Raw genomic sequence first — 72089 nt, forward strand, 5'->3', positions numbered from 1 at the left:
GATTTTATATCATAAAAACAAATAAATACTAAATTGGACCATTGGAAAGAAAGAATTGCTTAAAAGATAAACATGAATAGTTTTGGCCAATCTTAACTAGCCTTTGCACCCACATGAACTGCACAAGATAGATTGAGTTCCATAGAAGGAGTTTTATAAAATAGAGTATTTTTAGGGAATATTTTAAAGCTAGCAGTCCCATGACTATGTTGTATATTTAAGTTAAAAATTTTAGCTCCAAAATTAAAGGAAATCTATGCATAAAAAACAAGTGCCACATTGTGGCATGTACTTGCCATCATAGTTATAATGTAGTTTTAATTATAACTAATAGAATAAATATGTAATTATAGTTAATATTTTATATGTTTTACTTTCTTCAATATAATAAATATAAGATTTGAAATAATAATAAATGATATCACATTGTTTTTACCATTCAAAGTTTTAATAATAGAAGTATTAGAGTATATAGTTGATATCGTTCATACAACTATGTTAATGAAATATATATATATATATATATATATATATATATATATATATATATATATATATATATGTTCATAGACTCACCTACTTACAAATTAATATTTCAACATAGAAGCAATATTAATATTTACTTTTGTTTTTACAAAATGATATTAAAGGATCTGTCTTTAAATGTTTTATTCCAAATTACACAAAAGAACTAGTAAAGGATATGTAGAGTTTTGTTAAAAGAAAAATATTAGCATACCGAAAAATAATCCGCTAAAAATGCAATATGGAGGAATTCCGAGAAAAGGGCTCCAATAAGACAAAACAAATGGAGCCAATCATATAATTTATATAGTTTATAAAATATATAATTAAATAATTAAACTTTAGAAAAAACCCTTATTTCAAAAATAATTATATGTCATTGGCTAAAACTAATTGAATTTTGGGCAAAGTGAATGCAATAGTATTTGCCTACGGCAAAAGTACAATAAGTTAAAAATTTAACTTTCCTCTATAACTATAGTTTAACCAAAAATGTAAAATTTAGATATTTGACAAGTAGGAAAAAACATTCCTAAGTTGGTAGGGCTATTTCAAGGCCCACCCCTTTTTCACCCGCTTCCTATAAATTAGGGGTTTCCACTTTTTAGGAGTGAATAATGGGGTAGCAATATATAATTTTGTTCATAAGACCATCCACTTCCTAAAAATAGAGCTTAAGCCCCCTCATAGAACCTCGCCCTTAAGCAGTACATATATTTCCTATGTTAAATATATAATCACAAAACAAATTAGTCTCCCCTCATAAATATTACATCTGTTCAATTGAAACGATTTATCCCATTTTCATCATGGAGGGAAAATATGTGATATAGGCTGGGACTAATGCTTCTGGGGCAAATGTTTGAGTTCACTTTTATACAAATCTAGATGATGTATGACGGTCCCTTCAATGTCATAGAATGCAGCCTGAATATTTGTTGGAGTAATTTGCAGTGACAGAAAACCTTGTCCATCATAGTACATCTCTAGCCCTTTCATGTTGGCACCATTATCTATTCCTCTCCATGACTTTGAACCTCCCCCACTGGTCAAAAATTGCAGGTCGCTGAGATTGAAAAGAACTTTGTTAGACTTTCAATTACATGGGTATAAAGAAAAACTCAAGAGAAAAAGCACCTTAGATCATACTGGTTTAAGTTGTGGATGATGAAAATGTGAATCGAATAAGATGGAAATAATGTAAGAAATAATGTAATATAAGATCTGAATTCAAGAAAATGTAAGATTATGAATCAATTAAGATGAAAACAATGATGAATCCGTTTTTGATCTTTTAACTCTCTTCTCATTTCGACTATAGATCTAAGAGTGTGATTCCGAATGTTCATGCAAAAAAAATTTCATACAATGAATTCAGAAACTACATTATTTCTATTGATGGATTGTAGAAATCTCTTCCCATTGAATGCATAAAAATGCAATACAAGATCTAAATTCAAATGTATTCAGAAACTACAATATCTCTATTGATGGATTGTAGAAATCTCTTCCCATTGAATGCATACAAATGCAATACAAGATCTAAATTCAAAAAAATATGATGTGAATAAAATAAACAGTACAACACAAGATCTAATTTCAAGAAAATATGAATCAAATAAGATAAAAATGATACAATACAAGATTTGAACTTTAAAACAATGAAAATGTATTCATCAAGTTTGTCTCTACAAAGATTAGTACAACTAGATTACCTTGTAAGACTTTTGATGTGTTCTAGACAGTGATCATGTCCATTGATGTATAGATCTACATTGTGTGTCTGAAACAAGGAAGAATGAATGTTATATGAGCTTCAAGCATATGGAAGAACAACTGTAAATGACATTTAACAGTTCAAGAAAAAATAGACTTTTATATCTAGTGAGAAAATGCTCTCATACTTCTAAAATTGGGAGGAGTTGTTGAAGGAGCTCTTCTGTGTCACCATGGTGACCAACGCTACGAATGGTGTGGTGGCCAATCACTATCTTCCATGTTGCATTTGATTCCTCCAATCCCTTTGCAAGCTCTTGCTCTTTGTTTATTTATTATAACCAGAGTTAGAATGAAAACAATGCAAAAGTGACAAGGTGAATTGTTAAAAGTTTACCCAAGAAATTCCAAGAGTTTATTGGAGCTATGAATGTTTGATTGGAAAGAATGTGACCTTCAATTGATGATTCACATAAGCTTCTTTAGGGACCATGCCTCACCAATCATAAGTGTGCTCATTAGGAATTTTCCAATATTTGGTCACAAATGGTGTTGTATCCACAAAAAAGAGATCCACTGCCCCTAACACAAATATATACAAATGGATTCTTGAGTCCTCTAAATCATTATATTATGCAACTCATTAAACTACAAAAGCATTGATTTATCACTTCTCTTCAAACTTAAATTACATGGAAGTCAATTGAGTTCTTGATTGAGATAATATATTTTCTAAAAATTGTTAAAGTGGGGTTGTGGATCTGTCAATGTTCTATACAACCACTCAACTTATAGCACATAAGAGGCGGTTAAGCCCTTGTCATGAATCCCGAGAAAATCACTGAACCAATTTTCAACAAAAAAATATCTATATAAAGATATTTCTTGATTGTGTTTGTACTATTAAATGATTATTACATTGAATTGTTTATCTCATTATTTCATATTAATAATAAAAAGATGTTTAGTAAGGGAGAGGGGAGGAAAAATAAAACAAAGAGAGAGAATGTACCCTCTGCGAAACTTCTTCTCAAAGTGAATGATCTCCTGCAATTCCAACGATAGTCGAGGCTTCTAAGGATTGGACTAAGTTGGGCCAAAACATTTCCTCTGTAATCATGGTTGCCTAGAACTGAAAAAAAGCATTGGCCCATCACTTCTCTTCAAACCTAAACCCCATCTCATTCTTAATGAGTTCCTTATTTCTATGTACAAAGTTTTCTACCAAAAATTTAGGAATAATATATTAATCAATTGTGGAAACATCATGTAAATAATGACTTCAAACATACTAGCATACCAAGGCTTTTGAAGGCTCTTGGCTGTATAAATGTCAGAAAATGACTCTCTAAAGCTTTTGTCTGCCACACCTGTGAGCCCATCTTCATAGAAGTTATCCCCAGTTGAAACTATGAACTCCACCTGAAGCTCCTCCCCTATTCTTCCCAGCTATTCATCATTCATGCATAACAACCACCACCAATGGAACATCACAAAGTCATTGAAACAGGACCTTTGACAAACTTCCCCTGATTTTGATGACATGGGTTGAGCATTATGATCTGAAATACGATTACATTCTATATTTTATCATTGGTTAATCTAAAACATTCGTTTTCTAACCTTTTTCTTTCTATTTTCTCATGATATATCATTAGCATATAGATCTTGAAATCAGTCTTAAAATGATACTGTAAATGACACAGATGGAAGGATTTTGTTTCAAAACTCAAAAGAAATCTTTCAAGAAACAGAAAGTTTGCAATCATCCATCGAAATGAAATCAAATTTACTACTAAAGAATCAAATAAAAGCATGCCCACATCTTCTTCTTTATTTTCAATTCAATGTAAAGGTACAGCTACCATGCTTGTATTATCTTCTTCGTTCTTGTTCATGATTAAACCATAACTCAACTACAAATTTAGAAACCATATGAAATAGAAACTCACTATCAAATAAAAATGGATTTTTTCTTAACACATAATTTCTTCTCAAGGTTTGGAATCCAACTCCAAGCCAAAGAAATGGGTTTTACCTATTCCATAAGAAAATCAAGGGGAAAGAACAAACATAAAAATTGTTCTCTCCAATGTAAAAAGAAGAAAAATCAACCATTGGTCACTGAAAACAACCATTTAGGGGATTCATCTCAAAAGAATATAGGAGAATAAATGCTCATAATATGCCAATAATATAACCAAAATCTGCTTCTTTCGGTATAAAACGTTATTTGCTTGGTAACGGTGATTCCTGCAAACTATTGTGTGTTTCACATTACACGAGATTCACATTGCTTGGCTGAAACAAATTCTAGCCGTTCGATTTGTTTTGCCAAAAACGAAGTCTTTTTCTGGTTAAATCTTACCTCAGGCAGGCTGGTACAAGAAATCAATTATACGGTACAAGAAGTCATTAGGTGGTGTTGCTACATGAATTAGGCCTATGTTCTTGTAGAATTTTGGTTTCCATGAGAGGGGAAAAGTTATGTGATTGGATGAAGTAGAATTCTGTGTAATAAAGTAGGAGTCTCTGCTTATTTTTCAGCTATTAATGTGCTTAAAAATAGGTATAATTTTTCTTCTTTTTTTTCCAAATTTTATTGATATTTGGAAATTTGTGTATAATTTTTGTTAACTTTTTTTAAAGATTTTAAAGAAGATTACCAATTCTAGTCTATGTTCTAATTATTATAAAATAGATTTTGTAAATTAAGTTTTATTGAACATTGTTTATAAGCTATTATTTTTGGAGAAAAAAGTTAGTCGTTAGATCGATTGTGCAAGTTTATTGATACGTGTGTGGTTATTGAGAGATTTGTGCAAAAGTATTGGATCAATTGTGCAATGTTGTGGTTGTCAAAGCAAGCATGTAATGGAGCACTAGGGAACGTGCTTCGAATAACACTTTACAATTACCACTTTTTGACCCTTACATGCATTGATTTGTCTTTACTACCTAGAAGCTAGAAAAATAGCTATTGATTTGTTAAGTCGCATATGAAGACAACAAAAAAACTATTAAAATTTGATGTAATGCGTTTAAGATATATGAGTGCACAAAGTATGCTACAATGGATACTTATACACTTTCCCTAGCTAATATTATTGTTGATTAAGTATTTCTAGTTGTTAAAGCAACTTATCACAAGAAATACTTGTTTTCTAAAAAAAATCAAAATTTAGGAATTAGATCTAGCTAATATAATTGTAGATTTAACCAAACTTGCAATATATTACACATCTTACTAAAACAAATTAGATACAATGCATCATTTATTTTTCATAAAAATATTTGTTGTGATCAAGAGTAGGGAAAACAAAACATAATATACCAATGATGTTGAATACACACCATTTTAATACATTTGATTTTGTTATGGATGAAATGGTATACACCCATTATATTTGGGAATCAAGCAAGAGAGGAATCCTTTCCCACAAAGTAGATCTGACAAGTACCAGTAAATGGAAAGGGCAAAAGTAGGAGACCTCAACTTTGTAGGTTCAAATGACCCCTTTTGTTGATTACCAAATGTGACCTAGATGTAATCTGTAATATCATGGGATATATATGAATTATATCTAGAAAAGGAAATATTGAGAATAATGATGGAATCATGAAGATATATGTTGGAAACAATCTCAAATAAGTGAATTACTACTGATCAAAAGCCCACAATGACTTGAATTCTTCTCCAAGCCCCCAGAAACTAATAAATCCAAATTGAATACCCGTCTTAACCTTGACTTTAACCCCAAGTAGAGGAAGACCTTGACCTTTCCTCTACTTGGGCATGAAACTAGCTCAAGAATCTATAAAGCTAGAATAGAATCCTAAATCTATAACAAAACTGACATAAAAATGTTAGGGTAAGAGACAATCTTGACCTCACCTTGATATGACATAACTCACAAGGAAATATATATTTGGAAAATGCTTTGAAAAGGGTACTCAGATTGGTGTTCAAAACTATCTTTCAAATTCTACAGATCTAAAAAATGTGTTTGTGTTGATAGCTATATAGAGGTTTGCCTTAGTCAACCCTACATTTTGGTGATTTCCACTTCCATGAATAATTGTCAAGGGTCTGTTTCGTTCATAGAAGTAGACTATGTTAGCATGAATGTTGATGATACTACACTGGGGGAGTATCCTAAGAATTGGAGAGTATTGACATATTACATTCATGATTGTGTTTGTCATTGATGTCAACATAGCAGTAAATTTGTGAAGACTGATAGAACAACAGATATAGATCTTAGTTGTGTGAACAATAATTTGATTATCTGGTGATGCTTGTTCATTGACGTATTCAATACAATGTCCTGATGTTAAGGTTCAATGTGCAATACCTGAGTTGAAGATGTACAGAAGATATCCCTGATTTACAAAGAGTAGTATAGAGACAAAGTACCTGAAAAATAGTTTTTGATGTTTGTATTATATCGTCTGACAAAGATATAATTTGGAGATGTACGGTCAGCCAGTGACTTAAGATAGTCTGATGGTGACGTCAGCGAATGCGCAAGCCCTAGTATCGCATGTGTAAGAAGTTATATAGACTGTGATCCGACAATGCTATTATAATTATGAATTAATTAATTATTTTATTATAATTAATTAGGAAAGCCTCAAGGCTGATTGAAGGAATTATTTTGAAGATATGGTATAAAGGAGAGATAATTTTATTGTTTGTAATGTAGAAGTGATCATTGTATTGAGTGAGAAGTGAAAAATGGAGCAAAGTTTTTGGTGAATGCAAGTAAGTGATCCAAGGGATTATTGGATGTGAGATTTGTAATCTGGTGACGAGATTAGAAGGAGTAGAATTTTGGTTGATAGGACAGAGACAGAGGAAGGAGCAATACTATTCATTTCTATTATTTTGCAAGGAATAATACATAAATCATTTGGACAATGGGTTCATTGGTCTTGCCTTGAAGCTATTTGGATAGTGAGTCCATCTATCTTCCACAACACCTAACAGGGTTCGCACAACTCCTAACAAAGTTGGAATCTCCTAATAGGGATTCAAAGTTTTTTAACAAGGACTGATATGTACTAAATTTTGTTATAGATTCCTAACAGGGTCCATCATCTAACAAGGAATATTTATATTAGTACATCATCTTGTGGGTACCATCCCCATCGAGGCTTTCCCTTTGATCAAAGGTTTCCCTAGTAAACATATCTGGTGTTATTGTGTATGAGTATCTTGTTGTGGTTTCTAATTATATTGCTCATATGGTTAACATTTAATAAGGTTGATAAGAGTGATATTAGTTGGATAACTGATTTAGCCTGCCATCTCTCAGTTATATTGGTGGACTATATATTCTAATAGACTAGAATTGACATTTGCCTATTCCAGTTTTGATTTTTTTTGCATTTGTGTCAAGAATGGAAAAATAGAATTAAAATTCCAGAAGTCTAATTTTACCTCAAAATCATATTACTACTCTTCCATCTACATACCTGAAATCGAAAATTCTATCCGGGTTACATTTTTTTGAGGAGTGTAAAAATTTATATGCTACTATGTTTTTTGAAGATCACCCATAACTACAACATTGTTTACCTAATTTTAAATTTTTTTTAATAGCATTTCTCATTTTCAGGGTTCGAGCTTTGCTCTTTCTCTATGTGTTTGGCCTTCTCTCTTGCTCTGTATGTTTAGATTTTTCTTGTGAATCAGGGATAGTTTTAATGTTTGGAGAAGCAACAAGGTTGCATGATACTTAGAATCTGTAAACTATGTGCATCTTGAGAAACTCATTTTTCTACTATAATATTTTGTTAAATTTTTTTCCATATGGTTTTGAGCAGTTCAATGAAGACAGACCTATGTTCTTTTAAATCAAGTGCCATGTTTGTTTTTCCTTTTATTTTCCCTATTCCTCTCTTTCTTCCTTCCATGTGTGGGTGAAAAATCACCATTTAGGATTTATCCTCCACTATACGATTGATCTATGATTTTTCCATGATTTGGTTTGGAAGAGGTTGGATGGGGAGTTCTTTTCTCAATTTCTTGAGTCACACTTGCACATCTCACCTTCTTAGGGTTTGGGCACATGTCATGTGCTGGAAATCTTTTCTTCATGTCTTCTATCATGTGTTGGTTTACTAGTTTGTTGAGTTTTTCATTTTTTTGGTGTTTTTATTTTAGGAAAATATTTTGGCATATTTGTTTTATTCTATAGTAGATATTGTGGATTGTTCTTAAAATCCATTCCAATGGATGTATATAGATATGGTGATAGTTTCTATACCGGGCTTTTAAATTAAGCTCTAGTATCAAATACCAATTTCAATTTGAGGAACCAAACACATAAAATGTATCTTCCCACTTATCTTCCAAGTGATCCAAAGGATGCTACTCAAAACCCAAAAATCATCTTACAATAACTTAATTTTCTATTATGATGGATAACTTATGATGTTATGTAGATCATGATAGATTATACTTTGCATGGTGGATGTTTATATGGTACACATTATGAGAATGCATGTGCACATACCTTATAACATTTTTGAGTATTACACATGGTGAACATTATGCAAATTGATGTTCTAGAAGCCATTACACATAGTACTTGGTGAATATCATGCGACTTGATGTTCAGGAGGCCATTACTCACAATACTTGGTGAATATCTTGCATCTCAACATTCTAGAAGGCCATTACTCAAAGAGTATTTGGTTAATATCACGTGTTGATATTCTAGAAGATCAATACTCTTGATATCTGATCATGTGATATCAAACATTATTTGAGTACTTGATGAATATCATGTGTTGATATTTTGGAAGACCAATACTCATGATATCAGATATGATATCAATCATTATTTTTAGTATTTGGTGAATATCATGTGTTGATATTCTGGAAGACATTCAATACTCATGACATCAAATGTGATATCTAAATGTTACTTAGAGTATTTGGTGAATATCATGTGTTAATATTCTAGAAGACCAATACTCATGATATCAAAATGGTGCTAATCTTTTGATCAAAGATATCCTTAAAATTTACCATTCCTAATATTATCAATGGTGTAATAAACTCATCAGACTTAACTAAAGTTATTTATATATGCAATATGTGTGTGTGGGAGTGGGGGGAGGGGCATGCCAATCTTACAATAACTTAATTTTCTATTATGATGGATAGCTTATGATGTCTATGCAGATCATGATAGATTATACTTTGCATGGTGGATGTTTATATGGTACACATTATGAGAATGCATGTGCACATACCTTATAAACATTTTGAGTGTTACACATGGTGAATGTTATGCAAATTGATGTTTTGGAGGCCATTACACATAGTACTTGGTGAATATGTGACTTGATGTTCAAGACCCATTACTCATAGTACTTGGTGAATATCTTGCATCTCGACATTCTGGAAGGCCATTTCTCAAAGAGTATTTGGTGAATATCATGTGCTGATATTCTAGAAGATCAATACTCATGATATCCAATCATGTGGTATCAAGCATTATTTGAGTACTTGATGAATATCATGTGTTGATATTTTGAAAGACAAATACTCATGATATCAGATATGATATCAATCATTATTTGAGTACTTGGTGAATATCATGTGTTGATATTTTGGAAGACCAATACTCATGATATCAAATGTGATATCTAAATGTTACTTAGAGTATTTTTTAAATATCATGTGTTAATATTTTGGAAGACCAATACTCATGATATCAAAAAGGTGGATATCTTTTGATCAAAGATATCCTTAAAATTTACCATTCCTAATATTACCAATGGTGTAATAAACTCATGAGACTAAATTGAAGTTATATATATGTGATATATATGTTTGTGTGTGAGGTTTTGGGGGGGGGGTACGGGATCATGGTGGGCCAAAAATTGATGATTTGAAAAAAAAAAAAAAAAAAACTAGTCTAAAAACATCCAAAAGCAATTCAAAAATTGCTTTGCTCGAGTCTTGTAGTTCTTGCTCACATGTTCAGTCTTGTGACAAAAAAAAAGCTTCAATTCAACCATTTCTTGTAATTGCTCTAGTGTGTTCTTATGCAATTTTCTAGAATGTGACCATATTCTCCACAATAATGACAACTATATCATGTGTTATAATCCCAATTGTAGGAGTTAAATTTCTTTGGTGCATTTTCTTGCCTTTTTGGTGTCCAGTCAGATTTTGCCTTTGATTTTCACTCTTGTGCTCTATGTCCATAATTTTGACAATTGTAGCAATGTGCCTCAAATCTAGGTGCAATAGGTGTATAACTAACCTTTTATCTGAATTCATGTGCTTGGTGACCTTGTTTCTTGAAATTAAAACAATTACTAGTGCAAACTTGGGCTTAGGATTTTGCTTACCAATCTTGCTTCTGCAAATGTTTGTTGTGTGTCTAGGTTTTCCATAATGATAACATGTAGGCTTTCCTTTTGGTTTTACATTTCTACGCTCTCTACTCTTGGATGATTCTCCTTCCTCATTAGATGAAGAGTGCTTGATATGTCCTAAACTATAGGTGTCACTAGATGACCTTGGTGATCTCATCAATTCTTCAAAGTATCTTATAGATTCACTAGGTTTATTCATCCTTTCTAGTAGTCCCTTCTTAGATCTTAACCCATTCCTCAGATTTGCAATCTCTATGTCCTTTTTCTTTAACTCTTGATTAGCAAGTAGCAATTGATTTATCATGTCCAGCTGATTGTTTGTAAGCTTCTACACATTAGATGTCCTTTCTTCAAGTCTTGTAGCCATTTGTCTTTTGTCTTCTTTTTCCATGAATTTGTCTTCTTCAGTTTTCTATTTCTATTTGGTCACTTCATTTAGCCTTAGTGATTGGATTTCATGTTCTCTCTTTAATCCCCTAACTTCTTCATGTAGAATATTGTCCTTCTCTAACTTAGATCTGCAATAGCTACATCACTTTCACTAGAATTTCCATTGTCAAATATTCTTTTACTATCCACTTCTTGATAGAGTGTGTCATTTTGTTGAATAGCCATCTCTCTCCTTTTTTTTAAGGACTTCTTCAATTCCTCTCTTGCTACTTCAAGTTGCTATAGTATGATTTGGATGTCAATCATCTAATTTTTAATAGTCTTTCCCAATTTATAAGCCTCCATCTCCAAGATCTCAACTCTCAATTGGTTAAACTTCTTCTAAGAGAACAAATCTTTGATACCAATTGTTGGAAATTTATTTGAAAAGTGAGATACTTGGGGGGTGAATCATGATTAGTTAAAATTTTATCCTTCAAAACAAATAAAAATTGAAATATATTCACCACTTAATCCATCTCATATCTAGATCATGAATAACATAACCTTAAACTTGAAATGATGAAATAAATGTAACTATACATAATATCCATAAGCTTAAAAGTAAACACATAACACAAAATATTTTGGTTACCCAGAAACCCTCCAAGGTGAAGCTAAAACTGGGGTGGGGATTACACCCATAAATCTTCACTACTATAGTAACAAAGTATTCCTATTAGGGCTACAAATGTGATAACTTTTGATGATCTACCCTATGAGGGGTTTGCCATGTTAAAAGCTTTACAAGACTGTTAGGTATACCTTGATTAAAGGATTTAAAACTTACAATGAAGTAAGAAGTCTATTAAGATATTTACTTAGGATTATTAGGATCACTTTGTCAAGATATTTTCTTTGATTCATTTATAATTAAAATATATTAGTACCTTTTCCTTTCGATTGTACTCATAATGTTAATTATGGATCTTCTCTTTCCATTGATTGTTCTTGCAAGAAGGAAATAGAATCCATCCCATGCCATTATTGATAGGGAGCTACTGATAGCCCATTAGAAGAAGCACTATATTCTAATGGGTGGGCTTTTTGCAATGAACAAGGTTTGTCCAGCAACATGATGGGGCTTGACCAAAGGGAGAGGACCGTGATCTAATCTCCTATCTAATATATATTTTCTCATCTCTTCACTACTTCACTTAGTCATTATACTCTATTACTTCAAAACTTCACTTGCAACCTTCATAATACAATTCCTTCACATATGCATTCAAAACACTTCACATCATTATAGAATAGGGGTTGGATCTACTCTAGAATTGATATCTGTAGAGTCTTCTAGATTATAATCAACGATATGGGTGCTTCCCTTTTTGTCTCTTAATCTAATTGGCTTACTTTCCTTCATAGGGATTAGTGATCCATGCTAGAAGTGAGTAGAAAAATCTTTAAAAAACTTTGCAATCATTAAACGGTTTTTTATGTTGGCCCAAAATGGTTTACCTCATATTTTGTGTCATTCCAAACATTCTTGGTCAGACTATGTTACTTGACACATACAATTTTTGATGCTTGGTCATAACTATTCTACCCGTTGATGCTCAGCCTCAACTACCTCAGCTCCTTCTGTATGACTCGACATCAACTCACTTTTCTTTACTCAGCATTCATTACATGACTTCTATAGGGATAATTAGTGACCATAGAATTTCTTGACTCCTATAGGGCTTGACATATAGAAATATACCAAATATATATAACTCGACCTATATATAATGTCTCGGTTGTAGTGATGAAGGACTAACTCTGCTTTCTATATGAGTAAGTGTTGGACACTAATAGAGAACAAAACTAAAGAAATCAATAGAAATATATTTGTTGGTTAACAATTTGTCTTCCTTGATATTTTGGTTTATACCTTGACTCTTAAGCCGTCCAATAGTTTATGAAAAATAAAGAAGTTAACAACAGAATGGGTCAATGTAGTAACCTATCAAAGACCCTTGAATTGAAAGGTACAAATCCCTTATGAATGCAAGATATGCAATGAATTTTTTTTTCAAGTTTTTGGGGGGTATGCTCTTAACAAGAGAGCAAAAGAGGCAAAAACCAAGTTGCTTAAAACTTTAAATAACCTAGGCAAAAGAAGGGGGGATTAACTCACAATATGCAATCTATTCAAACTTACAATGCAATGAATGGAAACATGCATAACCAGCTACAACAACAAGAAGAAAGGAAGAGATGGAAAAAAAAGTAATTCTTGGATTACACAATTAGCTGATGTTTTGACAATACCCAGATTTTATCCCTCGGCTACTCCACACAACACTTTTCATCTTCCTTATGCAATAAACTATACTAAACACACAAACTACAATGTACAATATAGAGAACAAACAAGATGCTTATGCTGAAGAAAGTAAGACATACAATCTATTGAGTGATGGAAAAAAAATTGAGTTCATTCACATTCATTCAAATTTCAACATTAGCACATTCATTCCATATACTATACTTTAAACTAGATGAACAACAAAACTTAAAATGAACTCAGATTCACACACAATAGTCCCAGCTACAAGTGTTTTCTCAAAGTAAATTTTGCCAATCTTATTAACTTCATAAAAGGTTACATTTATAGGCCTTTTCAAAATGGCCGCTTACATTGGTGATTTTCTTCACAGAGCATCTCTAAACATAAAGACTAAAAATAGGATAAGCTTGAATAATTTTCCATTACAGAGACTGAAAAATGCCAAGAATAGCTAAACTTAGGAAAGAGAAGAAGTAGAATGGAAGATGTCTAGAAAAGTATTAGAATCATCATGCCTTTTTAGAAGTAATTGATTTGGATCTATAAGATTTCATGGATTCAATTACTTTGTTTAACTCTTTGATATTTGGAATGATGATATTGTTGGCTTGGACCATCTAGTAGTGATGCATCTTTGTCAGCTCATCTATTCTAGCCACCCTTGACTGAAATTTCTCCATTTCTCTCCTTATGATCGCATCCACTGCTGAGAGCTCCTAAATATTGGAAACTTGGACGTTGAGTGGGTCAATGACTTCATCAATAAATGCCGAGAACTTTGATTTCATTCTCTCAATGTCCACAAGCTTACCATTAATGGACACAAAGGACTCTATGTGTAAGATCTTCAACTATTGAAACAACTTTTCAATGACCTTTTCAACCAGGTTGTGTGCATCCTTGAGCTCATTTGTAGATCTCATGGATATTTCTAAAACAAACTCCAAGGATTGCTTCTAATGAAATAGTGACTCCTTTCTATTCTTCAAAATCCCATGAGCAATGACCACATTTGTCTTCATGTCTGTTACTTCCTGTAGAAGGGCCAATTTCTCTATCAACTTGTTTGCTACATTTTGTATGGTTTTCTAATGATTTGAAGCCGCTTCCCTGAGCTTATGAGCATCCAATACTAGGCTTCCCAAGTTTTCAACTAGTAGGGGACCTTGAGCCTTCATCTAATCTACCCATGCTCAACCTACCTTCTTGAATTACCTTTCTTGTTGCAACTTTAGTAATAAGTTCTTGTTCTCCTCTACATTCAGGTAAAATTGACTTAAAGAAGTGCTCCTAAGTGAAGACCTTATGTATTCCACTAACTCTCTATTCAAGGCCTTCAATATCTCCTTCTCTGCTCTAAGCTCTTCCAGCTTGTCCTCAATTTTCTCATTAGTAGATTTCCACATGTTCACCATGGAGTCATGAAATGGGACACCAAGATCCATTGTCCTGATCTAGAAATTATCCTTTGAGAGCTCATGAAATTTACTTTCTTTCTATGGCTGAACAATCTCAACTAGCATATGACCTATCATTGAATCCGTAGCCAGTGTGGTAATTCTCTTCTACTTATTTGTCTTCTTGGATGGCTGAGAGGAGGTGACTTGAGTGATCAAGTCCTTTGATGAGGCTACATCCTCATATTTCCTCTTCTTCCTATCAATGGTCTCTTCAAGCCATGACTCTGTAGAGAGCACACTGATAGAGGATTGCAATGCAGTGGGGTCAAATAGCTTCCTTGGGATGAATGGAGTTGGCTTGCTCTGAGAAGCAACAGAGAAGGAAACTACCTTAGTTACTGAAAGGGCTAAAGTATCCCCTTGTTGAGATGCATCTTGGTCTTGGCCATCCATGGGGTTAGTTTCACCATCCAAATTGATGACTTAAATAGGTGAAGATGGCTTGGCCACTAATTTTCCTTATTCTTTCCCCTTATCCCTATCATCCTCCTTCTCCCTTGTCTTCCCGATGTTTGGAAGAGGGCTAGCTCCACAGGTAGAAGTGAGTGGCACATTTTTTTTTGGAGGCTGGTCTCCACCTTGGCCAATGGACTATAATGGCCTTGCAAATTTTGATGTAGTAGCTATGGTGGTTTTTGCTACAATTGACTGGGTAGCTCCAGCTGATAGTCCACTAGTAGAACCAGTATTTTCGGTCCTCTTTTTCCTTTCTTAGGTCCACTCCACCCATTTGTTTGTTCTCTTGATTATCCCTTGCATAAGAACCTCCATTGTGTTAATGACTGGATCTACAGGTAGGGTACAAAAAATTAGGGTACCTTTGATCTTGTCATAAGATGTGGGGGTGCATGTAGGCTCCATCATCTGCAAGGTTAGAAACATCAACATAATCGTTATATAATTTAATTTCATCAATGGTTAGCCATGACCAAAATCTCTCCCAAGTTTGGTACTTGTTGAGACACTTGGACCATAAATCTTTAATACCTGGAACATGCCTATAGGCATATCCCAACATCAAATGATCCCTTACAAAGTTAACCAGATCATATTGAGGCTTGAGCACCTCATATTCTAACAACTTAATTTTTCTCTCAAATCTCGTTACCAAATTTTGAGCATCTAATTTGGAGGCACATGAATACAGGCCAACTACTATAGGTAAGGGAATCCTGACTATCTTCTTCGCATTAGAACACAAGGTGTTCACTTCAAGGATCTGTCGATACAGTTTGACTAGAACTATCTTGTACTCTGGATATTTGGGTAACTTTTTAGGAAAGCCATCATAAGCTCCTATGCATAACTAGGAGAAGCTTGGAAACTAGATAAATGAGCATCTAAATTGGCTTCTGGCCAAAATAGCCTCTGATGAGAATCTCCTTTTAGGGCATCCTTACAATTCTTGGCATAGCCTCATTGTGAAAGTATCATTGACAACTATGTACTCCTCATAGCTTCTTTGCAGCTCTAAATGTGGGTAAAATTCATAAACTTTGGTGCGCTCATCATAATTTGGGATGCTAGGGAGGTCAGGCCACAATTGGTGATTGCCAAAGCATAGATCAAATAAGAGGACATGTAGAATTACTTGAATCCTTTGGCCAAATTCAACCATGAGGTGAGCTCATCATAGATTATTTGTGCCCAATCGATCTACATATCTTCAACACATTGTGCTTGTACTAGGAAGAAATGGTGCTCGATGAAATCCCAAATCTCCTCTTTTCCTTTCAGTCTGAGGAGGAATACAAGGATATCCACAATCTCTTCTTTCAAATTTGTGCCAAAAAGGGTATTTGGCATTTTTCTCTTCTTTGAGCGAGCAATCTGGAACCATGTCCTCTACATGTGTTCCTGTTTAAGGGTCTTCTTCTTGTTGAAAATGGATGCAAAAGACCCAAAATTGACATCACAATGCTGATCCTTCATGGGAATGCCAAATGTGAACAAGATCAATTCCTTGTTGATTGATATGAGAATAGACTGGTCAGGAAACAAAATCTACTTTATTTTCAGGTTTAAATAGCTTGTGCACTTCATCCTTCCACTTTTTGCCTAAATATTTTAGCACTACATCTCCTTTATGTTAGGGTCACATTTTCATCACTAACTTTTTTGAAAGTATCTTTCAAGCATCTCCGAGGAATATTTGCACTATAGAGTAACTTGGATTTCTATTCTCAAAGGCCCCAGAGAAGTAGTCATTTTCATTGGGCCTTGGGGTAGAAAACTCCTTTCTTAGCAACATTTCCTAGACTAAAGCACAACAAACAACACTTTATTCCTTTACTTTAATCTGATGGCTTTCAAACTAGATCTCAAACATTCCTTATTGATTACAAGCCCATAAATGGTTCATTCAACCTCCTTCTCACACTATTTGATCATTGGGACTGAGATTTGGCTCCAATTTATACAACATCAAAAGTAGAACAAAACCAACTTCGCTTTCATGAGTATGCAATAGAAAACCCATATACCCATGTTCCTTCGTAGTACTTGATATTATCTCCACAAATTTGAATGAGATTCATTCTAGCTTTGATCCATAGCTTCATAAACCTTTTTTTATCATGAAATAATCATTTTCTTAGCTTGTTGATCACTATCATGGCTTCACCCTTTGGATTTGCACTTGATGTAGTTTGCTCAAGTGGAAAATCAACTCAAAAGCTCAGAATCCATGGGACATGGAATGTTAGAGAAAGATAGAAGATAATGAAGTGTGGAAAAGATTACTTCTCAATGAGAGGATTCCAAAACACACCCAAACCATAGCTAGATCACCTAGACCCCACTTGCACCAGAAAAATAGGAAACCCACATAGATGGTGAGTAAAGGTATTGCAAAGGGAGACTTAGAAAAAAAATAAAGTAGAGCACTCAGGAAAGCTGAGAATTAAGTGACCTAACAAATACTTAGACATCATATCTTGGACACACACTCACTTTCATACTAATGACTTCAAGAAGTTTAAAAGGGTAAGATTAAAACTTTGCAATAGCTAGCTTTGGATGGGGACCTAGGCATTGCAAATGTATGAGAAAGGACCAAAAATCTCTAGTTTCATAGAGCTAGAATGACAAACTATAATGGGAAACTAAACTAAGCACACAACAAAAAGGAAAATTAACCTAGGAAAGTAGGAAAACAAAGCAAGGAAAGATGCAAAGAAACCTACTTAGACTAACACTAACTGCAGGTGTTACCTACTTTCAATTATGAATTTGACACAACTTTAGATCCTGTCCATTGTAGGAAAATGGTAGAATCTCTCTAGAAGGATATGCCATAACAAAAGAGTTGTCGAGTTGTTCTGGTTTGCTTGCATAATCTTGAAAGGGCCCTTCCATAGGGAGTCAAACTTGTGATGCATACATTTGGGCTCATGCCTTCTATCCCATATTAGGACCAGGTTTCCCTCCATAAACTTCCTTGGTCTAGCCTTCTTATCGAAGAATGTCTTCACATTCTTCTTATGTTCTGTAATATAATCAACCATCCTTTCACATTCTTCTTCCAACTTAGTTAGGTACATAATGCACTTCTCTAATCCATCTTGGAAAATGGATCCTTGATCACTTGCTATAGTTTATAGATGGATAGATCTAATGAGAGAGGAATGATAGATTCAACTCTATATACCAGCTCAAATGAAGAAATCCTAATTACCTTCTTAGGTGTTACTCTGTCTACCTAGAGCGTATCGTGCAATTCATTGTGCTAGTTTTTCTTGTTCTTAGAGACCAAATTCTTCATGATATTGATCAATTTTTTATTACTTGATTATGATTGACCATTTTCTTAAAGGAAATAGTAAGATGAATGACTCAGATGTATGCTATTGTTGTAGTAGAATTCTATAAGAATTGTAGAAGAAAAGTAGGAGGCACTGTCCATGACAAGATTTATTGGTACCCTAAACCTTATGAAAATATTCTTCTTGATGAACTCACAGATGACCTTAGAAGTAGTCTACTTAGTTGGCTTAGCCTCCACCCATTTGGTGAAGTAGTCCATAGTAGTGATGACATACAAATGACCAATAGATGAGGGCGAACTAATTGGTCTAATGAAATCAATTCCTCATTGCTAAAAGGGGCCTTCAATTACAACTAGCTTTAGGGGCAGAGCAGCTAATTGAGGCTTGCTAGGGAACATCCTACACTTGTCACACTTGGCCACCAACTTATAAGTTTCCTTGAACATGCTAGGCTAGTAATAGCATTGCTTCAAAATCTTGTATGTTGTAATTGTTGATGAAAAATGCGCACCACAAGCCTCATTGTAGAAACTATGAAGCAACCTCTCTTGTTGAGGTTTATCCACACATCTCAGGAAGGTTCCATTTATTTCTCTTTTGTATTGTTGGTCATCATATATGAAATACTTAGCTGATTTGATTTTGAGGTCTCTTTTCTACTTGTATGTCAATCTGCCAGGGAAGTCTCTGTAAGTTAGAAAATAGGAAATGTTTGAGAACTAGGGATCTTGAAGATTGACCATTAGTGCCCTTGAAGATTCATCTTCTTGGTTCAAGTCTTGATTTTCTACAATCATCTTGCATAAGCCATTCCTACGCACCAATTTTGTTGGCTTTGGTTCAATGCCATACTCTTGAACCTTTACTATCCATGCACCTCTAGTGTTGCAACTTATCTCTTGTTGGGTCAATATGCTTTTGATAGCTGAATCAGGTACAAACACAATATAATGAGAGTATAATTCGTAGCATCTAATTTTTTTGAGTGCTCTTACCATTGCATTGGTGTGATTTTCCATTTGAGAGTATCTCAACTCATGCTCCTTAAGGAGGGTACCCATGAAAGGAATGGGTGCTTGGATACCTTCCTTGTTCTCTTGCATGAGTATTGCAAATAGCATATGAGCTAAGGCATAAGAGTACAATATGAACTCCTTGGTGTAATCTAGATGGACCAATATGGGTGCTTTGGCTATGGCATCTTTAGTTTGATTGAAAGCCTTTCTTCTAGAATCATTCAATTTGAAACTTTGACTCCCTTTCATCATATCAAAAATGCACTTGGTGATTTCAAAAAAATTAGGGACAAAGCATCTCAGAAAGTTCACCTATCCAAAGAATAATTTGACTCCAGATTTGCTTCCCAAAAAAATTAGCTGCTAGATGACTCTAACACGTTTTGAGTCAATCCTGATGCCTTCCTAAGAAATTATGTGACCCAGAAGTTTTCCTTTTGTGACACAAAAGACTGATTTCTTGGGATTGAGTAAAATCCCACGCTCCCTGCATCTTTTCAACACTTTCTCCAAGTTCTCTTTCCTTGGAAAAGACAGTTAGATCATCCGGGTAGATAACAATGATCTTATCCTTTAGATCAGCGAAGGAGGAATTCATAGCCCTTTGAAAGGTGGTGCCAACATTAATGAGCCCAAAGGATGTTCTGTTATATGCAAACATTCCCCAAGGAGTGGTGAATTCAGTCTTGAACTGATCTTCCAAATTTACCGCAATTTGGTTAAAACCCAAAAAATCCATCTAGCATGGACATCATTATGGAGCTGACCATTGTTTGCAATAGATGGTCCATATTGGGCATGGCATAATTGTCCTTTAGAGATGCCTAGTTCAAATTCCTAAAATCCACTCAAATTTCCTCACTATTTTTTGAGACTAAGAAAATGTTGGCTATCCATGTCAAATGATGTATGGGGTAGATAATTATAGCTTCCAACATCTTGTGTGAACTTCCCTAAAGTTGGCATCTGAGATCATAGGGTTATAGTTACGTTGCTTTTTCCTAAAGGGAGTGGCTTTAGGCTTGAGGGGAATTTTGTGCTTGAATTTACCATTCCTAAAGGTTTTTAGGTTTTCATATCCCCAAGAAAATACATCTTGGTATTCTGTCAATAATCCTTTTTCTTTTTTCGTTTCTTCCTTTGAGCAACTACTACTGAAATTAACCAGCTTGGTTTATATTTGGTGCCAATATTCATCCCTTCATATTCTCTAGAAGTTCCACCTTTTCTTCCCCTCTCCCTTCTAATAAATGCATCATGCCTATCAAAATAGTTTCTCAAGGGAAATAAGATGTCGATGGATCTTGTTACCTTTGAGTTGTTCATCTCCAAGCTCTAACTCTTTCTTGGCATCTAGGGAGAAATCTTTGCATGTATTTTTGCTCCCTTCAAAGTATTGGTCACTAAAAGGTTCAGATCCTTCCAAGAAAGACTAGATGTTCTTATCATCATTGAACACTTTCCATTTCTCAATGTTGTCAGGAACGTTCATCCTGAACAAGACTTCATCCTTGTATTGATTATCTATGAAATTCAGAGGGGAAGTAGTAGCAAGGATGACATGGCTAACAAGTTCACCCTTGCATTCTATTCCATTGAAACAACTTGAATTGAGAAGGCATCCCAGTGCTGAATCTCATCCTAGACCCTATTTTTGTAATTCTTGAGCCTTGCATTCTTTACAGTAAATTGAGCTCGAACTTGCTTCACTATAAGCTTCACATCTCCTTGAGGTCTTAAGACTTTCACTCCTCTCTTCTTTGCAACAATGATACCTAACAAAAAGGCTTCATACTTTGCTGTATTATTGGAGTTTTTGAATTGTAGCTTGCATGCAAGCTGAGTTACACCTCCATTTGGGGACACAAGCACTACAATAGCTATGGACCCAATAGTAGCACAACTTCCATCAAACTCCAGGGTCCAAATCTTTAGGTCACTCAAAGGTTCTAGATATTTCTTAGAACATTTAAAGTTAGAGAACATCATGTAGTTTCTAAACTCCATCTCTTGATATAGAATCTGTGCCTTATGGTCATCAGATTTCAAGACCATAAACTTGTCCTATTCCTTAGGTTCCAAAATGATCTTTTTGTTACCCATAAGAATTATGGCATGAGACCAATCCATCTTGATCTCCCATCCCATATCTCTGTAGAAGCTTCTACTCAGAAGCATACTGTAGCTGGTCGAAATATCTGCTACCAGGATGGTTAGCTTCATTCTTTTTGTAGGGTGAGCAGCCAATGCTACTTGTGCATCTTTCACTTGACCTATTAGAGGGACCTGCTTTGAATCCATGGAATAGAAATGTCCAAAGGTTTTGGTATGGGTCAAGCCAAGGGCATGAGCAACTGAAGAGGGCATGACATTATCAAAGGCTCTAGAATCAATAATGTAGTTACTAAGCTTATGGCCATTTACGTCTAAGGACACATAGAATGGGTTCAACTTCTAACTAAGGGAGGTAGCCAAAACTAATGCTTCTCCCTCTTTGAAGAACATAGGAAAAAATAGCCTCTTCATTAGCTAGTGGGCCACTATCCAATTGAGGCTGGTCATTGCTAATGGTATAGTTGACATTAGACTGAGTTATGGCATTAACAATTCTTTTACAATAATCTACTAGCTTTTACAATTCGGTAGGATGAGTCTTGAGATTATCAAGCAGAGATACTTGGATATGAGCATCCTTACAATATTGTATTATGTGAAATGAGGATCGAGGCTTACCATTTGGATTGAACCTTGACTACTCTTTTCTCCAGGATGAGGAAATGGATTCTCCAACTATAGTTGGTGAAAGGATAGTGAATGTGTTCTAGGAAGGAATAAAGTTCACCTAATTCTTCTCTCTCTAACTTCTCATAGCCATAGTCATTTGAATTTCATCTACAGTGGTGAAACAATCACCTCCAACCTTTGAATTTGATTCATACTCCAAAAAGAATATTCCAGAGTCACCATGAGGAGTAGAATCATCTTTACTTTTGGGGTACTCGATGGTTAGCTCATTAGTAGTAGTGAGATGCTTATATCTGTTCATTTTTGGGTAGGAATCAGCATTGTGATTCACTTGTAGATGAAAATTCACATATTTTTCTTCATGGGAGGTGCCTCAATAGCAAGCTTTTGTTGAGCAGATGACAATTGCAATGGTCTACCTTCGTGTTGCCTTTGAGGAATCTCTTGATATGGTTGCTAGAGTGAAGAGCTAGGTTTTCCCATTTGTCTCTTCATGGAAATAATTTCATTAGAGAGCTTCCAAAGAATAGCCTCAATATTGTTAGTTACACTAGGGGCAGAGTTTGTAGATGCTCCACTCTGAATCTCTCTTTTCCATTTCTCAGCTATTATCAAATCATCCTCCAATTTGACTGTCAAGGTCTAAGTAGCCAACAAATTAGCCATATGTGCATGTCTGATTTGAAAGCCTATGTTAGGGGGCATGGAGTTGATGAAGAACATCTTCTAGTTATCAGTAGTAGGCCTGCTTGCAAAAGGGATCCTATTGACTAACTTATTGAATTTAGCAATGAAGTCCCTCATAGGAACACTAGGTTCCTTCTTTATCTGGGTAAGTTGAGTCAAGAGAGTATGCTCATCCTCTGTACTCTTATAGAGTGCTTCAAATCAGTTCCACATGTCATACTAGGTTTTGATATATCCTACTAGGAGGTGCTAAAACTAGTTAGCTACATTATCAACCAAGGTTTCCACAAACATCCTCACTGCTACATCTTCATGTTGAGGACAAATGACACTACATGCTGCAAAGAAAGCTACAATGTTCTCATAAGTAGAGAACTTCCCATCACCACTGAACTTGGGAAAATTCTTTCAAGAAGCTCTAGGGAGATCATTGTTGGTAGCAAGATGGAAAGGGTCAATAACATTACCCTAGGGAATGACCATTGAGGTAGGGAGGATTATTGGTATAGCTTGAAAAGTGACAAAAATAGGGGTAACTACTCCATAACGAGTGAGGGCGTTGCACAATAGTGGGATTTGAGTGCAAAAAATAGGAGGAGAAGATGACAGTCTATGTATCCAAGAAATAGGGTGAGGTGGCAGAAAAAGAGCACCATAGATACCTTGATAGACTAGATCTCAAGAGCAGGTTCTCCCTCTTCCTATAGGATCTTCTAATATAGGGAACTCACCTTTTTGCAAGTCTTCAAAAATGAGGTCGACTTGCGACTTGCCCTTTACCATGAGTGGTATAGGTATATGTAGAATCCAAGGTGAACTATCTTAGCTCACAATGGGTGCACTTCTCTTAGTCTTCTTTCCTGTAAAACTCCCTCCCAATATTCAACATTTGCTTCCTTTCTTTCAAGGGAAAGCTTACTCTTCTATATTGGTCAAGGGACTTTCAACTTTTCTAGGAGAGGGTGTTCAACTAATTTATTATATCTTCTTGTTCATCTTGGAAGCCAAGATTAGGTTGCAGTATAGGGATTTGTCCTTTGTGAGGCAACACCATTTCTTCTTTTAAGTTGTTATACATGACTCAACTATTTGAGTGCCACATAGATAATCTCTAAGTTTCTCAGTAAAGCCATAGACATACTTACTTAAGATAACTTAGGATGTATGAGTATCCTCTCCAGTAGAGTTGCCAAAAACTATTGGTTAACCGTTTGTCTTCCTTGATATTTTGGTTTATCCCTTGACTCTTAGACTACCTAATGGCTTGTGGAAAACAAAAGAAGTTAATAACAGAATGGGCTAGTGTAGTAATCTATCAAAGAGCCCTGAATTGAAAGTTACAAGTCCCTTTTAATTGCCTAAGTTGTTTAAAGTGTTGAGAAACTTGGTATTTTCCTCTTTTGCTCTTTGGTTAAGAGCATACCCCCAAAACCCAAAAAATAAAATTCATTGCATATCTTGCATTCAAAAGGGATTTGTACCTTTCAATTAAGGGGTCTTTGATAGATTATTACACTGAACCATTCTATTGATAACATCTTTTGTTTTCTACAAGCCATTGGGAAATCTAAGAGTCAAGGTATAAACCAAAATATCAAGGAAGACAAACTGTTAATCAACAATATCCTAGATATTAATTATCATATGTGTATAGTATTAAAAGTGTACATGGATTACTACAACTTAGATGTACATATCTTACGAAATGTGCATCGAGTTTAAAACATATTAGATTACATGGTTTGTGTGTCGGTCATCCAATCCATGTTGTAACACAATTTTTTTTTGAATGTATATGTTGTTTTTGTACCAAGTTTATATTACAAGAGGCACTCTCTCTCTCTCTCTCACACACACACACACACACACACACACACACACACACACACACACATTTTTAGAATAGTAACAATCAAGAACCAATGTCTAATTCATTATACATGAAAAAATAGGAACTTTAATGAATATTTTTTCTTTCTCAAATTATGTTCTTTTAAAGAAACTCACTTTTTTAATCTATGCACTTTCTAGGAAACAAACTAGCACCAATATTTATATAGACACATAGGACATATGATTTCTTATCCATTTATTCGAACTCCTCTTGTGGACTCTATCCATTTATGCTAAATCAATAGTGCATAACCTTTCTATATAGCTTAGGCTATTAGATTTACTATATCATGCATGTGCCTTATGGGCATGATTTGATTAGAGGAATCTAAATACATATTAGAAGACAAGTCATAATAACCATAATGTTGTAAGCATATTTCGAACTGTTATTGTACCAAATATAAATTCATACATGTAATAGTGTTCACCTCTTTATATATGTTCATTGGAAAACTCTATTTTATTAAATGGAAGAGTTTTTAAAATTTGTTTTCCTATCTCATATAGAGCATTGCATTGAGAATATTAAAATTTAGAGGTACCTATTGCCAAAAATGTTGGATAGAACTTTGATCTTAACATTTTTATAGCTATTCTAATTGAAAACTATATTATATTTTAATATTTGTGAATGAGATATACTAAGCTTTAGGGTAAGGGTAATCAATATTAAATTTGCACATGTAAAAATCTTAGTCAAACATATTGTGAACCTAATTAATTTTAAATTCAAATCAGCCAACCCTTAATATGGTTAGAGAATAAGATGAAACATTTTTACAAAGTGAATATTCAATGCATTTGTCAACTAGCCTAGCCTATATTAATCAATTAACTCGTAAGTATTTATTTTGTTTAATTCTATGGTAAGATGGTGTATTGTGTGCATGTGAAAAGGCTAGGTTGTCCATTTGATATAAGAAATGATAATTAGATGGGTGGGGAGATATAGGGAGGGACAAGGGGAGAGAGGTCAGCGGAAGTGAATAGATAAGTAATTTGAAGAGAGAAGAGAAATAGAGAGGTGAGAATATTGATATTGATGAGAGAGAGAGAGAGAGAGAGAGAGAGAGAGAGAGAGAGAGAGAGAGAGAGAGAGAGGATGATGATGAGATAGAGACAATTTTAAATTATTGATTTCAAATAGCTAGGTTGTCCATATCAATTAGGAAATAATAGTTAGAAGGATAGATAATTATAATGAGAGATACAAAGAGAGTTGGGGGGGGGGGGGGGGGGGGGTGCGGTGGGTGGTGAGGATAGTGTGTAAGATGAATAATATAAAGAAAAAAAGAGGGGTAGAGAGGTGCAAAGATTGATAGAGATAAAAATAGAGAGGGAAACATAGGGAGAGCCAGTGTATAGATAGATTGATCAGAATGTAATATCAAAGTAGAGGATAGTTATTGAGGGAGAGACAAAGAGGAGGGGAGTGGGATGGAGAGAAATAGGAAAAAGAGAGGAGAGAGATAAAGAGAGACAATGGTGTATATATATATATATATATATATATATATATATATATATGAGGTGATAGATGGATAGTGGATAGATAGATAGATAGAACACATACATAGATTAGATAAAAAAAGAAATAGATGAAATATGATATAGATTCATAGAAGTGAAAGGTAAAGAGGGGTAGGATAAAATATAGATAGGGAGGGAGAAATGAGTGTCTATGTGTGTGAATAAGAAAGATGTAAAGATTAGGGTAGGGAAGTAGACAAAGAGAGTTTATGAATAACTATTCAAGAATATCATCAAAACTATACAAGACTATCAACTTAAACCTAACACCCTTAAAAGGTGCAAGTGCTAGTAGTATTTATTTTTTGAAAATTATAACATAGAGCTATCTCATGGTAGCCTTTGAGGGCCAAGTACTATTGTGTCATTTTATGGATTTCTTATCTTAATTAGTGATTAAAATCAATTCTTTCCACCAATCAAAACTAAGTGAAGTCTTATTTTGTTAAAAATAACACATTTGCTATAATAAAAATGTTATCTTTTTAAATAGAGGATTGATAAAAATATTTTTCCAACATCTCATTGGCCATATCAAATGATGTTTTATACACACTTTTTTTGGAATTTAAAAACTTGATAAATTCTCTAAGTTATTTTAATGTTATGCCATTATACTCGGCATCATTATAGACACTTTATTTGATGAATTAATTCATGATATACTTCATGTTATATAAAATGTACATTTGTTTGTAACTTCTCAAAATCTTGACATATATTGTTTGGATACATGAAAATATAAAACAAATCTCCTCTTAATATTGTATAGTTTTGATGTAGGAGCATCCTGGGTTGACATGTTATCCTACTCATATGTGTTCTTTCTGCCAGTTGCTGTCGAGTGCCAACAATTACCAAGTGCCAACAATTGCTGAGTGCCAACAATTGCCAATCTATTCAGTATCGACCAAGTTGCATTCATTGCCAAAGTCGTGTTAGCCTTTTGGTCATTGTGTTATCCCACTCATTTTGTTAGTATTGTCCGAGTTATAGCCATTGCTGATTGCTAGTATTGGCCGAGCATTCCTTCAAGTGTCAAGTGAGCTTGTTATTTACTGATGTTCGGTTCCTTCTTTGACTGAGTCTTCTTTGACTGAGTTTGTGTGCAATTGATTCTTAGTTTGAGCTAACTTATATAATTAATGTGGATAAAAAAATTTAATGTTCGAATCTTGTCATGAGATGTGTGCAAATCATTTTAGGGTTAGCCTATCTATTATGAAAAGATCTAGAATCTTCTGTAAGCCATTTTGGAAAATATTAATAGGAGTGTTTTGGTTTAGGTAAGGGAATCACCAAACAAATTAGTATCCCCTCATAAATATTACATCTATTTATTATCATTAAAAACAGCAAGAGGGTGCTGACCCATATAATAAAATAGTACATTAATAACACTAGAGACTTTCAGCACATACACAACAACAACTATCTTGCCTCTATCAGCACATCAATATTACATCTGTTAAATCACACCAATATTACATCTGTTAAATCAGAAAGATTTATCTTATTGTCCTGATGGATGGAAAATATGTGAAATAGGTTGGGACTAATACTTCTTAAGCAAATGTTTGAGTTCACTTTTATACAAATCTAGTTGATGCATGACGGTTCCTTCAATATCATAGAATGCAGCCTGAATATTTGTTGGAGTAATTTGCAGGGAGAGAAAACCTTGTCCATCATAGGACATCTCTAGGCCTTCCATGTTGGCGTCATTATCTATTCCTTTCCATGACTGTGAACCTCCCCCACCGGTCAAAAATTGCAGGTCGCTGAGATTGAAAATAATTTTGTTAGACTTTCAAATACATGGGTATAAAGAAAAACTCAAGTGAAAAAGCACCTTAGATCATACTGGTTGAAGTTGTGGATGATGAAAAGGTGAATCGAATAAGATGGAAATAATGTAATATAAGATCTGAATTCAGGAAAATTTAAGATGAACAAGCATGAATCAATTAAGATGAAAACAATGATGAATCAGTTTTTGATCTTTTAATTCTCTTTTCATTTGACTATAGATCTAGGAGTGTGACTCTGAATGTTCATGAACAAAAACTTTCACTCTATATCTCTATTGATGGATTGTAGAAATCTCTTTCCATTGAATGCATAAAAATACAATACAAGATCTAAATTCAAAGAAAATATGATGTGAATAAGATAAACAATACAACACAGGATCTAATTTCAAGAAATTATGAATCAAATAAGATAAAAATGATACATTACAAGATTCGAACTTCCAAACAATGAAAATATATTAGTCAAGTTTGTCTCTACAAAGATTAATTCAACTAGATTACCTTGTATTACTTTTGATGTGTTCTAGACAGTGATCATATCCATTGATGTATAGATCTACATTGTGTATCTGAAACAAGTAAGAATGTTATTTAAGCTTCAAACATATGAAAGAACAACTATTAAGAGCATTTAACAGTTCACTAATAAATGAGTTTTTAGATAATGAGAAAAGGAACAGGCTAATCTCCAGACGAAATGCACTAAAGACAAAACAAAGTCAAATTTTTGTTTTTCCAAATTCATGAAAACGTAGTGATTTTTTTCCAATTTTTAAATTTTTTTCAACTACAAATATGCAGATCATGAAGATCAAATGCTGAAATTTTCAGAAAAATCTATGACGTTTTCAATATTTTGAAAATTAGTCAACTATACAGTTTGTAGGGAGGATAGCTACAAAAATGCTCTTGTACTTCTAAAATTGGGAGGAGTTGTTGAAGGAGCTCTTTTGTGTCACCGTGCTGACCAACGCTACGTATGGTGTGGTGGCCAATCACTATCTTCCATGTTGCACTTGATTCCTCCAAACCCTTTGCAAGCTCCGGCACTTTGTTTATTTATTATAACTAGAGTTAGGATGAAAACAATGCAAAAGTGACAAGGTGAATTGTTAAAAGTTTACCCAAGAAATTCAAGTTTATTGGAGCTAGCTATGAATGTTTGATTGGAAAGAATGTGACCTTCAATTGATGATTGACATAAGCTTCTTTAGGGGCCACGTCTTGCCAATCATAAGTGTACTTATTAGGAATTTTCCAGTATTCGGCTACAAATGGAATTGTATCCACAAAAAAGAGATCCACTGATCCTGATAATAATAAATAAAAATGAATTCTGACGTCCTCTAAATCAATCATTCCATCATGCAGCTCATCTAACTACATAAGCATTAACCTATCGCTTCTCTCTTCAAACTTCAATTGAGTTCTTAATAAGGATAATATGTTCCCTAAAAATTTCTATATAAAGATATTGTTTGATTGTGTTTGTTGTGTTCAAGATCATTATATTGAATTATTTATTTCTAAGAACTGTTCCATGATCTCAGCGAATATGAATTTTTATCTTCTTTAATATATATCTGTAGCAATAGTATCTATATAAAAGATGCATTAAAGATGTAAACAAACAAGACCCAATATAAATGTGAAGTTATAATTAATGCATTAAAGATGTAAACAAACAAGACCCAATATAAATGTGAAGTTATAATTAGATTTATCATGAAAAGATGCGTAGGAGTTAAAGGCAGAGGGGATGAAAAAAACAAAGAAGGAGTTTGTGTACCAGCTGCAAAACTTCTTGTCAAAGTGAATGATCTCCTGCAATTCCAGCGATGGTCGAGCCTTCTAAGAATCGGACTAAGTTGGGCCACAACATTTCCTCTGTAATCATGGTTTCCTAGAACTGAAGAAAAAACATTTATCCATCACTTTTCTTCAAAACTGAACCACATCTCATTCTTTTTGAGTTCCTTATTTCTACGTACAAGTTTTCTACCAAAAGCTGTAGGAACAGTATATGAATTAATTGTGGAAACATCATGTAAATAATGACTTCATTATATTTTAATAAAAATGAGAATTGTACGTAAAGCATTTGAAAAATTTTGTAGGTTAACATTATCAGATTTCTACAATTCATTTGTAAATAACTTGTCTTCTGGAAATTTTGTAGGTTTATATAACTTCTAGAGGTTTGTTTTGAAGCCGTATTGTATACAAGGAGTGGAAAGTGTGATTCTTTATTCCATGGATGAGTATTTCATACTCTCTTTTATTTTTTTATAATGAAATGACTGCAAATCATAATTTTTATACATCTTCTATGTAGATTTTTTTGTGTATTATTTTATACAGAAATGACACTAAGGGTTTCTTCATTTGTTATGTGCAAGTCTTTGGATTTTGACTTATATATTCTAGATCTTTGTTTATTTAGATGCTTGATATTTAGAGGGTTTCACTAAAGTTTTTTTCATTGTTCTTTGAAAATGTTCTAATGTATATTATACTCATTTTCATGAGGTGTTTCAAGTTCTATTTTAGTAAAAATAAAGAATAAATTATTTTATTTGTGCTTAGTATTATGCTTACACCCAAGATTATACTTAGATCTATATATTATTACTAGAAATTAGATTCTTATTCTAGTATAAAGATTTTTTTTGTATTTCTTGTGCTCATTTTTTAATAATTGATGTTTGTATGTATTATAAATATATTAAGGGATATTTTTTAGATGATGATTTAATTTATATATGATAAATCAAATATTTAAAATAAATGAAAACTCTTAGTCTATTTAAAACAAGTTTTAAAAAAAGATTATTTAAATTAAACTAAAAATTAATCAAATTTAATGTATTCACCACATGAATTATATATAAATAATGATCTCAAATAAATAATTTAATTTAACATTTTTTTAATTTTAAAATACAATATAAATTATTTTTTTGACTTGTTATTTTATATTTTCAATTTCTTTATGTACATTAATATTCTACTTTTGGTATTATGTAAATAATTTGACAATTTATAAAATCAAAGTTCCTATTCTCTTATTATTATTATTTTTAGATGTTTTATTTTCATAATAAAATATAACTTTGTGTTATAATTTTAAAATTGATTTTTTTTAAAGTTATAATTTTGATAATAAGATGTGATTTTTGATGTAATTTTAATTTCATAATAAAATGTGTTTTTTTGTTTTGTTTTTATAAAAGCAAGTTTCTTTTAATTCATTTTACAATATAATTATAAAGTGATAATATCCTATTATGATGTGAATTTTTTAAAAAAATAATTTAAAGCTCAAGTTTATCTTTATTCATTCTATAACATATTTAGAAAGTGATACTTGTTCACCTGAGTTTTATTTTTCAACATAAAATAATTAGAAAATTAGAATAATTAATTTATAATGTTTTAAGAAGTAGAAAATATTGTTCATTTATCTAGCAAGTGAAAATTCACTCTTTACTTGTTCAAATTATTTTATCAAATCTAAAATTAAAATTTTAATAATATATCATGCACTACACCATTTATATTGAAAAAATTAAGAAAATTAAAAATTTGTATCTTTATCTATAAAAGTGTCATTCATAATTTTTAATGCTTTGGTAGTTTTCCTTTGATTTAATTATAAATTTGTAGATGAGAAGGTAGAACAAATTGTACTAGTAATGACTAATAGAATAATTTTTAGTTTTTCTCTCTGGCCAATGATCTCCCATCACTACTTCAATCAAATAATTTAAAAGTCATCAAATATTTTGCATTATCATTTTCGTTCTTTAATAATGATGATGTGAAGGGTGAAATAAATAACATGCTATTTATTTATTATTATTGTTTAATGTATGAAAAGTAAAGAATCATAATAAATAATAATAGTAGTAATGTCAACATTATATGTAATAGAACTTGCATATTTATCATCATCACTACACTCCTCACAAAATGAATCATCTAAGAAACATTAAACATGGTTTAATGTGTAAATATAAATGACTAAAAATCAAAATCACAAGGAAAGAACTCCTCCCAAATATGTATTCTATCTTCATACATTTTGACAATTCAAATATGGGTGTGTGCATCCCCACATCTCCTTTTGCTAAATCTTGGGCGACCAAATTATGGTGTAGTGAACTCAGTAGCACATAGATGAAATGAATCAGTTGGGTGGGTAAGAATTACATGATTTATAATTATTGTTTGGACACTCAAAAGTTATTATGTGGGCCTCTCGCTATTTATAATTTTCAAACTTCACTAAAAAAAATTAAGTATTTTTAAATAAATTTATTTAGTATAATATACTTAATCATAGATTTGTTATTGGGTATAATTTATATCAATTTTATTATTTTTATTTCAAATTTATAATGTATATCATTAATGGTCTATTTTTTAGAAATTAATTTATTCCTCAAAAATTAAATCTCCTATCGGCTCACCGTTGCATGCTCAAAAGCATGACACTACTAGTAGATATTGATTTGTGGGGTTGTCAAATTATGCAATAGAAACTAAAAGCTGATTTTTTTGAATATAATAGTGATAACATGAAGAAATGGAATCGATATTAGTTTGTTAAAGACCTTTTTGTTTATGAATAGTCCCTTTCTATTAATAAACTAAAATACGAGTTACAAATTCACAAAAAGGGGCTGGAGATACAATATCACCCTGCAAGAGTTCACATAGCTGAAGTCGAAATCAACAATTATTCATAAAAAAAATTAAACAGCTCTTTTAGGGTGCCAGAACAGTGCTAGTTGAGCTAGGTGGTTCATCATGATCATTAAAACCCCAGGCATCCCTAGGATTGGCAGGTGAACTAGGAACAATCCAACCATCAACATTGTCATCACCAACTTGTTCTTTATCTTTCTCTTCTGTCGTAGTGGAGAAATAGCTAGATTCAGGTAGCAAAAAGGCCATTTGGAGCTAACAACACTAGGAGGACTAACAAGAGGGGGAGCCATAGGAAATGAGGACCAACTAGAGCTGCGACAAGATGGAGAAGTTGAGCAACACTGCCAACCATCATCACCACTACTAGGAAAGCGGTGGTAGGGAGCTTGTGAATGCAATGTATGCAAGTGGTGTGCAGAAGAGCTGCGACCCCGATGATGACCTTGGGGCGGAGTATGGTCAACTGAGGAGTCAGGAGGCACTCTAGTGACCATTCAAGTTGTGTTACTCTAGTGATTGAGCAACTCTTGAAGGTGGGCCACTTCTAGAGCCATTTTGTTGGCTTGGGCTTGTATCTACAACATGACATTATTACAAATGCATGCTTTAGTGTACACAGAAAAATTGATATCAAGAAAGATGTGAGTGAAAAGAACAACATTCCTATTCTTCCATAAATAAACAAAATCTCCATCTTGAAAGTATGCCAGATCTGGGCAAATTTCCTAGGGATCCTAGGGGAATCACCCAACACAATCATGTGCCAAGAAAAAGGTTTTGGCTTAAAGGGCTTGAACAAATCATGTATCCAATTCCAATAATTTTAAGCAGGCCTACAAAACCAAGAAATATGCAAAAAAGAATTAGGATGCCCACAAAAAGGACAACGAGGATTTGGAACACCAAGATGCTTGAGTCACGGCTCAAGGAGAAGCCCTTGAAATAACAAGCACCAAGAAAAATGGGAAATCTTAAGCTCAGTGATAGCACTCTCGATAGTGTCAAATCACATTCTCCAATGATATATAGAAGACTAAAGATGCCAACATTAGTTGAGAGTATCCACCATAGGAAGACATGGAGAAAGCTAATGATATCCTAAGCTAGGTTTGTAACTAGTGAAGGGTGTAGCAAGATACCACTTCTAGTCTTTCCACCAAGGTCACACAAATTGTATGCCCACCTTGTGGATCAAATGATCTGGAAGGGCAGAGAGTAGAATATCAAAATTCTATTGATCTAAACAAGCAAGATGGAATTGGACTTGAATATCCTCCCAAGATTTGAGACTCATAGAGATCCTAGAGAAGAGATCCTTAGGAGTCTTGATGCCGTGTTTGAAAAACCATAGAGTACTGGCAGCTTGAGTCTTGGTGTAGTGCCTACCCTCGTTCACATCTTTTCTAGACTCATTGTTGCTATTATTATCAGACTTTGATGGACTAGTTCTGTGTTGATGGTTTAGTGGTATTGTTTTGACACTATCAGATATTATGATATGGATTCAATTGTTATGTGATGAGATCATTTAGACTTTACCTTTCATGTATGTATGATGATCATTATATTGTTTTTAGTTATTCATGATGATTAGTTAGATGGTTTATTACCTCATGTGTTTTATTATGGATACTTACCCCATACTTGCATGTGTATGGTATGCGTGTTTTCTTATTGTATGGCATTTTTGATGTGGTTAAGGAAGGGAGTCGTAGTCACCTGCTTAGTCGGGATCTACACGATGCACCACTTCCTGCCATTGTCTATTTAGCTTAGCATTATATATTGTATGTACATGCATGCTTTTTCTGTAGGTTGCAGGTACTGGGTATCAACTTCCCTAAATTGCCAGGATGAGCGTACCCTATTACACTATCTCAATGATAAGAGAAGGGAGATAAATTCTCAAGTCCAAATCCCAAACCCTTAAACCATTTGTCCTAGTGAGTTAGGACAAGTATCAGAGTTGAGTACCCACCGAATGTGTCGGATGACATATTTCATGATTTTTAACCCTTTAGACTGATTTTGTATGATTTGTTCTATGATGGGTTTTCATATTTTATCTTGGAGGTCTATGGTGAATTGTTCATTAATTAAGTCTTAATAAATAGATTTAATTAATAAATTATTTATTTGAGAAAATTAATATCTATTCATCATCATGGCTGAAGGCTTGGGCAGATTCATTAAGCATCAAGTGTCCCAGAATTCTATTCAAGGCTGGCGGTGGGGTAATGGCTTACCTTCTCTTTCCCATCTTCAATTTGTTGATGATTCTGCTCTTGCCGGTCTTGCTAGGATCAAGGAAGCTGAAGCCTTTTGACATGCTTTGGACGTTTATTTGGCAGCTTCAGGCCAGCAAGTTAATGAGCACAAATCTTTCATTTACTTTTTTAACACTCTTGATTCTATTCAGCACAGGATTGTTGGTATCCTACGGTTTCAGATAGGTTCACTTCCTTTGACTTATCTTGGCATTCCTATTGCTGTTTCCAGGCAGCCACATCTCTTCTGGCAAAATTTGATTACCAAGGTTCAGGATAAGGTAAATCATTGGACTCATAGATGGCTTTCTACTGCTGCTCGAGTTACTCTTCTTCAAGCTGTTATCCAAGCTCTTCCTACTTATAGAAGCATGGTTCATGCTGCACCTATTTACTTTCTCAAGGAGTTTGATGCTCTTTCTCGACAATTCCTTTGGAGTGGTAATTTGCGTAGTACTAAATGGAGCTTGGTTAATTGGGCAACTATTTGTAGGCCTAAAAAGGAGGGTGGTCTTGGTCTTCGTTCTGCTCTATTGAGTAGACAAGCTTTGGCTGCTAAACTTTATTGGCGATGGTGCTCTGGACAGCATCAACTTTGGGCTCGTATTATCACTCATAAATATTTTCATGGTGCTGATCCTTGCTCTGTTTCTGCACTTCCTCTTGAAGGTCGTGGCTCAATGGTTTGGCATACTTTGAAGACAGGTGCGATGTTGGTGAAGAGGGGTCTGTTCTGGATATGTAAAGGAGGTTCTCAGGCTTTGTTTTGGTCTGATGCTTGGGATGGATTCCCTTCCATTTTATCCATATACCCTCATCTTCAGCCTCTTCGTGACTCTTTTCTTGCCGCTGGATGGGATAAAGTGGCTCATTACAAGACTCCTTATCAATTGGGACCTATTGTTGGTTATAGATGGAAGCATTCCTCTGATTGGCCTCCTGGAGGTACAGACATGGATCGTCAGGAGCTTTCTCAAAATTTGGCCTCTAGAGAGTGTTCCTCTTTGCTTGGTCCAGATGTATTGGCTTGAGGCGATACCTTGTCTGGTAAATATCATGTCTCTGCTGGGTATCAGGAGATAACTAGACAATTATTTGGGGATGCTGAGGTCCCTTGGTGGAAGCAAGTCTGGAATAAAGTTTCTTGGTCCAAGTGCAATTTTTTCATGTGGCTAGTGGCTCACAACCGTTGTCTTACCTGGGATAATCTTTGTAAACGTGGATTTTAGGGCCCCTCTTATTGTATTTTGTGTGGTAATGGAGAGGAGTCTGTCTCCCATCTGTTCTTCCATTACTCCTATTCTACTCAGATATGGATCCTTTGGTGGAGCACTTGGGGTTCCTCTTGTCGGCATGCTTCCTCTTTGCCTGAGTTCTAGGCTCGCTTGGGTAGTGCTCCTTCCAAGTCTTCTTCTCTCCATGCTGCTTGGATTGCTAGCCCATCTTTCATGCTTTGGCATATCTGGTTGGAGAGGAATCGTCGCATATTCCAAGATGTTCGGCTTGGTTTTTTGCATCTTTGGTGGAAAATATCACATTCTCTCCAGGAAACTATTCTTGTGAAGTGTGAGCTTGATGGGGGTATGGATCCGGTTGATCTTGCTATCTGTAATCGCCTCAATTTTCATCTGCAGGATAGGGTTGTGGCTCATAGGTTTCCTTCTATGTCCAGGTAGCTTCACCATCAGAGGAAGGGTCGGGTTAACCGGGATGGGCACTGGACTCCTCCTCCCTATGGAGTTCTGAAAATTAACACTGATGGTTCTTCTCGTGGGAATCCTGGTCCGGCTGGTATTGGCGGAGTGGCTCGTTGTAGTTCTGGGAATGTTAAATTTTTCTTCTCAATTCATAAGGGTGATTATACTAACAATCTCACTGAAGCTCAAGCTATTTTATATGCTGTGGAACAGTGTTGCTTGTGGGGATGGAGTAAGATTATTTGTGAGTCTGATTCCCAGGTGGTGGTGAACATGCTTTCTTCGCAAGAGCTTGAGGATGTTAGTTGGCAGCTGGCCACTGTTGTTAAGCAGATTATTTTCTTCTCTTCCTCTTTTCAGTTCATTAGGTTCAAGTATATTCCGCGAGAATGGAATAGACCTGCTGATTGTTTAGCCAAATGGGCTTCTAGTCATGATCCGGGTTGGAATATTAGAGATAGGGGGCAACTGTCCTTTGAGATGGTGCAAGAATTTGATGATCTTGTTGCTCAGGATCGAGCTCCTTGTTGAGCTCTCCTTGTTGTATTCCTTTCTGTCTTAATAAATTTTTACCCCTCTTTTTGCATGATATTTTGATTATAATTAATTAAATGAGAATTAATTTAGGAAAAAGAATTAAATAAAAGAAAATTAGTAAATTAAAATTAATAATAATTATAAAATAATAATAAAGTAATAAATAAAATAATAATAATAAAAGTTATAAAAATCAAAATGAAAGTTATAAATGTTTAAATGGAAATTCTATAAAAAGTAAATTGGAGTTATAAGCTTGCATGGGAATTAACACACTTTTCTATTTCTCTTGTGTCAACAACATGGGGGTTAGTGCATCAATTAAGCACATGGTGTCTACAACCCTATGACTCATCAAAAAGGTTGGAAAAGACCCATGCTTAGTTGGTGACACCTTCTAGCTATTTCTAGAAACATTCTAGAGGTTTCCTGAGAGCTCTTTATATTGAAGCATTCCTAGAAGCTTAGATAGAGCGTTGGAGAGCAATTGGAGCATTGGAGGACACAAGAACTCCGAAGAAGGGAGCTTGCTCTATGAGTTTTCTAAGGAAGAGCGAATTAGCATCAGAATCTGGGTAGATTCTTGTGATTTTACTTATGCTATTTCCGCATCATGCATTCCTGTCTTCTTCGTGTCTTCCATATGTCTTCTGAGAAATTTCATATTTCTATTGTATGCATTCTCAATTTGGGCAATTAAATTTATTTGAGAATTTTATATGCATAGATCAAAAAAGGAAAATGGGGCTAGGGTTGAAATTCATAGTCAAACCCATTAGATTAATTATTGGAAATTTTGGAAATCAAAGGTTTATAAAGAAATTTTAAAAATTGAAGATTGTATTCATAAATTTGCTTATACATGCTTATATATATATATGTATATATGTTCATATACTGTGATGTTTTTAATTCTGTATATATATATATATATGTATATATATATACATACATATGTATATATATAATATATATAAATAAGAAATCGCATCGCGATTTATCTCTGTGAAAAGTGTTTTAAAAAGGCTGTTTAAAAAAATAAAAAATAAATATGTCTGGGCGGGTATGTACCCCCCCCACCTTTATCTGTCCATCAATATTTATATTGGCAGGTCGCAAGGTACCTGCGATGCAGTGTACCCGTGACAAAAGAACTGCCATACGACAGTGGTCGCAGGGTACCCGCAACAGGTATGATCGCACGTCATCAGCGGCGATTCAAATATATCAATTGCTTTCGGCTTTGGTTATAAATTGTGATCGATTTTTATATAATTTTTAAAAAAAGTTATTATCAATTGATATTAATATATATATAAATATATATATATATATGTATATATATATATATATAAATAAATAAATAAATAAATAAATAAATAAATAAATATATATATATATATATATATGTATGTATGTATATAAGTATATGTATAATAGTTATAAATAATTATTTTATTTAAAATGATTTATATAGATGGATCATTTTGTAAAGATAAAAGATTAAAAGAATATGATTAATAATTATAATGAAGAGATAATAATAATAAACTTAATTTAGTTAATTAAGGTTAATTATTAGAACGTGATATAAGTTTTGATATATGCAAATTTTGTTCAATGGAAATGTCATTTTTCAAGCAAAGTTTATATGAATAAAATATTATTAGATCAATTAGAAAATTGAGTCTAATGGAGAAACTTTTTATCTATCAAACAAATACATGGGTTAGGTAAAACGTGAAATTTCTCCACTTGATATAGTTTGGGAAACGTAAACCGAGACTTTTGCATTTGAATTCAAAATTGAAAACTTAGCAAAACCAAAACATGTGTTTACATTATGTATTCTTTATGCTATTGTTTTGGGTTGACTAGTGTTGACCAGTTATAGGACGTCTACCAGAGGCTTGGGGGTTATGTGATTGTGATGTCATGATGATGTCTTATTTTTGATCTTTATAAACCCAACCATGATTATGTGATGGAATGCTCTGTGTATTGGATGTGAATACTGATTGTTATAGTTGAGATTCTTATTTATGAGACACTTGACTTAACCATTATTTTTGGTCATCGATCAGTTATCCTTGGTTATTTTCTAGTCGCCATGATGGGACTGAGATATGGATTTATTCTTGATGATGTCATGTTGTGACATGTTTGAATCAACCATTTTTGGAGTCTTCGATCAGTGTGTTTGAGATATATTTTGGTTATTGAGAACCATTGGATACTTTTGATTATTAGTGATGCTTCAGTTGCCAATAGAGAGCTGTTGCGGTCATGATTTTCTATGGATGTTTTCTCATGGAGATTTGATGTTTTTATGCATATTTGATGATTTTATTATGGATTATTTTTGTGATTTTGAGATTTATGAGTCCATGAGCATTAGGGTAGGATATCTGCATATAGTGATGGGAAGTGGCTTGCAATGGGGGCCGTGGCCCTAAGAGGCTGCCAGGGTAACTCATTGTAAGTTGGATTAATAAGTGATAACATTCACACCTAATACTAACTGAATGAACCTAAAAAGATAAGTGTTTTGTTCTCGCCCATGCCTTGAGTGCTTGTACAGGCTAGGATGGGAGTAGTGAGACACATGGTTGTGACCTTGCATTCCATAGTATGCCTTGTCAGTATGAGAGGATACTAGTGGCCGCATGAGATCAGTATGGACCCGTGGAGTTTAGCTAACTGCCAGGGTAACTTGTACATGATAAATGCGATGAAACTTTCCCGCTTGCATAGTAGGTTCCTACATGTCATTGTGTGCCTCTGGGAAGTAGATGTCAAATTCGTGATTGGAACCTTTGAGTTAGTATACTTTTAGGATTCCAAGACTATAGAGATTTGTGCTATGTGTTATGGATAGCCTGTTTGGGACTTGAGATTATCTCCTCAGCACGGTGGGAGTGGACCACTTAGGTACCACGCAGTCGGGTGGTAGTGTATTTTCCACTTATTCATTGAGACATCGTGGCTGATGCGTCCTTCATGATGTATCCTTTTTCATTGATGATTAGCATATGTTAGATGATGTTATCTTATGCTTTTATTTGCATGTTAGATTACTTTCTACATATGATGTTGTATATATTAGGAGTGACATTCCTACTATGTTAGTACCGATGATCTCTTCGATGATTTGGAATGTTACGCACGGAGGGATGGCTAGGATCCACGATGGTCTAATGATGCTATTAACGGTTGGGAGGAACCATGCACTTAGTTTATTATGTTTGATCTTATGATGGATGTATATGTATTCTATGATGATGTATCATGTGATTATCTCTACTTTGATGTATCATGGATTGGAATAGGATGATGTACCTTATTTCACATATGTATATTCTTTGAGCTTGTCATACCCTGTGACATGTACAGTGGATGATTGAGCATTTGGAAATGTAATGTATGAACATTGGACTTATCATTATTATCTCATGAGGATGTTGTACTAGATGGATTCATGTATGTTAGTTAATTTAGATGTAATTCAACGTTAAGGGATTCTAAAAGAATGAAATCAGTTATGTATGTTATGTTTACTTTTAGATGGACATTGCTATTGCTTCCGTTATTGTGAATAAGTTATGTATGGTATTTACTTTCATGTAAAAAAAAAAAAAAATGTTACCAAACTTAGTGAAATTCTAGGTTAATTCTTTGGATCCCTTGGCGGGGCATTACACTTGGTCATAGGAATACCTTGAATGGAAAACAACAAGGACCGCCAAAGATTCTACTAATTCAAAGAAAGCCCATCATGAAACTTATTACCATCCTAGCGAAGCCAAGGCTTAACAACTTCCCAATCTTTCCAAATGCTTTTGATAACAAAGGAATCCTGGATATGAATAGGGTCTCGCATGATGAGAAGGGTCTAAAGACCAATCCCTTTCCACACAGGTCTGTTAATAGGGAAGCTTGAAGAAATACAATGTTAAACCAACACTTTCCAAGCTTCATCACTAGTGAGAGTATAGATAATCCACTTAGCACAAAGAGCGAGCCCTTGCTTCTATCTGAAAAGAAGGCCAAGGCCTCCAAATTCTTTGGGGAGACAAAAAAAATAAATTCAGGCAACCTTGTGAAAGCCATGATGATTAGACCCAGAAGCCCAAAGAAAGTCACAAAGCAAACACTCCAGCTTGAGGTAGGAGGCTCTGGAAGGAGCCTAACAAGAAGAGTTATACACATGAGTAGCCGCCAACACCTTAGAGAAAATATGGAATTTCCTCACAAGAGAAAGGGGTTTAGTAATCAAAAAATCAAGATTTTTCTTAATTTTCATGAGCACAACATTTGACAATTCCACCAGAGAAGCTTGAAAGGCAAAGGGAATGCCCAGAAAGTAGAAAATATCCTTGTGGGTAACCCATTTCCACTTGAATTGAGAAAGCCAGGGTGGCACTAGAAGGAAAGATTTTCTATAATAGAGGGTCTTGTGCCATTAAATAGGCGAACCATAAGCTTGACAAAAAGTGTCCAAGCATTAGTGATATTTTTCTCATCCTCCAAGAGAGTGAGTCATTAGTAAAGTGGCCATTGAAAAGTTGAGAAAAAGACTTAGACAAGGAAATTCCATGAACCAAACCAATAGAAATAGAGTGGGCAAGTAAGTAACCAAACCCTTCAATAGCAAGAACATACAAAGCTGGGGCTAGAGAGAAACCCTGTCGAATAGCTTAAAAAATCCTAAAGGCTTTAGGTTGAGAACTGTTAATGGTAATAGAAGCATTACCATCACCAAAAAGCATTTCCATAGAATGAAGAAAGTTAGGGCTGAAACCCAAAGCCTGAAGCATAGCCAAAATGAAGGGCCATTCAATTCAATCATAAGCTTTGGCAAAATTAATTTTAAAAAACATAGTTTGCTGATTGGACTTACACGCCCACTCCATACCTTCCCAAAAAACAATGATGATGTCAAGAATATACTAGAACTTGATAAAATCAGTTTGGTTTGGGCACACAATTAAGGGAAGAAGATGTCGAATCTTGAGAGATAAAGCCTTAGCAATGATCTTGTATGACACATTAAGCAAGATGATGGGCTGCCAATTGCAAATATCCTCAGGGTCACTAGCTTTAGGTATGTTTAATGTTTCCTTTGTTAATGATGGCGCCTAGACTCTTTATGTGGTAGGCTTCAAGATAAAATTTGTGTAGGTCTAGACCAATAGACACCCAGAGGTGTTTGTAAAATTCACAAGGGAACCCGTTACATCCAAGGGACTTACCATCTTCCATAGAAAAGATAGCCTCCTTGAGGTCCTTGATGGTGAGAAGCTATTCACAGAAATCCCATTACTCGATTGCAAGGTGGTTTTGAGTAACAAAAATACACTTTTTGAGAGCTTCCTCCTAAGAAACCAAATTTCCCTGCGAAGCAAAAACATTTTCATAATGATGAACAAAGGCTTGCAAGATGTCAGAGAAACTGGAAAGCATAGCATTGCCCTATTTAATCTTTTTATTGCCAACCTCCAACTAGTGGAGCCGAACTTTGATTTGGGCACCTCAAGAAATGTAGTTACCAGCAATCTATTTCTCATAGCAAAGCTTGGCAAGATGGACTTGCAAATCACAATCAAATGGGTTAAGGGTAAGATCTTCAAAAGCCTTTCTAAGAGCCTTGGTATTGGCTTCATAAGATCTTTTTTCTGAAAACAACCAATTTCCACCCATAGATGTGAAGAAACCTACCAGTTCTAGTAGCAACATAATTCCACATCGAATCTAGCCTATTTGAGAATGGGGATGTGGCTCCAAATTCCAAACATGTAGGATGTGAGCAATAGTGGAAGCATGCATCAACACTAACATGTTGAGTTAAAATTACATTCTGACAGAGCACTGAATAGTTGTTTGCCAAGAAATGGTAAAATAAATGGGATAGTGGTATGATAATGTCACATTTGACAGAGAAATGATAGTTAACTCTTGATCCTCATAAAAGGAGAAAAAAGAATGTGCAGTAATCATAGCACAATCGAGATGTTTTAAAATACAGTCAAAGCCATCTGAAAAATTAGACCAAGTGTGCTAGACCCCACACTGCTAGCGATGATTAACATTGGGATCAAAAAGGCCTAATTTATTGAACATATAGTACTACACTTCCCTTTCCCTAGCTATCTAGTGAAAAGGAGAAATACCTTCCTTGTCAGAAGCCAACTCTATCATATTAAAATCACTGCACATGACCCAAGTAGCTAGAGACAAGTTGTTAGCCATCCAACACCAAAGTTGAGATCTTTCCACAACATCATTAGGAGCATAAACATTAACTATACCAAAGGAATGATTATTAATAGAATGAAAAATCCTAATAATTCTGTGCATGGGGTCAAAACCATGTGAAATAATAACATAATGAAGACGAGGTGACAAGAGAGTAACTTCACCACCTCTACCAGTTTCATGCTGAGAGGAAAACATAATGTCATTTGGCCAAATGATGTGACATGAAGAAGAAAGCATGAAACCAAAGATTTTAACTTCTTGCAAACAAAGAAAATCTAAATTACCAAGTCTATGATGGATATCATGGACATAGTACTTTCTGGAGAGGTCTATAAGACCTTGTACATTCCATGATAAAAAAATTCATGAAAACTCTTCCATATATTCTTTTTCCTCAAGGGAGGAGTAGCTATTTTGTAAAAGAGTAGAAATTAGGTTGAAACTAGAGGGAAACCCTCCAGGAGTGATTACCCACCACTTCTCATCTAGTTTCTCAGCATGTCTAGGAGGATTGCAAGAATGCCACACATTCTGAGTCTCAATGGAGGATGCAACAAGCGAAGTGTAAACCACTATAGGAGTAATAGCCCTCACAACCATCTTGATCCCCTACGAAACAATAGGATTTGATCATGTGAAACAATAGGAATTGACTCTAGTAAACTATTGTGGACCCTACAATGGCTGAGTTTTGCACTCCATTCTGCATAGGAGGAGCAGAAGCTGAGGAAACAATCAATTGTTTGGGCTCGAGGAAGCCTTGCCCTTGCACCCAATAGTGGTCCATTTCTCTTTTTTTTTTCCTTCTGCTAGCTTAACAAGAGCGTCCTTGGGTGGGGTTTAACCCTAGGTACAACCAAAGGGAAATCCTTGATCTTGTGTTCCATTGACTGACACCTATAATAGGTGTTTGGTAGGTTCAAATAAAGAACCTTTTGAGAGAAGGTGTGAGAACCAATCTAAATCTCCACAAAATCCTTGAGATCCTTGGAGAGATCAACCTCAATGCAAACACATTTATGAGGGTGAGCATTGAATTTTTTTTTGTGTTCCTTAGTAACAACTTTTCCAAAAGTGTTGGCAATGGGTTCAATAAATGGCCATCATGATAGGGGAAGACTAGGAAACTCAACCAAAATAGGAACCCTAATATTTTTGTCATTAGAGACTGTAAAGTCTTGAGACCACCTTTGGAACACAAGCAAGGAGGAATGAACTAACCAAGGGCCATTGCCAAAGATTTCATTGGCCTAAGGTAGGTTAGCAAAGTGGAATAAAAAAAACCTTTGGTAAGGTTTTGCACAGCTTCAAGGTAGACTCCGTGAGGAGTCCAGCTCTTGGTAACCCATTATCTGAGCATGGCTTTAGGAGGAGTCCTACCCACAAAATAACCTATCAATGCATGTTTTTCTAACCATTTACATGCAATGTGAAATTCTTGCAGAGAAAGGATAATATCAGGATTACCTCATGGAAGACTTTCGAGATGAACTTGCGAGGACATTTGTTCAATGGAGGTTCCATAGCTATCTAAAGCAAAAGTGTGAACACCAATAACAACTACTAGGTCACAACTGGCTGGGGCCATTATAAACTAGCCCTAAAAACTCCCACACTAAATGCAGTTTGATAGATGGAGATGACAAAAGGAAAGCTCAGACAGAGAATCTTATATGGGAGATGCATGAAACCCTAGCAGAGCAGGAAAAACTCCACTTAAGTGTCCTTAAGATTGTGATGATTTAGAAAAGACTATTTTGGATGAGAGAAGATCCTTTCTATTCATGGGTTTTATTGAATCATCAGGTGGAGGTGTTACTTGTATTAGGAAAATGTTCTTGTAGAGCAGTGGTTTCCATGAGAGGGGAAAATTTATGTGATTGGATAAAGTAAAATTTTGTGTAATAAAGTAGGAGTATCTGCTTATTTTTCAGCTATTAGAGGATATGTTTAGAGTTTTTTTCCCTTATTTTTCAACTTTTATTGATATTTGGAACTTTGTGTATAATTTTTGTTAACTTTTTTTAGATTTAATAGAAGATTACCAATTCTAGTCCATGCTTTAATTTGTTAGGAATAAGGTGTCTCAACCTTTTATAATTCCTATTCTTATTATTTATTTTGTAAAATGTATTTCTTGCAAATAATGTTGATGTGTCAACATCTTGAATTGTGTGTAAGGAGATCATGACTAAAACGGTTATGACGGATTCCTATGACACGTAAGAGCTATGTTAGGAAGATTCAATGATAGGTGAAGACATGTGGCAATTAAGATATTTGAGTACTGTACACTCTACCCCAATAGTGGGGTTCAGGGCATCGGCCCGAAATTTTTTTTGGTGTTCCTATTTTCTCGGAGAATGGTAAAACCCTAATACGGTTTACCTTTTGGGAGTAGCCCTAAAGTGAAGTGCATGTTATAAGCATTTTTTAGGGTTGCGAAGAGATGCGATGTGAAAAAGGTGTATTGTTGGTACTACGAGTAGCTACTGGAGTCTTCTGTTGTCGATGTTGAACATGCATTGCAAGTGTATTGTAACCTTGTGTTGAAGATAATACATTGTGCAGGTTTTGAAGGGGTGGGGTTGTTTTACCGAAAGGTTTTTCCCCACCAAAAAATCCTTGTGTTATGTGTTCCTTTCTCTGTCTATTTTCTATATGCATGTTTGGTTGCAATATTGTTGTTTACATGATATTGAATTTGTAAGTGTAGTAGATTTTAATAGGATTTGCATCATACTTTCCTTATGAGATTAGTGTAGGAATTTGTTTCTGCACCTGAGTTTCCTTACAAGTGGTATCAGAGCTTGATTGACTTTTGATCCTAGTTGTTGGGTAGGGCTTTTTGAGCTAATCTCAAGTTGAGTGGGAGTCTTGTGCAGATTATCCTGAATCTTATTTGTAGATTGAGATGGCGAGTTCATCATATGGAAGAATGGAGGTGGAGAAATTTAATGGCACTAATTTCAAGCTATGGAAACTCAAGATGGAAGACATGTTGGAAGATCATGACCTATGGGAAGCAACTACAAGTGCTACAAGACCAACAACTATAGCTCAAGCAGATTGGGATATCAAAGATCGTAAAGCTAAGGGTCTCATAAGACTCTGTTTAACCGATGCAGTCCTTCTGAATGTTCTAGATGAGAAAACCGCATATAGTTTGTGGGAGAGACTTGGGGCCGTGTATCAGGCCAAATCTTTGGTGAACAAGTTGTTCCTAAGGAGGAAGTTGTATTCTCTGTGAATGGAGGAAGGTGGATCCTTAATGGATCATTTAAATGCATTTAATCTGCTAGCTGCATAGTTGACATTAGCTGGTGTCAAGTTAGAGGAGGAGGATCATTGCTACACACTTTTGTGTTCTTTACTGGATTCATGGGACCATCTTGTGATGGCTCTCGAAAGCACATTAGTCACTTTCAAAATGGATGATGTGGTGTCTTCGCTGCTCTCAGAGGAGATGCGGAGAAAGGCTTCCATTTCAGAAAAAGAAGCCCTTGCTGTTTGTGGGAGATCCACAGAAAGAGGGAAGAAAAATGACAATAAGTCTGACAATAAGGGTAGATCCAAATCCCGTGGGAAGTCAAAGACTTCCAATAAGTCCAAGGCAAAATATTGGAACTGTGATAAGACTGGGCACTTTCGTAAAGACTGTAAAGAGCCTAAGAAGAAGAAGAAAGCCTCAGATTCTGGTTCTAAAAAATCTCAAGAAGATGGCAATGCATTCATCGTAGCTTTGGTAGCCCATGCATCTGGATGATGTGTGGTTGGTTGACTCAGGTTCATCTTTTCACATGACCTCTCATCAAAAATGGTTCTCAAGATATGAAGAGTTTGATGGTGGAAAGGTGTACTTGGGTGATGATTCTCACCTAAAGATAGTTGGACGTGGAAGGGTCACTATCAAATTTCCTGATGGACGAGTAAAGGGAATCAATGGAATTATGCACATTCTAGGTTTGGCACGAAACCTATTATCTGTAAGTATGTTGAATGATGTAGGTGTGCAAGTTGTTATTTCTAAAGATGGATGTAAGATGATGAGAGGAGCTATGGTGCTTGCTAAGGGTACTAGGAGAGGTACTTTGTTTCAACTTGATGCACACATTTCTCAATGTAATAGTTCTTCTATTTCAAAGAAGAGAGCAACTATCACTTCATCACCACCATCTGAACAAACAATAAAGAAGACTATGGTTAGTGGTTCTGATGGTAGTGCAACAAGTGTACCTAAGGGTGCAAACACTTTGGAAGGAAAGCTTCCTGCAGAAAAGAAAATGTTGTGGCATTTGAGATTTGGTCACATTGGTGAGAAGGGTCTCAGAACCCTAAAAAATAAAAATATCGTTGAGGGGTTAAATGATTGCAATCTCGAGTTTGACTTTTGTGAACACTGTGTATATGGTAAACAAAATCGTGTTCAGTTGTACTCTAGTTCTCACAAATCTTCTGATGTTTTGGATCTTATTCATTCTGATGTATTTGGTCCTGTAAAAGTTCCTTCAATCTCCAAGTCTGTATTTTTTCTATCTTTCATAGATGATTACAGTAGAAGGACATGGATTTATTTCCTTAAAAGTAAGACACTAGTCTTTAGTTGATTCAAGAAATTCAAAGCCCTTGTAGAGAATCAAACTAGTAAGAAGATTAAGTATGTGAGAACTGACAATGATGGTGAGTTTTGCTCAGCAGAGTTTGAATAGTTCTGTAAAGAACAAGGTATTGAGAGGCATAAGACAACTCTGTATACCCCATAGCAAAATGGAGTTGCAGAGAGAATGAACAGGACACTGATGGAGAAGGCTAGGACTATGCTTAGTGGAGCTAGTTTAGAACAAAGGTTTTGGGCCAAAGCTGTGGCCACTGCTTGTTATCTGGTTAACAGATCTCCTATATCAGCCCTTGTTGGTAAGACACCCATGGAGGTGTGGTCTAGTAAGAAGCCTTCAGTTAGACATCTTTGTGTTTTTGGTTGTGAGGCTTATGCACATGTTCCAATGGAGAAAAGATCTAAGTTGGAAAACAAAGCTGTTAAATGTATTTTCATTGGGTACAATGATGGTGTGAAAGGATACAAGATTTGGGATCTTGTGACTAGTAAGGTGTTGTATAATAGAAATGTTATTTTTAGAGAGCTAACATCTTCTCCTATTGTGCTACAACTAGATGAAAAAGAAAAGGAAAAAGATGTTGTTCAGCTGCCTCCTACCCCTGAGAAGATTGAACAGAGAGACCATGTTGGATCTAATGATGAGGAGAGCTCTTGCAGCTCTGATAGTTCAAAAGAAGAGGAAGAAAAACCTCAACCTCAACCCTTGAGGAGATCCATGAGAGAAAAAAAGCAACCAGAAAGGTTTGGTTATTCTATGTTAGATTCCAGTTGTGCTTTTGCTTTGATTACTAACACTGATGAGCCTAGATTTGTGAAAGAGGCTTTGGGCATGGAAGATGTAGGTTCCTGGATTGAGGCTATGGATGATGAGATGGCTTCATTAGAGAAAAACAAAACATGGGACCTTGTACCTTTGCCTAAAGGGAGAAAATCTATTGGCTGTAAATGGGTGTTCAAGAAGAAATTCTGTGCAGATGGCAGTGTTGAAAGGTACAAAGCTAGATTGGTTGCAAAGGGGTATTCAGAGGTAGAGGGAATAGATTATGGTGAAATATTATTTCTTGTTGCAAAGTTGACATCCTTTAGATTTCTGTTATCTATTGCTGCATCATATGATTTAGAGATAGAACATATGGATGTGAAGACAACTTTCCTTCATGGTGATTTGGAGGAAGAGAGTTATATGTCACAGCCTGAGCACTACATTGTTAAAGGTAAAGAATCCTCAGTTTGCAGATTAAATAAATCTCTATATGGTTTGAAGGAATATCCTAGGATGTGGTACCTTAAGTTTGATGCCTTTGTGTTGTCAATTGGATTTGTAAGATCGAAATCAGATCATTGTGTTTATTTCAGAATTGAAAATGATCGCCTTATTATTGTTGCATTATATGTTGATGATATGTTGCTGTTTGGGAAGGGTAAGGGTATGATTTCTGATTTTAAATCTCAGTTGTTAGCACAGTTTGAGATGAAACATCTTGGGGTAGCTAGGTACATCTTGGGTATGAAAATCAATAGAGATAGGTCTAATGGAAAACTTTGGTTGAGTCAGAGTAAGTATGTGAAGTCTGTGTTGGACAGGTTCAACATGGAAGATTGTAGACCACTATGTGTTCTTATTCCTATGGGAACAAAGTTATCTGTAGATGATTGTCCAAAATTTCCTAGTGAGGTGGAGGACATGAGTAGAGTACCTTATGCTAGTGCAGTTAGCAGTCTTATGTATGCTATGGTCTGTACTAGACCAGACATTGCCCAAGCAGTGGGAGTCCTAAGTTGATTTATGGCTAATCTTGGACGGATACATTGGGATGCAATTAAGCAAGTATTCAGATATTTGAGGGGTACATCAGATTACTCCATATGTTATCATGGTAACTCTTCTAGATCTCCACATTCAGTTTGTATTCATGGGTTTGTGGATTCAATTGGGCAGGTGATATTGACCGCAGGAGATCCACCAGTGCTTATGTGTTCACTATGTTTGGTGGTGCCATCAGTTGGATGAGCAAACGGCAACCTGTGGTGCTTTGTCCACTACAGAAGTTGAGTACATGGCTGCTACTCATGCTTGTAAGGAAGCCATTTGGCTTAAGAGATTGTGTTCTGATGTTGGTGTTGATGCAAAATAGATTACTATTTGGTGTGACAGTTAGAGTGCTATTTGCCTTGCAAAGAATCCAGCTTTCCATGCCAGAACGAAGCACATTGATGTGTAGTATCACTTTGTGAGAGATATGGTGGAAGATGGAAAGGTAAATTTGGAAAAGGTAGATACTGTGAAGAATGTTGCAAATGCATTAACGAAACCAGTGGGCACTGAGAAGTTCAGATGGTGTTCGGAGTCTATGGGCCTTTCGGCCTATAGCGATTAGTTCCTGTTATGTTCCTGTTGCTCTTACAAGGTGTTCGACAAGTGGGAGAATGTTAGGAATAAGGTGTCTCAACCTTGTATAATTCCTATTCTTATTATTTGTTTTGTAAAATGTATTTCTTGTAAATAATGTTGATGTGTCGACATCTTGAATTATGTGTAAGGAGATCATGACCAAAACAGTTATGACGGATTCCTATGACACGTAAGAGCTATGTTAGGAAGATTCAATGACAGGGAAGACATGTGGAAACTAAGATATTTGAGTACTGTATATTCTACCCCAATAGTAAAACCCTAATACGGTTTACCTTTTGGGAGTAGCCCTAAAGTGAAGCGCATGTTATAAGGATTTTTTTAGGGTTGTGAAGAGATGCAATGCGAAAAATGTGTATTGTTGGTACTACGAGTAGCTACTAGAGTCTTCTGTTGTCGATGTTGAACTTGCATTGCAAGTGTATTGTAACCTTGTGTTGAAGATAATACATTGTGCAGGTTCTGAAGGGGTGGGGTTGTTTTACCGAAAGGTTTTTCCCCACCGACAAATCCTTGTGTTATGTGTTCCTTTCTCTGTCTATTTTTTGTATGCATGTTTGGCTGCAATATTGTTGTTTACATGATATTGAATCTATAAGTGTAGAAGATTTTAATAGGATTTGCATCATACTTTCCTTATGAGATTAGTGTAGGAGGCTGTTTCCGCACCTGAGTTTCCTTAGATAATTATCATAAAATAGATTTTTTAAATTAAATTTTATGAGAAAATCATTTAGAAGCTATTATTTTTATGGAAAAAAAGTTAGTCGTTGGATCGATTGTGCAAGTTTATTGATACCAATAGTGTGTGGTTATTTAGGGATTTGTGCAAAAGTATTGGATCAACTATGCAATGTTTTGGTTGTCAAAATAAATGTGTAATGGAGCATTAGGGAACATGCTTTGAATAACACTTTGAAATGACCACTTTTTGACCCTTACACACATTGATTTATCTTTACAGCTACCTAGAAGCTAGGAAAATAACTATTAATTTGTTACATTACATATGAAGAAAATAGAAAAACCGTTAAAATTTGGTGTAGCATTTAATATATGTGGGTGCACAAAGTATGTTGCAATGGATACTCGTACACTTCCCCTAGCAAATATTATTGTTGATTAAGTATTTCTAGTTGTTAAAATAACTTATCTTGCTTTCTAAAAAAATCAAAATTTACATTTTAGATCTAGCTAATATAATTGTAGATTTAGTCAGACTTGCAATATATTACACATCTTACTAAAAGGAATTAGATACAATGCATCAATTTTTTTCATAAATATATTTATTGTGATCAAGAGTAGGGAAAACAAAACATAATATAACAATGATGTTGAATATACACCATTTTAATACATTTGATCTTGTTATGGATGAAATGGTATACACCCATTAGATTTGGGAATCAAGCAAGAAAGAAATCATTTCCTACAAAGTAGATTTGACTAGTACCACTAACAAGGAAAGGGAAAAAGCAAGAGACCTCAACTTTGTAGGTTCAAATGACTCTTATTGTTGATTACCAAATGTGAGATAGATGTAATGTGTAATATCATGGGATATATATGAATTATATCTTGAAAAGGAAATACTAAGAATAATGATAGAATCACGAAGATATTTGTTGGAAATAATCTCAAATAAGTGAATTACTATTGTTCGAAAGCCCACAATGACTTGAATTCTACTCTAAGCCCCTAGAAACTAAAAAATCCAAACTAAGTACCAATCTCTATTTTTCTATCTATGACCTTAACCCCAAATAGAGGAAGCCCTCGACCTCTACGTGGGCGTGAAACTAGCACAGTAATCTATAAAGCTATAATCTAGAGTCCTAGATCTGTAACTGAACTAACATAAAAATGTTAGGGTAAGGGATAATCTTGACCTCAACCGGATATAATAGAAATAAAAAATAAATAAATATTTGGAAAATGCTTTGAAAAGGGTACTTGGGCTGGTGTTCAAAACTATCTTTTGAATCCTGTAGATCTAAAAAGTGTGTGTGTTGATAGCTATATCGAGGTTTTTCCTTAGTCAACCCTACATTTTGGTGATTTCCACTTCCACGAATATTCATCAAGGTTTAGTTTAGTTCATGGAAATAGAGTGGAATTGATATTTTCCTATTCTAGTTTTGAATTTTTTTTTTGCATTTGTGTCAAGAATGACAAAATGGAATTAAAATTTTAGAATTTTAATTTTATCTCAAAATTACATTACCACTCTTCCATCTTCATACTTGAAATTGAAAATTCTATTCAGGTCATTTTTTAAGCTCGCCCATAACTACAACATTGTTTACCTATTTTTCTTCCTTTTAACATTTCTCATTTTTAGGGTTTGGGCTTTGCTCTTTTTCTAAGTATTTGGACTTTTCTCTTGCTATGTATGTTCAAACTTTTCTTGTGAATTAGAGGTTATTTTAATGTTTGGAGAAGCAACAAGGTTGCATGATACTTAGAATTTGTAAACTATGCGCATCTTGAGAAACTCATTTGTCTTGTTAAAAATCATTCCATATGGTTATGATCGGTTCAATGAAGATGACCCCATCATCTTATAAATCAAGTGTCATGTTTTTTTTTCCTTTCATTTTCCCCACATATCTCTTTCTTCCTTCCATGTTTAGGTGAGAAATCACCATTTAGGATTTATCCTCCACTATATGACTGATCTATAATTTTTCCATGATTTGGTTTGGAAGAGGTTGGATGGGGAGTTCTTTTGCATTTTCTTGAGTTGTACCTAAGCCCATCTCATTTTCCTTGGATTTGGGCACATGTCATGTGTTGGAAATATTTTCTTCATGCTTTTTGTCATGTGTTGGTTTACTAGTTTTTGGGGTTATCTTTTTTTGTTGGTGTTTTTATTTTAGGAAAATATTTTAGAATATTTGTTTTATTCTATATTCTTAAAATCCATTTGAATGGAGGTTTCTATATCTGGGTTTCTAAATTGAGTTCTAATTTCAAATACCAATTTCAATTTGAGTAACCAAACACATAAATTGTATCTTCCCACTCATCTTCCAAGTGAACCAAACATATAAAGTTCTCTTTATCCTACAATTTAAATGTTCATGTCCTTATTTTGCAAAACCATTAAGTTGCATCATGTGCAAGTCTTTGTTTATGTTACTATGAAGAAATATCATTTTGACATTAATTTTTTCAAGTTCATGCTTATGAAGTACAACCAATTCCTGAAATAGCACAAATGGTTGTCATTTTGACTATTGGTGAGAAGATGTCATTGAAATTAATTCCCTTTTGTTGATCAAAGCTTTTCACAACCAATTTGGCTTTGTTTCTTCTGTGACTTTCATCTTTCTGTCAACCAAAAATCCATTTATTTTTCAAAGCTCTACAATTTGGTGGTAATGAAACCAAATCCAAAGTTTCATTTGTCAATAAAGAGTCCATTTCCTCTTGCATTGCACCCTTCCATTTTTGGCAATTAGATGCTTTGCAAGAAACTTTAAAGTTTGCAGATTCTATTTGATCAGAGAACAAAAGTTCTAGCTTTACCTCTTGAAAGAAGAACAATTCATAATCTGAGAATTTATTTGGAAGTTTTCTCTACCTTGTAGATCTTCTCAAAGCATTACTTTTGTCAACATTTTCATTGCTAACAATAATAGTTCTTTGTATACCCCTATGTTCCTACACTTTTCCCCCTAAAATTGCTTCATGTTGGTGACATTAAATTGCAAAACCTTTAATTTGGATGATGTTTCCAACCACAAGGGTTGCACTTATCTTGTAAATTTCCCAAACTTCACTATTATTTTCCAAAATGTGTGTTTTTTGATTGAACATAGAGGTGGGAGATTCACAAAAAGGTTTTGAGTCTGGATATCTATAGCTTGCATAGATGTCACTACCCCCTCAAAACCCTCCTTGAATTGAAGATTTGGTACAAGAAAATCTTATCAAATTGAGGGGTTTTCAAGCCACATATAACAATATACCTGTATTGCTTCCCATTTTATCCATGTTAAACACCATAGTGGATAATATTGAGACACTTACCGATGAACAAAATGTTTCTCTTATTGATGTGAGGAAATGCATGCCATGTTTAATGATGGGTTGGACTATGATGAGCTTGCAACCCAAAACATAAGTAAAGATGATATTGTTAACCTTTTTATGAACCCAAAAATTGGTCAAAAAGTAGAACACAAAAAGCCCAAATTATCAATTAAATGGTGCACAAATGAGGCTATGTGTACGGACATTTGAGATTATTAAATTGATGGTTTTTGAAAAACCTGCACACAACAATTTAGATGTGCTATACTATTTCATGAAAAAAAAAAATGCTGAATTTGTGTTTTGCCTCAAGGTGAATAATTGGAGCATGAGACCCAACATGGGTGTAGGAGGAGGAGGTCCTCAGGATAGACCCTTTTCCCAACAGAGGAAAGATGACACTTTTGTCCCCCCTACTGATGTTTCCCCCCTCCTCTAGTACAAAATCCTGATATCATTACAGAGGCTAGCTCTCAGACTATTAGAGCCATCCATAGATTGAGTAGCCTATTGATGTCATAGACTAGGTCATTATTTCCTTCTCATATTGATGATGTTGGCACGACTTCATTATTGATGAGATCATCACATGTTTGTGTACCCCATACTTGCATAACATGCTAGAATATTTGTTTGGGTCCCATTGGTGATCATTCTGAGTATCAGTTTCTATTTGAGGAGGATGATATAATAGACATGCCTACAAAGGTTACACACCCTGATATGAGAGAGGAGGGGCATGCAGAGCCATGGGACCCTTCTGTGTCAGTACGTGTATACTTTTTTTTTATAACATAGTTGAATTAAAGTTAATCTTTATAATAGAATAATTTTTACCCATACTGACTTATATATGTATGTGATCTTCATTCATGTTTAGTTGATGACTGAGGAGGAGCTCAGACAGGTTGATAATGTCATGATCTTACCTATTTCATTTTTCCTTGAAACATCTATGGTACATTATTTTGGTTTTTCATTTCTTTTCTATTTGATATTGGAACATATATGATTTCTAATCTTTCTTTTCTCTTGTAGTTATCACTTGTCAATGGGGGGCAGAGTGCAGGGGGTGAGGCACAGATCATTGACAAGGGAAAGGTAATTAGGTGTTTTTAAAGTGATTAAATATCAATGCATTCTTGTAAAATGTTTGTGGTAATGAAATTTAATCACATTCTTTATTGTATAGGGCATGGCTATTGGTGACGAGTTCAGGAAGATTCGGCATCGCAGGCCCTCTCATATTTTTGTTCACAATGAGAGCCCCATCATATGCATAACTATCATTTATTTTTTGTTTTCCTTATTTTGATAAAAAAATTCAAAACTAATTTCCATGATATTAACAACTAGGCTTTTGTATCTCATAAGAAACACCTAGTGTGCAGGAGGCTAGACATCAGAGTTTTGTATCTTTTCTCACGCAACCATTATATCTAGAGGAGGAGTCAACAGAAGTAAAATTTAGTTTTAATTCTTGATTACATGTTACAAATTTAGTATTCTATCAATTATAATGTTATAGTTTAAGTTGTAGATCCATATGACAACCATACTTGAACATATATAGGCCACAATCAATGAGGTTCAAGCATTGTCGAGGACATACAAGAGGACTCCTAACTACCGTAGGAGGTCAATGAGAGAGGTATTTATGATGAAAGTTTAAAACTATAAATATTCATTAAAAAAGGGATAATTATACATTTTAGTAATTCAATGTTAGATACATAGAATCATATAAATTTAGTAATCTAACTTTGGGTTTTCCTTTTTTGTTTATGTATGAGGCATCTAATCCACCTAGTTCAATGAAGAGGCTGCATTTTGATGATCCACCAACAACATAGGATTTTATAGTTGTCATATAGTGTGTCATGAGAAATTTGAAATGGCATATGCCACATTTAAAAAAAAATCTTTGATATTATACACATTTTGATGACATGATCAACCACATTTTGTATATGGATCTATGCATTTTGATATATATTTGCACAATTTGTCTATGGATACATGAAATTTTATATATATTTGTGTAATTTTTATATGGATACATATATTTTGATATATATTTTTGTTATTTATGTGCACAAGTATATATATTTTAATTGCATTGTATTATTCATTTTATTGTGGATTAGGTGTATTGCTCATGTTTATAGAATATTATTCATTTTGATCATGTTTGTTATATTTGATTCAAATGTACTAACTTGTGAAGAACACTTTATCAACATTTATTATCAAATTTTAATAAAATTTTTAATTTTAAATTATATCATATATGTTTAATTTGAAATGATGTCTACAATTAGCCAAATCCATGCCTAATTTGGTCTTAGGAGCCCATCTTTAGTCTTACGAGATGCTATACTATGTAGTGGTCACAAATATTATAAGGGCTCTATGGTCAAAATAGAGATGTATATAGGGTTTTCCTATCCATCTAGAGCTAACAAAAATGATGATTTGATGCCATGATCAACGGTTTGAAAGTAGGGAAATGATGCACCAATGAAGTGACATACGATGCAAGTTTTGGCATCGGGTGAGATCTCTAAGATAAATCCAAATGGAATGTGATATCTACTAAATGAGAGAGGTTATTTTAGAACTCAACATTAAAATCCTTAAACATTTGAAATTTCATTGATAGCCCTCACGAGCTCTGAGTTCTGACCCTTAGAAGATCGATCTCCAAACACACTTGGAGTATCTTAGAGACTCTCGATATAGGGTGATCACAAATGTTGTAGGCTCTCCATTTTTAGAACAATAATGTCACTAGGGTTCACCAAACCATCCAGAGCTAATGGTGTTGATGATTTGATGCCATGATCATCAGTTTCAAAGTTACGTAGTGATGCACTAACGAATTGGGGTACACTACAAGTTTTGGCATTGGGTGAGATTGTTGTGTCAAATTCAAACAAATATGATCTCTCAAAAATGAGAGAGGCTATTGTAAACATCAATGTCACCATCCTATAGCATTCAATGTTTCACCAATAACCCTCATGAGCTTTGAGTTACGATCCTCTGAAGATCAATCTCCAAACACACTTAGAACATCTTAGAGACTCTTCGATACATGGTGGTCGTGAATGTTGTAGGTTATCCATAGTCAAAAAAAGGGTGTTACTATGGTTCATCCACCCATCCAAAGCTAATGGAACTGTCAATTTGATGTCACGATCAACAATTTTAAAGTTATGTTGTGATGTACGAATGAACTTAGGCATACTGAAAGTTTTGGCATTGGGTGAGATCGTTGTGCCAAATCCAAATGGAATACAATCTCAAAGAAATAAATGAGGTTATTTTATACCTCAACATCAACGTCCTATAGAATTAAATTTTTTTCCAATATCCCTCATGAACTTTGAGTTACGACCCTCAAAAGATCGATCTCCAAAAACATTTAGAGCATCTTAGAGACTCTTCGGTACAGGGTGGCCATGAACATTGTGGGCTCTTTGTAGTCAGAACAAGGGTGTTCCCATCCTTAGCTAATGGAATTGATGTTTTGATGCCATGATCAATGGTTTCAAAGTTACACAGTGATGCAACAATAAACTGAGGCACACTTAAAGTTTTGGCCTTGGGCAAGATCATTGTGCCAAATCCAAACAAAATGTGATCTCTCCAAAATGAGAGATTATTGTAGACCTCAACATAAATTTCATATAAAATTTTAAATTTAACTATAGACCTCACAAGCTCTGAGTTATGACCCTCAGAAGATCAATCTGCAAACACACTTAGAGCATCCTAGAGACTCTTCGGTATGGGGTGGTTGTGAACATTGTAGGCTTTGCCTAGTCAAAAAAAGGGTGTCACTAGGGTTCACCCACTCATCTAGAGCTAATAGTGCTAATAATTTTATACCATAATTAATGGTTTCAAAGGTACTTAGTGATGCACCAATGAACTGAGGCACACTACAAGATTTGGCATCGGGTGAGATCTCTATGCCAAATCCAAATGAAATGTGATCTCTCCTAAATGAGAGAGGTCATTATAGAACTTGACATCACCATCCTATAGCATTTGACATTTCATCTATATACCTCATAAGCTTAGAGTTACAAGCCTCAAAAGTCATGAACATTGTAGGATCTCTGTAGTCAAAACAAGGGTGTACATCTAGAGATAATGGCACCGATGATTCAATGTCGTGATCAATGGTTTCAAAGTTACATAATGATGCACCAATGAACTAAGGCACACTACAAGTTTTGGCATTGGGTGAGATCGATCTCTCAAATCCAAATAGAATGTGATCTCAAAGAAATGAGAGAGGTTATTTTAGACCTCAACATGATTATCCTATAGCATTTGAAATTTCATTGATAGCCCTCACAACCTTCAAGTTACAACCCTTAGAAGATTGATCTGCAAATGCACTTAGAGCATCTTAGAGACTCTTCAGTACAGGGTGACAACAAATGTTGTAGGCTCTTTACAGTAAAAAAAAGGATGTCACAAGGGTTCACCCACCCATCCAAAGCTAATGGAATTGATGATTTGATGCCATGATCATCAGTTCCAAAGTTACATATTGATGCACCAATGAATTGAGATACATTGCAAGTTTTGGTATTGGGCAAGATCGTTGTGCCAAATCCAAATAGAATGTGATCTCTCCAAAATGAGATAGGTTATCTTAGATCTTGACATCACCATCCTATAACATTCAACATTTAGTTGATAGCCCTCATGAGCTCTGAGTTAAGACCCTTGGAGGATTGATCTCCAAAATCACTTAAAGCATCTTAGAGACTCTTTGGTATGGAGTGGCCATGAACATTATAGGCTCCCCATGATCATAAAAAGGGTGTTACTAGGGTTAGTATTAAGTAAAAACATAATTTTTTAGCTCCCTCAAGTTTTTGGCATCAAGGAAAAAGCAATTTTTGTGTTAGTATTATGTAAAAAGATCATTTTTTAATCTCCCTTCACATTAATCACATTAAGTAAAAACATCCTTGTTGTGTTTCATCATTATTACATCAATACACAACTACCAAAAGCTATAGTGTCAAAAATTGTAGCATAAAAAATTGAATAGATTTTTCTTCACTCTGCTCCTTATTTGGTTTTTATCTTAATGCACAACTACTCTTCATGATGTACCTACATTCCAATGTCATTAAAATATTAGTATTATGAATAAATAATAATAAGTTATTAAATTCAAACAAGATAATCATCGGTTCACCAAATCATTATGAGCAAAAGAACATAAGAAGTAAATATATCTAGTCGAGTGTTCTTGTAGGGTCCTCTCTCTTCTTTAGGGTCTCCAATAGGGCTTCATGATCAACATTATTAATATTAAAAAGTTCTTTTACTTTTGGTCTTCCTTGATGCTTCAACAACTTCACATTTTCTACTATAATAAGATGTGAATATATGAGAATTGTTTTGTGCTTCTAATAGTCTTGAAATGCAAGAATTGCATTCCTTCTAAGAATGTATGTCCACAACCATGTTCTAGCAACAACAAGTGAACCTTTAGGATATGTGAATCCATAATCATCTGTAATCGATTGTATAAGATTTTATTTACCTCTAACACAACATGCTAACCAATAATTTTATTTCTTATCATTCCCTTATGGTACAACCAATGCAAAGAAATGTCCTAGCTAAAGAAGATTCAATAGATGGTTATGCTCAATTGAAATTTTTGTGTTATCATTTTTGATAGAGGGTATGATAGAAAATGGAGTAAGATAATGTGGAGCCCATGTGTCCACCCACTCACTTGACTCATAGTGATCCCAATCATATTGAAAATAACTAGGACAAAGGAAAGCTAGTTGTCGTGTCCAAATGGTCCACATATTAGAATCAGAGCTCCGAAATGAATGTATTTTTTATGAATCTCTATCACTAGCATAATCTAATCTATCACCTATGGACCCTTGCTTAACCAACCAAAAGAACATATATACTATTGAATCAAGAGTCCCCTTGTGATAATGTTAAATAATACCAATCAACAATGCTATGAGCATCAAGAAGCTCTACTCTTGAAATCTTCAATTGCTCCTTAACTAGAGCTCTCTTCACACATGACCTTGCTCCATCATGTTCCCCTTTCCCATGGCTAGACTAAAAAAAACTCCAAATATGAGGTATCCCCCTCTATGTTCATCCTACACAACCATTAAAATATGTGAGCATTCTTGAATTGACCTATACAATTATCTAACCAAATGATATGTCTATTCATAGCAATGTCATGCTCCTACAAGAAATCAAAATAATTCTTGAAACAATGTTACAAAAACTCATGGGAGTGAGATCTATCATCACTCATGTAAAAATGGTACTCTCTAATAATCTTTTGATTATCTTCCACACTATTAGGGGAATGTCTATATGTTATGTGGAAAAAAGTAGCAATATGAATAGAGTTATAATTATAAGATTGTGTCTCATTTAGGGGTTGCAATGTGTAGTTCTCTACAAAGTAAACAATTGATATAATAGTGCCAATGGGAGAGTTCTCCTTACACATTCTAAATTTTTGATCCAACCACTAAGACCTATGACTATGCCTTTCATACTTGTAGAAAAGATTTGTCTTGAAATCTGAAATAAAATTAGCCACACTGATTTCTTCTACAACCAATTCACATCTAGAGCCTCACCTTCACTCTTCAACATGTATTTCACCATTTCATATAGCTTCTTTTAACTATTTTCCTCCCAAGATTTTTTTGCACCCCTCATGGAAACATGTGTCTGTTGACATATCAGTCAAGTTTATTATTAGTGACATACACTTATTTAGGTTGTAAGTATCCACTGAGATCATTGTACAGTTAACAGTGTTTACCAAGAATTTCAATTGTTGTTGAGTTCTACAATTGCTACCAAGTCCTTTGGACAAATTCCAATGTTTACCAAACAACTATAGTTAGTGTGAAGATCGGTAGTGTAAACCAAGCATCTTAGTGTATGCCAAGTTTACCAGTGCAAATTGAGCTTTGTAGTGGTTACTGAGTTTGTGGTTAATGTGATGTGAGTCTAGTGTTAACTAGGCTAATATTTGTTAACCAATTGACTCTATACCAAAATCAAGGAGATAGGGTTTACGGAGCTATGTAGAGGTAAACATGTGATTCAGTTTATATGAAAAATTTCATAGTACTTACCGAGTCACTAGTGAAGACCAAGTTCAAGGTTACTTGGAAGTGATCAGTATGGACTGAGCTTCTATGTCTATCAAGTGCATGATGATGCTGAGTAGTGATAGTGGATGTTGAGTATCAGAACCTCACCGAGTTAGTGTTCAAAACCCAAGTGTCTACATTTGAGCTGACTTTGTAATATTTGTGTAGACTTGTATTATGCCCAACTTTGTAATTTGTATAATTGGATTGGTATATATGAAATGTATTATATCATATCCAATGTATGATAAATGTATAAATAGAATGTGCGAATATATGCATGGAATCAATGTGATCATCAAAGAAGAGCAAAAGGTGCGAATTACAAAGGCTACAACATCATAAGAAGAAAAAAAGATTCATCTACCACAACAAGGTGATTTATACACTTAAAGGAATCTCATTCAACAAACCAAGTTGCAGATTAGAGATCAAGTACTATTTTATCCTAACAAGTGGATCAATCAAATCTTTTAAACAAGGTAGATCTAACAATCTTTTGTAAATCTCTTTACTGAGTGCATACTTCATTGTATGTTTGTAAATCCTTTCACAAGGTGGACCTAGTAGTCCTTATTGCTCCTAATAGGGTAGATCATCAGAAGTGATCAATGTAAGCCTTAACAGGCCAACTTTATACTGCAATACTAAAGCTTGTGGCTATCATCCCCACCCTAGTTTTACTTTCTATTTGGAAGGTTTCTAGGTCACCAAATCTTTGTGTCAAAATGTTATGAATACTCTCATTTTTTTAGTTTCTCATGCATGTAGTTAGATCAAAATATTTATATTGGATTAAGTGCTAATTGGATTAAAGTTTTAGAAGTTATTGATTCACCCCTCCCCTCTCAGTAACTTAGCATTGTTAAGAATATTTCCAGTAGTGTGAAACTTGGATAAGCTACCACATTCTGAACACTTCTCATTTAAGAAAAAATTTCTATAAAAGAAACAACCATAAAATTTAGGCAATAATTTTTTATCTAGCAAGTCTCTTGAAGATTTTGGAAGCCCACTAGCACCACAATTCTCCAACATTTCATTATTATGCAAAGTAGAAAGGATGAAGTGTAATAGTTTGTGGTGCACAGAAATCTCCACATGATATTTGCAACAACATGTATCACTTGACATCTCCTGCTCTCTCATCCTGATGATGGATCACGTAGTGTGATTCGAAACGTTGATGACAAAAATCTCCACACAATCTAATCCAGAAAATTGATCAACATAACTTAGATGGATTGTGGAAATCTGATCGCATTAAACAACATGTATTTCAAATCTTAAGTGGCACACAGTAAAATGGCTTCAAGGATTAAAAATCCCTTTGTGATATGTGCAACCTTGGATGATTCACTCTAAATAGTTTGAACAAAATAGTTTGACTTACCCCTAAATAATGTTTAGGATGTGGTGCATGATCTCTAATGCTAATTCTCAATGTCAAAATGTCTTTAGCATTTGGTGAGACTCTTGAGCTAGAGTGCCAAAATTATGTAATTTATTACTTCACATCATTGGTTAGCTTCTTATCAAAAAGTGAAAATCTCCCACCAAAAGAACATGTATCATTTTGAAGAGGATCATCAATTCTCTCTAGTCTAGGAAGTGCTATTTTCAAAGTAGTGCTAACCTATGATCCCCTTCGACCCATTTCATCAAGACATGTGTCCCTAGGGGTCCTAAGACCCCTAGGGAAATATTGTAATCAATTTTATGGGTCAAAGGGGGCCATAGGCTAACCTACACAACTCTTCGATTCATTTCATCGTGACATGTGTTCCTAGGGGTTCTAGGATACCTAAGGGCATATTATAATTGATCGTATGCATCGAATGTGGTTGTAGGATAACCTACAACTTTGTTTGACCCATTTCATCATGACATATGTCCCTAGGGGCCCTAGGACCCCTAGAGACATATTCTAATCAATTTTATGGGTCCAATGGGGTCATAGGCTAACCTACAACCCCCTTCAACCTATTTTATCATGACATGTGTCCTTAGTGGTCTAAGAACCCCTAGAGACATATTGCAATCAATCATATGGGTTGAAGGGGGTCATAGGATAACCTAACCTATGACCTTATTCAACCCATTTTATCATGACATGTGTCCCTGGGTGTCCTAGGACCCCTAGGGACATATCACAATCAATTGTATAGGTCGAAGGGGGTCGTAGGCTAACCTACAACCCCCTTTCACTCATTTCTTCATGACATGAGGAATTATCATAATCATGTTGGAAGCATGAATGCTAATGATATTCTTATGGGGGAGTATTGGAGATAATGATATGTTATATTCATGATTATGTTTGTCATTGATGTCAACATAGTAGTTTTCTATGGTATCTAACAGAAGAACAAAGGTAAAGATTAAGTTGGTATAGACAAATTATTGAGTATTTTTACTAAGCGAGGTTATGGGAGATACTGTTCAGTATCTAGTATATGTAGATAAGATTGGATGAAGAAATATGAATTCTAGAAGAAGTTATGCAAGTTTTGGTGAAGACTATTCTGAGATAGAGTTTATAGAGGCATGTTTTGGTAAACTTGTTATATCTCTTAGTAGAATTGTTACTCAGAATCAAGGTTGAAGACATTGAGAAGACATTCTAGAGATTATGTGGCTAAGCTCAAGCATCATAATATTACACATGTAAAAAGTTATTCAAGTTACAAGATGATAGTTTATTGTTATTGCTAAGTAAAGTGTGTTCTTAATAAGGTTTTATAATTATTAGTTGAGAAGGTGTATTGGTTGACTTAAATTTTTTTTTATGGACTTGGTATAAAGGAAGGACCATTTACTTTGTTAAATATATAGAAGATTGATGATAAAGAAGTGAAGAAGAGTGAAAAGGTGAGGAATCATATTGACATGCAAAGTTGAGCAGAACAGAGTGAAGTTGGAGAAAACTTTATTATCAATGTTTTATATTGTGATATGAGGTTTGGTATTTAGATTTAAGGTTTGCGACCTAGTTTGTAAGGTCTAACAGTGATTGGTTTGGTCGACAGGGCAAAGGATAGAGGGTAAAGCAGTATGAACAATTATTCTGCAAGGAATATTTGAGAGATCAGTTGGATAGGAGAAGTTCAATGTTCTTGCCCTAAAAGCTATTTGAACAATGGGTCCTTCTTCCTTCTACAACTTCTAATAGGATTGACACAACTCCTAATAGGCTTGAAATTTCCTAATAGGGATTCAAAGTCTCCTAACAGGGACTCTTATGTACTGAATAATTTTATAGACTCCTAATAGGGTCCATCCTCTAACAAGGAATATATATATCAGTATATCTTTGTGGGCATCATTCCCATCAGGGTTTTCCCTCTGATCAAGGGTTTCTCTAGTTAACAAATCTGGTGTAATTGTGTATGTGTATCTTCCTATGGTTGTTGTTTACTTTGGTTACATGGTTAAGAATTACTAAGGTTGCTAATAATTTTAATTGGATAACTGATTCACCCCCCTCCTCTCCCCCTCTAAGTTATCTTGGTGGACTATTAATTCTGACAATTGGTATCAGAGCATCAGGTTCTTGAAGATACAGTTTAACAACTTTGGGAGGTCCATGCCTAGCATATTTAGAAAGGATAGTCTAAAGTTTTATGGAACAAATTATGATAGATGGGAGGAAAAGATGAAGACACATCTGTTGTGTATGGGTCTAGGATATTAGCTTTTGATGAAATCATCAAATACAATTGTTGATGAAAATGAACTAGAAACTTGTACCAAGGAATAGAGAGAACTTTTTATGTGCAACATGAGAGCTAGAGAAGCATTGTTTTCTGCACTTCCTAAAGCAAAGTTCAAACAGGTAAAAATACTTGATACATCTCATAAGATTTTGAAAGCTTTAGAAAATATCTTTGAGGGTGATGAACATTCTAAGAATATGAGGTTAAAAAATTGGATTTGTGCATTTCAAGATGCTAAAATGATGGAAGATGAATCTATAAGGACATATGTAGGTAGACTATTAGAAATTGCCACGGGTATCACATCTCAAGGAGGAACTAAGGAAGAAGCTAAAGTGGGCTAGAAGATATTGAAGATTTTGACACTACCATTTAAGCAAGTATTTTAGATGATATAGTTATTGATCCCTTCTACTAAATATTTCACCAAGAAAACACTACTTGGGACACTTAAAGCAGTTGAGAATGAGCTTGATAGTTTGGAGAATTGTCTAGAATAGAGATAGATTTCAGTGTCCTAAGCATCTAACCTAATCTATCAAGGAGCACAAGTGCTAGAGGATATTTTTCTAGTAGTAGAAAATCAGATGAGGAAAAAAAATAGAAGAAGGAGTAGCCCTTCTTATAGGGAGAGAAAAAGATGGTAAGAAAATCTTTAAATGTTGGAATTTTAATGAGTTTGGTCATTATGCATCTAAGTTTCCTAAAAGAGAGAAAAAGTATAGAGGAAATCTCAATCCTAGAAGAGATAGAGATTGTTTGTATGTCAATGAACAAGATGAATCTGATGAACAAGTAGTAAGTGCCAGTGATGATGAAATAGGATTTGTGGCTATTAAAGAAGAAAGTCTAAAGAAAGTGGCTTTGGTATCATAGGTTGAAAAGAAATCTAATTGGATAATTGAAAGTGGTTGTTTACATCATATGACTAGTGATATGAACAAGTTTGTTGACTTCAAAAGTTATGATGGAGGCATTGTCAGAGTTGGAAACAATGCAACTTGCCATGTGAAAGGTATTGGATCTATAACTCTTAATGGTGAGACTAATAATAAGGATGCATACTTTATTGATGGTTTAAAACACAATATTTTGAGTGTTGGAAAACTAGTGGATAAAGGCTATCAATTGTAGTTCACAAAAAAGACATGCATGATTAGAGCCAAAGATGGAAAGGTAATTAGAATAGGAACTAGATCTAGAGGTAATGTATTTTAGTTGAATCCTTTTGAAATGACATGTTTGGTTGCTAAGGTAGATGAAAATTGGTTGTGGCATAAGATACTTTGTGATATCAACTTTGAAAGCATTGTGAAAACTAGTAAGTTGTTTGCAGTTAGAGATTTGCATAAAATTGTGAAGCCTAATAACACAATTTGCAAGGAGTATGTACTAACAAGGCATAATAGAACTCTATTTCCCAGCAAGAAGTTTACTACTATAGATAAGTTGGAGATTGTATACATAGATCTTAGTGGTACTACTAAGACTAAAGGATTCTATGGTAAAAGCTAATTAATCATTATTGTTGATGACTTTTCTAGAATGATGTGGGTTGCATTTCTTAAAGAGAAATCTGAGGCATTTGACAAGTTTAATATATTTAAGAATAGAGTTGAGAATGAATTAGGTATGAAGATTAAATGTTTAAGATCAGATAGAGGAGGAGAGTTTACTTCAAATGAGTTTAACATATTTTGCAAAGATAATGGAATCAAAAGACAAATTTCAGCTCCTAGAACCCCTAAACAAAATGGCATTGTAGAGAGAAGAAATAGGTCACTAGCAGAAGAAACAAGAGCTATGTTAGCTAAGAATGATGTATCCAAGGTATTTTGGAGAGAAGCTATGAATACAATTCTTTATACTATGAATAGAGTACAGTTCAAGAAAGACACAAACAAGACCCCTAATGAACTATGATTTGGTCACTCACCTACACTTAACTATTTTAAAATCTTTGGAAGTAAATGTTATATCAAAAGAGATGATGATATTGGTAAATTTGATGCTAGAAGTTATGATGGTATGTTTCTTGGTTATTCATTGAAAATAAGAGCTTATAGATGTTATAATATGAGAACTAAGACTATTGCTAAGAGTGCAAATGTAAGAATTGATGAGAAATTTAGGATATAGGAAAGAGTAGTTGGTTACAATTCTAATGATGATGAGAATATTATTGTTATTAAGCCAAGGAAGGATAAAGTATTCTTTGAGACTAACAATGATTTGAAGAATGAAGGTGAGATAAGGAAAGAATAGAGCTCAAAACCTAGAATAGAGAAAAGAGTTGAGATAACAACTCCTACTTCTCGTAAGAATATGACAAAGAATCATCCAGTAGAGCAGATCATTGACAATAAAGATAAAGGTGTGATGCTAAGAAGTAGAATCAATGATGAACTATGTTTAATATCTTAAGTAGAACCAAATAATTAAGATGAGGCATGCAAAGATGATTATTGGAAGTAAGCTATGAAAGAAGAATTGGATTAGATAGTGAAGAATGAGACATGCGAATCAGTCCCCAGACTAGCAAACAAGAATGTGATAGGAACAAAATAGGTTTTCAAGAACAAGATGAATGAACAAGGTGAAGTTGTAAGGAACAAAGAAATATTGGTATGTAAAGGTTACTCACAACAAGAAGGAATAGACTATGATGAGACCTATGCTCTTGTGGCAAGAATTGAGGTAGTAAGGTTATTCTTAGCCTATGCAGCACATAAGAAATTCAAGGTGTATCAGATGTATGTCAAGTCAACATTTCTGAATGGAGAACTTGAAGAAGAGGTTTTTGAATAGGGTCTAAGACTTGAAGAATAGGGTTGTAGACTAACTTATGATCCCCTTCAACCTATTTTATCATGACATGTCTATGAGAGTCCTAGAACCCCTAGAGACATATTGTAATCAATCATATGGTTTGTAAGGGGGTCGTAGGCTAACCTATGACCTCCTTCAAGCCATTTCATCACAAGATGTGTCCCTAGGGGTTCTAGGACCCTATGGGACATAGTCTAATCAATCATATGGGTTGAAGGTAACCTATGATTGCCTTCGACCCATATAATCACAAAATATGTCCCTAGGGTTCCTAGGACACCTTGGGACATATTGTAATTTAATAAACTATATAATACTATGTAATAATCTCTAATACTATGTTAAAATATATATTGTAGTAGTATATTTAATAATTTTTTTCAATATTATATATAGAATAATAATATATGGATAATATTTATAATACTATAGATAATATAGAATAATTTAGATAATATAGAATAATATATAGTAATATGATCCTAATATACTATCTAATCATATTTAATACCATCTATGATATTATAACAATAAAATTTATTATATAATATTTAATAATAAAATTAAAAATAATAATATTTAAATATTATTATATCTTAAATGTAAAACATATTTAAATATGTTTGTAAGGCTTTTGGTTTAAAATGTACAATTGGTTCCCAATATCTTAAATTTGAAATTTTATATTTTTCGCCAAATTTTTGATACTCGATTAGGCTTGGTATTTACCAAACCTATTTGGTCAAACTCCAAAAACATGTTTGAGCCACATTTTCCTTACATTCAAACTTCGACTAGTTATTTGACAATATTTTTTCATCCAAATTTACTAAAATGTAAATGGTTTTTTGAGAACACTCTCGAGATTCAATCAATATAATTGTTGTCAAATTATAGTTTGATTAGTATTTATTAGTTAATTTCTAATGAAGATGTCTATAAAGTGTTGATTGACATACTCATTGAAAAATAACTATAACTTTCAAATGGTATAGCTTTTTTGAAATCCAAAAGTTGTGTCACATTTTATGCTTCACCTAGTATAAGAAAAAAAGAGAAAAACTTTATTTTGTAAAGTTTTCAATTAGTTATGGTGGTTAGACATGAGAGTTCTTTTATTTTGAAAAAATTATAGTAGAAAATTTATATTTATTTATTTATTTGGAATAAAAATACCCAAAATATGCATCACATCTGAGCATGAGTCTACTTTTAGTATCTATAATTATAGTAAAAAAACATTCTCATTTAATTTTAATTAAGGTGGTCAGACATACACCTACTTTTTATTTTTGCCTTGAAATTTTTGTAGTACTACATTAAAATCTAAAAATTTTGACCAATCAAATAATTTTTTCTCTAGATAAGGCCTAGTATTTTGGAAACTACACTTAGTTTACTACAGATTCTTTTCATACAACTTTACTACTTTAATAACTATGTGTCAAGTTGATGTAACCTTGATTTTCTAGTTTTTCACTACCACTTAAGGGTATAGTTTGGTTGACCATGATCCTGCACATACCCAGTACTTAGTGAATATCTTGCATCTTTACATTCTTGAAGGCTATTACTCAAAGAGTATTTGGTGAATATCATGTGTTGACATTCATGAAGACCAATAATGAAGATTTCAGATGTGATATCAAACATTGTTTTAGTACTTGATGAATATCATGTCTTGATATTCTAGAATACCAATACTCATGACATTAGATGTGATATCAAATATTATTTGAGTACTTGGTGAATATCATGCATTGTTATCTTGGAAGAACAATACTCATGATATCAAATGTGATATCTAAATGTTACTTAGAGTATTTGGTGAATATCATGTGTTAATACTCTGAAAGACCAATACTCATGATATCAAATATGATATTAAAATGGTGGATATCTTTTAATCAAATATAGCCTTAAAATTTACCATTCCTAATATTACCAATGGTGTAATATCTGTCATGTGTTTATCCTCCATAACAAAGAGGTAGTGTTAGTGTTTTGTAGCTTTAGTTTGATAAACTCATGAGACTAAACTAAAGTTATATACATGTGATATATATGTGTGTGTGTTGGGGGGGGGGGGGGGGGGGGGGGGAGGGGGATATGTGTAGGATCATGGTGAGCCAAAAATTGGCAATCTAAAAAAAAGAACTAGTCTAAAAATATCCAAAAGTGATTTGTATTTTTTTCTGATTTTTTCCCTAAATCCTAAGACCAATGCAAAGGAAAACTAACAAGGCTTATCAGGTATCTGATAAATCAAAAAAATAAAACATGCACATAGGTTTAAAAAATAAATCTAAATGTTGTTTTCTATATTTCTTTTCAAACTAGTGGCCTCCAACATTGGGTATAGGAAAGAATTTTGGATATATGATAACCCTAAGCCAAATTTCCACCCAATTTTGTATCCAATCATAAGGAATTTTGATTTTTATTTTTTTCCAGTTGGTTTAATTGGTTTTTATTTTAAATTCAATTTTTTTTAATGAAAATGAAAGTTGTTTAGTTTGATTTATATATTGTTTATTCAAATTTTAATTTAGTACAACATTATAAATAGGAAAGAAAGACCCTAACCAACCTCCAAACAATCCCTCACCAAACAATGATCCTAAAAACAATCCACAACCACCATTACCCCATCAAAACCCTCCCTGAATTCAAGATTTAATTCAAAATAATCTAAATCAATTGAGGGCTATACAGTAAACATATAACATTATCCCTACTTTATCTCCCATGCTACCCACCCTTAATATTATTGTGGCTAATATTGAGACTTTTATCGAACAACATGATGCAACTCTTTGTTGTCGTGATGAGATGCACCACCAGTTTCATGATAGCTTGGATTATGATGAGATTGTAGCCCTTATATTAATAAAATGAATTATCTAACCCATTTTCCAACCCTAAAAATGGTATTCTATGTGACCCTAGAAAACCCAAAATTGTCAATCAAATGGTGCACTAATGAGTCCATTAGAACTCATTTTTGAGATCACTGGTGTGTTGGAACAATTGATTAATTGTGTATTGTCTTTGATGTTACAAAAATGTCATATCAGTTTCAATCAATGCATGTCAAGCTCATTGAGGTAGTGAAGATAGTTTTTTGTGTCTACTGAGCGTTCCTAAGTTTGCCTAGTTCAGAAGACAGTGTCTACTGAGTTTACTTAGGAGATAAAGGAAAGTGTGTAGAAGGTGAGTGTTAACTGAGCTCACTCGGTTAATAAAAAAAAAGTTGGATTGAACCAGTGTTAATCAAGCTCACTCGATTACGAAAGAAACTTTGTGAATATCTAGTGTTGATCGAGCTTCACTTGTTTAACATAGGAAATCATTTTTGAGTTAGTGTCCATCAAGATGGGTTCACTAATGAAGGATTTTCTTATTTTGGCATATTGAGTTTAATTGATCTATCTATTGGTTCTAGCCAACTAAGAAGATGAATATAAGTTATTCTAAGTTGTATATGATCCAACTTGACAAAATGAAAGATATAAGGTCAAGTTGTGGAATTAAGTGTGTGAACATA

The 72089-nt window shown here is 34.2% G+C and overlaps 1 protein-coding gene and 1 pseudogene across 2 annotated transcripts; both read right to left on the reverse strand.

Annotated features, from left to right (window-relative positions):
• Nucleotides 1-1006: 1006 nt before the first annotated feature.
• LOC149575365 (purple acid phosphatase 8-like) lies at nucleotides 1007-21889 on the reverse strand (annotated as a pseudogene). Its single transcript, XR_016360281.1, has 8 exons — nucleotides 21688-21889; nucleotides 21272-21537; nucleotides 3534-3690; nucleotides 3254-3373; nucleotides 2696-2823; nucleotides 2430-2561; nucleotides 2241-2308; nucleotides 1007-1591 (listed from the first exon to the last, which is right to left on the reverse strand). The product of XR_016360281.1 is annotated as a purple acid phosphatase 8-like (transcript).
• A 6087-nt stretch (nucleotides 21890-27976) lies between these two features.
• On the reverse strand, nucleotides 27977-54765 carry LOC149575366 (purple acid phosphatase 3-like). The gene is made up of 6 exons (XM_089816030.1): nucleotides 54741-54765; nucleotides 30050-30169; nucleotides 29443-29570; nucleotides 29176-29301; nucleotides 28762-28829; nucleotides 27977-28227 (listed from the first exon to the last, which is right to left on the reverse strand). Exons 1-6 carry the CDS (start codon nucleotides 54763-54765, stop codon nucleotides 28002-28004), a joined length of 693 nt encoding a protein of 230 aa, XP_089672156.1. The 3' UTR covers nucleotides 27977-28001.
• Nucleotides 54766-72089: the final 17324 nt, after the last annotated feature.

This window comes from Cupressus sempervirens, chromosome 2 (genome assembly GCF_028749045.1).
Source record: "Cupressus sempervirens isolate cs-2001-9-10 chromosome 2, ASM2874904v1, whole genome shotgun sequence".
Taxonomy (NCBI): domain Eukaryota; kingdom Viridiplantae; phylum Streptophyta; class Pinopsida; order Cupressales; family Cupressaceae; genus Cupressus; species Cupressus sempervirens.

Excerpts from the sequence above, each read along its gene's own strand:
- LOC149575366 (XM_089816030.1), bottom strand. The coding sequence starts at position 54,765 with ATGGATAAAATGGGAAGCAATACAG. Across the intron at positions 30,170-54,740 it reads TAAAATGGGAAGCAATACAG|TTCTAGGAAACCATGATTAC; the intron begins GTATATTGTTAT and ends TTTTTTCTTCAG. Across the intron at positions 28,830-29,175 it reads AACTCCTCCCAATTTTAGAA|ATACACAATGTAGATCTATA; the intron begins GTACAAGAGCAT and ends TACTTGTTTCAG.